The sequence below is a fragment of the Vulpes lagopus genome, chromosome 18 (assembly GCF_018345385.1).
Source record: "Vulpes lagopus strain Blue_001 chromosome 18, ASM1834538v1, whole genome shotgun sequence".
Classification (NCBI taxonomy): Eukaryota; Metazoa; Chordata; class Mammalia; order Carnivora; family Canidae; genus Vulpes; species Vulpes lagopus.
In genome coordinates this window covers 25,470,078-25,539,997 of record NC_054841.1, presented here as the reverse complement: position 1 = coordinate 25,539,997, position 69,920 = coordinate 25,470,078, and the positions used below count along the sequence as shown (strand labels likewise).

At 50.2% G+C, this 69,920-nt stretch overlaps 3 protein-coding genes across 3 annotated transcripts in view; all 3 read left to right on the top strand.

Moving 5' to 3' along the window:
* BPIFB6 (BPI fold containing family B member 6) overlaps positions 1-3,994 on the top strand; it is a 12,256-nt gene extending 8,262 nt beyond the window's left edge. The window contains exons 11-15 of the mRNA XM_041732150.1: positions 102-169; positions 1,616-1,661; positions 2,501-2,564; positions 3,182-3,258; positions 3,894-3,994. Coding sequence (XP_041588084.1) covers positions 102-169; positions 1,616-1,661; positions 2,501-2,564; positions 3,182-3,258; positions 3,894-3,926 — 288 coding nt within the window. The 3' untranslated portion in view covers positions 3,927-3,994. The remainder of the gene's footprint in view (positions 1-101; positions 170-1,615; positions 1,662-2,500; positions 2,565-3,181; positions 3,259-3,893) is intronic.
* Positions 3,995-10,661: 6,667 nt separating this feature from the next.
* BPIFB3 (BPI fold containing family B member 3) lies at positions 10,662-27,448 on the top strand. The gene is made up of 16 exons (XM_041732375.1): positions 10,662-10,688; positions 11,707-11,833; positions 12,570-12,726; positions 14,120-14,224; positions 14,662-14,802; positions 16,778-16,841; positions 18,633-18,693; positions 19,438-19,529; positions 19,649-19,846; positions 21,533-21,586; positions 22,965-23,135; positions 23,961-24,028; positions 25,237-25,279; positions 25,985-26,048; positions 26,547-26,623; positions 27,398-27,448. Exons 1-16 carry the CDS (start codon positions 10,662-10,664, stop codon positions 27,425-27,427), a joined length of 1,479 nt encoding a protein of 492 aa, XP_041588309.1. The 3' UTR covers positions 27,428-27,448.
* Positions 27,449-33,096: 5,648 nt separating this feature from the next.
* On the top strand, positions 33,097-59,639 carry BPIFB4 (BPI fold containing family B member 4). Its single transcript, XM_041733378.1, has 17 exons — positions 33,097-33,130; positions 34,698-34,818; positions 35,667-35,729; positions 36,585-37,104; positions 38,043-38,147; positions 38,953-39,096; positions 40,389-40,452; positions 40,942-41,002; positions 42,224-42,315; positions 43,898-44,101; positions 45,577-45,630; positions 48,419-48,589; positions 50,442-50,509; positions 51,823-51,865; positions 53,592-53,655; positions 55,842-55,918; positions 59,616-59,639. Exons 2-17 carry the CDS (start codon positions 34,713-34,715, stop codon positions 59,637-59,639), a joined length of 1,860 nt encoding a protein of 619 aa, XP_041589312.1. The 5' UTR covers positions 33,097-33,130; positions 34,698-34,712.
* The last annotated feature ends 10,281 nt before the right edge of the window (positions 59,640-69,920 follow it).

Sequence of the window (69,920 nt, the reverse complement as noted above, 5' to 3'; positions counted from 1 at the left end):
TTTGCCATGACGTGGTGCTGGGAAGGTAGTAGAGCCCCTGGTTTTACCAGCCCTTATCCCACTGCCTTCTTTCTGCTCTTGCCCCATCCACCTCCTGCCAGCACTTCAACCTGAAAATCCAGTACTCAGTTCATGAGAACCGGCTGCAGATGGTCACCTCTCTGGACAGGTAGGAGTCTGCTGCCCATCCTGGTGCGTCTGTTCCCCTGCATGGGCATCACCAACAGCACTTGGTTTTCTGCTCTAGGTTCTTCCTGGCACCGGTTCCAGAACCATTCGGGTTCATCCAGCATGGTCCACACTGCCAGGCTGCTCTGGCCATATGCCTTTTCTAGAATCCCCAGTAGCTCTCCCTCATCTGCACGATCTTTTCTCAAATCTTAGCTTGGCACTCAAGGCCCTTATCAAACTCTCCCACCTCTGCTCCCCTCCCCCTCTTCCACTAGGCTCTTGCACAGTGAGTCTGATCATGGGTCCCTATCTCCTCTTCCACTGATAGACTTTTGCCTGTGTCATCCAAATGCCACCTGCCACTAAGCACCCCCCTCAATGCCACCTCCTCCTGGAAGCCTGCCCTTCTACTAATAACAGCTAGCATTTATAGCGCTGTCTATATGTGAGGCACTGGCTCCATACATTATATTCATTATCCTACTTCAACATCATGCTTTCACATCCAGTTACTCATTACTTTTTATATTTGTCTTAATCTTTGAGCTGACTTGTCTCAGTCTAGGATTCTTTTAGCACGAGAGACAATTTCAACTTAACTCGGAATTCCCCAAAAGGGAATCTTTGGGCTCACATAACTGAAAACTCTAGGGGTATATCTTAATTTCAGACATGGCTGGGTCTTAGGTGCACAAAGTCCTCAGGATATCCCTCCTCTCTTGGTATTTGCTGTCCAGTTTGTTGGCTAAATTCTCTTGCCAGGTGGTGGCAAAGGGACCCCAACACCAAGAGAGGCCTCTTGTCCAATAGTTCTCACTGTTATGAAGGCTCTTCTCATTGGTTTAGCAGGGATCACATGATCCCTAAACTAATCACTGACTCCAGAGATGGAATGCTCTGATTGACCAGGCCTGGGGCTCTGCATGTCTTGGCATGAGAGTGGAAATGGGGAGATCTGCTACTGGTATAGAGAACAGAATTTGAGACGATAAAGTTGCCAGATGACCATCACATTGCCTGTTGTGATGCCATCATGTATCAGTGCTTACTGGAGGCTGTGCAGGGGAGGGGGGTAGTTACATGAAGAGTCCTAATCCTGTGTCCTGCAAGGATATGAGGCTGACTCGTTGGGCAGCAAACCTCTGCATACCTCGCCTTGGCCAACAGCACAGATATGGCTGGGGGTCTCAGAGGGAAGAGTCAAGAACAATGAGAAAAGGAAACGTTTTGAGCTGTAGGAAACAAAATGGGCTGTGATGAAAGATGATGAGTGTCTGTCATAAGAAGCATCCAAGCAGGGATTTATGAGCACCTGGTCTGAAGGCCATACTGGAACTTCTGCACCAGGGAGGGGTTGTAGGTGTTTGAGATCCCCTTTATCCAGGGCCATGAGTGTGGCTTTGACTGTCCTGCCCTCTCTTTGTCCCCCCACAACCCCATGCAGATTACTGAGCCTATCGCGGAAGTCCTCATCGATTGGTGCTTTCAATGTAAGTATCTCAAGTGCTTCTTTTCTGGTCTGGTTTGAGGGCATGACTGTGCCTATTCTTACTTGCCACTGCAGGTGTGAGCCCTGAAAAGGAGATCAAGTAAATAAAGCAGCTCACTGTAGGACTTGGGGCAGCTGATTTGCTGTGTTACTCTGGGAAATTCATTTAGCCTCTCTAAGTTCATCTTCTTCTCTGGATAGACTCTGGACATCTCCCTGGATTTATTTTATTTTATTTTATTTTATTTTATTTATTTTTCCTGGATTGATTTTAATAACACTGTAATGCATAGTAGCAGCCTGGACTGGCTTGGTTGGCCCAGCTATCATTTTTATTAGTCTCTGTAGCCTCAGGACCCAAGACAGAGCCTGACCAGTAGGCACCGAGAATAATAATAACAACAATAGCACTTCCTGGGCACTTCCGCTGTGCTTATGCAAACTTGCTGAATCCTTCTGCATAGGTACTATTATATTCCACTTTCACGGATGGGAAAACTGAGGTACAGAGAAGTAGTGAATGAATGACTGATTGTAACTGCTGAGTTTTCTGCAGGAGCAAAATGGGGTCCATAGGTCACCCACTGTGTCCCAAATTCCTCCGTGCCTGCACCATGACCCAAGGCCCATATGTCACTCAGTAGGGACTAAGTGGAGATGTAGGTCATCAGCCTACAGTCAGACAGGGTCCGGTGCAGTTTTGATGCTAGGTGGACAATCTGATGTCTCTATATTCATTCCTGTGGTCTCCAGACCCAGCTGAAGTGAGGGCTGCAAAAATCTGTTGAATTGAATTGAACAATGGGATGTGGGTATGCTCGCCTTCCCTCTTACCCCCAGGAGAAGAAACTGACTGACTTCATTACTGACTATCTCCGGGAAGCGTACGTCCCAGTCGTCAACGGTGAGGGCTCAAGTAGGCTTTGATTTTGTTGGTGGCAAGAAGCGCTGCAAACGGGAGGGGATGCCACCTGGGTGGTCTCAAAGCCCCTTCATTGATCCCAGATACAGGAGGAGAAGAGGGAGTGGGTGGTAATTGCTGGGTCTTTGATGTTGTCTCAATGTCACCTGCTTGGGGCCAAAGGCCCCTCCCACAGTTTGGGACACTTGGCTTTTTTTTTTTTCCTTTTATTTATTTATTCATGAGAGACAAACACAGAGAGGCAGAGACACAGGCAGAGGGAAAAGCAGGCTCCTCGAGGAGAGCTCAATGTGGGACTCGATCCCAGGACCCCAGGATCACGACCTGAGCCGAAGGCATCTGCTCAACCACTGAGCCACCCACGCGTCCAGAATCCTGGGCTCTTGACTCCATACCATGAGTCAGATCTTGGTCCAGACCTGGAATGTGAATACGTGGAGATCAGGCTCCTGTTCTCTATGCCTGGGCGGCTGGCAAATGTCATGAATGAATCCCTGTGCTCTTTCCCCGCTGCTCTGTTCTGGGTGACCAAGGAGTGGCTTAAAGGAGTAATCAGTCAACTGCAGAGCAGCCACCTAAAATGACTCTGTGCTTCTCAGATGTGCTCCAAGTCGGGTTCCCACTTCCGGACTTTCTGGACATGGATTACAACCTGGCAGAGCTGGACCTAGTGGAGGTGAGGAAAGGAGCCAAGGAAAGGGGTCAGTCAGTACTTTTGGCCAATGAGTGATGAGCGAGAGCCTGCCTCTCACAGCCTAGAGGGAGGAGCCTTGAGAAGGGCAGGGGCCATCGGCAGGATCCTGCCACTCCCTTGAGCAAGACCCTGCCCCTCAGAACCTGGGCCTCCTTTGGCCAGGGGCTCCCCAGGTGGAAACCTGAATTCGGCTACTTTCCTTTTCTGGCACCCAGGGCAAATAACATGACCTTTATCTGTTGCTTAAAATAGGGATGTTAATATGGGTGTATCCACCTCAGAGAGCTATTGAGATAATTTACCTAAAGTCATACAGTAAGTGTGTAATGAATATTAGCTTTACGTCGCATGCCACGTATTGTGCTGGGAGTGTTAAATGTACATTTTTCTCGTTTGATCTCTCCACTCTGGGAGGTAGGGATGCTGTCCCTACCTGACCGTTGAGAAAACTGACTTTAGAGACATGAAGGGCCACACGCAGGTCTAGTTTATCCTCTGCTCCTACACACCACCCTGGCTTCCATTTCCCGGCCACTGACCTGAGCCATCACTTCCTGTGTGGAGGGTAGCCCCTGCCCATAGTCCCTCACCCCACCTGGCCCTTTGTTTCCTTCCAGAATGCTCTGGTCCTGAAGTTGAAGCTGAACTGACAAGGGCAGGATTTGTCTGCCAGCTGCCCACACACCACCACTCAGCTGCGCCCTCTGGAGGAGCCTCATCTGGAGCCTGTGGGCCCGGCCCCCTATGGCCAGTGGCCTCCTCCTTTGATAAGGAGTGAGCAGGACAGGCCTGGGCTGGGCCTTGGCAATAAACAGGAGAAAGATCTTCATGAACATCTGATGGTTCGATCTCTTTATTTGTAGTAAACTGACATCTGCTTCAAACTTGCCCTTCAGTGAATTTTGGGGTATCAGACCAGCTTGGGGTCTGAAGGATGCTGGTCACAGCCTGGGGGGCAGGCATGGGCATATATGAAGTGCTTGCTGAATGCCATGCTCTGGGCTTTACTTATACCATCTCATTTCGTCCACTGAATCACTCACGCAACCATGACCGTTCCCACTTTACAGATGAGGAAGTAGAGGCGCAGGGCTAACTCCCTTCACCAGGTCACACAGCTAGCAAGCGGCGGAGCTCCTCTCAGCCCATCTCAGCTGCTTGCCCCACATCTTGTGTTTAGGATGGCCTGTACACAGGGAGCCTGCAGAAGCCCAGTGTGTTTCCTGGAACTCTCCTGAGTCAGCCAGTCCAGTCCTCACAACACTTGAGGAAATGTGAGGACTGTACCCATTTCATGGATGAGGAGCTGAGGCTCAGAGAAGTAGAACATCTGGCCCAAGGCTACCTGGCAAGTTAGGGGACAGGGCTGGCATTAGAATTTGGGCTCTTGGGCCAGTCTGCCTGGATTCAAATCCTGGCTTTACCTCCTCAGTACTATGTGCCCTGGGCAAGTCCCTTCGCTTCTCTGTTTTCTCACCTGTAAAACGGGAATGATGACAGTACCGACTTCTGTGGCATTGTCCTAGGGTTTTAATAAATAAAATGATAAAAAGTGCTCATTAGCGCAGTGCCTGGCACACAGTAAGTGCTCAATAAATGTTAGTCTTGATGAGTTTTTGAAGCTGAGAGAAATGTGAACAAGTGTGTGTGGTCGAAGTTGGGGAGAGGGTGCTAATTGTGCATGACCAAGTGCAAGCTCATGTGTCTGTGAGCACCTGTCAATGTATAAACATTGTATAAGCAGCCAATGGATCAGGACAGGCCGGGGCATGTGTGCAGACGGGAGGGTCCAGTCATAGAGGTTCGTGTGTGAAAAGATCTCTGGTGTTCACCTGTGTGTGTGTGTGTGTGTCTGTGTGTTTCTGTATATGGAGCCTGTGCCAGGGGCATTTCCACGTCTCACAGACATTCTCGTGTGAGGACCAGCTCCCAGTATTTGTCATATCTTCCCTTAGAAGCAATCACGCTTCTAAGATTGGCACCGCTATTTGTTCTCTAAGTTGACTCCTTTTAAAAGCAAGTGTTGTACACTTTCAATTTCCACAAGGTTATATGTCAAGTATATTTCAATTAAAAATAAAGAAAGAAGAAATAAAAGTAAATGTATGCTTATACATAATAAAATGAATAATACATTTTAAAATAAGTCTATTCTACATGGACCCTAAAAATCAGTGTCATTTGCTAGAATGTAAAAAAAAAAAAACCCATAACTTTGAAAAAAAAATGTACATAAGGGGTGATCAACTGGCGCTCCAGCCCTGGAAATGACTGGGTTGGTAGCCGTGTGTCTGTTAGAGTGTCCTAGTCTCCCGGGGAGTGAGCCTTTGTATGTGGGGGGTCTGGGTGGGTCTGTGAAGGTGGGGCTCCATGTCTGTGGGTGGTATGGTGTGGCCAGAGGTCTGGTTGGGAAGCCAGCACTCCCAGAGCCTGTGGGGCCCTGGCAGGTTTGCCCTGGGCCCAGCCTGGCCCAGACCCATGCCACAGAGGAGGGCGGGCCCTCCCTCGCAGTGGCCCAGATACCAGAGCTGTCTCCTTGGCCCCCACCGCAGGCCTAATCCCATCACCCATCATTTCTCCAGTGCTGGTACAATGGCAGCATTGAGGCAGGCCTGGCAGATAGAGAGGCCTGGGCGATCTGGGGGTGGCTGAATGCCTACCCTGGGCATGCCAGAGACGCCCCTCCACTCCCCCAGTCCCGCCCTCGGATGTTCCTACAGTATGCTTATGGCCATCTGAAGCCTCGTTGCCAATCTCCCCAGGCCAGTGCTCAGATGGAGAAACCAAGGCACAAATCTGTGAGAGTCAGCAGGCCTGGGCTCTCACCTTGGTATGACCAGGGACACAGTGCATGGCCTTGGACAAACGACAGCTCTTCTGTGGACCTCGGTCTTCCCATCTGGGGAATGAAAGGGCTCAGATGCTCTCACCTCTAATCTGATTTCAACATTTTCTGAGCGGTCAGTTACCAGCAACCCCTGGGGGAAATGGGGGCTGGGCTGGCAAGGGAAGCCCTGTGCCCATAAATACTGCTCACTTCCTGTTCTCTCCCAGCCTTATTTATTTTTTATTTTTTAAAGATTTTATTTATTCATGAGACACACACACACACACACACACACACACACACACACAGAGAGAGAGAGAGAGAGAGAGAGAGAGAGAGAGGCAGAGACACAGGCAGAGAAAGAGGCAGGCTCCATGCAGGGAGCCTGATGTGGGACTCGATCCCAGGACTCCAGGATTACACCCTGGGCTGAAGGCAGGCGCTTTAACCCCTGAGCCACCCAGGGATTCCCCCATCTCTCCCAGCCTTGCATGAAGAAGTGGAAGCTCAGAGATGTGAAGTGACTGGCCCAAGGGCACACAGGCATGCAGATGGAATATGAACCCTGTCTGCCTGAGTCTGAGTTTCCTCCTTCCCTGTCTTCCACAGTCAGCAGCGGGATGCATCATCCTCCTATAAAGAAGCCAAGGTCTGAGGGCGCCTAGGTGGCTCAATGGTAGAGCATCTGCCTTTGGCTCAGGTTGTGATCCTGGGGTCCTGGGATCGAGTCCCACATCAGCGCCCCACAGGGAGCCTGCTTCTCCCTCTGCCTATGTCTCTGCCTCTCTCATGAATAAATAAAATCTAGAAAGAAAGAAAGGAAGAGAGGAAAGAACCAAGATCCAGAGAAGGTGTGTGATTGGCTTGAGGTCACAGAATGAGAAAGAAGAGGGTCTTTGATTCAGGTTTCTGAACCTGGGCTCACAGCTATTGATTCCGAGGCCTGCCATGTAGCCCAGCCCTGGGAAGATGAACACCACACAATGTTCCCCAAATCTGTGTCCACCTCAGTCACCACTCATCCTGCCTTCTCTTGTCCCAACCCACTCTCAACTCTGGGAAACCTCCTGGGATTTTGCCATCATCTCAGGCACCTCGAGCACCCTTTCTTAATGTCTTAAAGTCCATTTTCAGGATATTTGTCCTCAGAGTCAGATGGCTCAGGTGAGGGTGGGCACCTAATTTGCAGATGGGGAAATTGCAGCTCTGTAAGGGAAGTCACTTGACAGTGAGTAACAGAGTTGGGGTTTGAACCCTGGAATTCTGGCTCCAGCCTGCACTCTAGGAGCAAATGCCTTTGGAGTATTTGTCCTTTGCAAGTCCCTCCCCTGCTCTAATCCCTTCCTTGGCTCCCCATCACCTTCAGCAGGGCTCTTCATATGGCTGCACATCAGATTGGCCCCAGAGGCTTGTTAAACCTGCCAGTTCCCAGGCCCCTCACCCCTGGCCTCCTAGGTCACGGTGGTAAGGTGGGGCCTGGATATATGTATTTCAGTTCCCATGGGCAGAACCAATCTCTGACTTGACTTGGGTGCCTGGGCCCCAGCTTGCAGGTGTCTGGGGGTGTTGATGGTGATTGGAGTCTTCTCTGGGGCAGAGTCTAGAAGGGAGGTTGGCAGGTAAGGCAAGTCAGACTAGATAGCACTTTTCTCTCATCCAAGGGGCCAGGCTGGTTAAAACGGGGAGTGTTAGTCAGATGGCCTTGCTGGCCTCCTGGTTAAGCTCTGGCCAGTGGCTTCCCCTTCAGGGATGTGGCTCCCTGAGTATAGGACAGGGAGGAATGAGAATGTTGATCCCACGGGCCATTGGGGGAGATTTGATGGGTTCACACTTCAGTGTCTTGCACATAGCGAGTGCTGGCTTTGCCTCCTCTTCCTTCAGATAAGTGTCTTACAAACTCTGGAGATGCCCAGGTGAGGACAAGGAGCAGCAGTGCCCCCCCAGACTGCCGGCAGGAGCACCCAATGGCAGAGCCACCTTGGAGAGCCCTGGCGGTATCTGGGGAAGCTACTCTTGCGCACACACCACTGCGCTCCAGCAATCTCACTCCTGGCTAGTTACCTGAGAGAAATGAAAAATAAAAACATAGGCCCACACGAAGACTTGACAAGAATGTTCCAGGCAGCTTTATTCATAATCGGCAACAACTGGAAAGCCCAGGCGCCTCTAGCAGGAGAATGGATAAGCAAACTGCGGTGTGTTCACGTGCCGGAGCAGTATACAGCAAAGAAGAGCACATCATCACATCACACGACATGAGTGGATTTCAAAGACACGGAGCCTGAAGGAAGCCACACACAAAACGGTATCCATGTGCGACTCCACGCACGTCCCCTGAAGAGCCCCCGGAGCTCATCCCTCGTGTTGGAGGTCAGGACCGTGGTTATCCTCAACGGGCAATGACTCGGAGGGGACACAAGGGGCTTCTGGAATACTCAGTTTGTAAATATTCATCAAGCTGTAACTTAGATCTGGACCCTTCTCCGTCTGTGCTTTCTATTTGAATAAAAAGTTCGTTGTTAAAAAGTGGTGTGATTGAGTCACCTGGCTCAGCAACCAAAGTGATAAGGATGAAGACTGTAAGAGTAGGGGTTCTGAGGTTACTGGGTGAATGAGGCAAAGACCATCCCTCCTCCCCATCTCACCAGGCTGAGGTTCCGGGCCCGAGGCAGGAGACAGAGCCACGAACATCCAGAAACAAGGCAATAGACCTCCATGTCACGGACCCTGACAGAGGGAATCCCAGGGGGCTGTGAATCACAGCCAGCTTGGGAGTCCAGAAGGCTTCCTGGAGGAGGGGATGCCTGAGCCAGTACCTGCAGAAGAATGGCAAACAAAAGCCAAAGTCTCTAAATCCATACAGTAACGTTCAAGCCCCATCACCTCCTGGGCACATGTTCCCCGCTGCCCTTCCCTCTGCCTGGTGGGCTCTTCCCCAGAGATCTACCCCGCCCACTCCCTCTCCGCTGCAGGTCAAAGGCATACCTGCCCTCATCCGATGCCTCCTCTGACCACCAGATTGAAAATTGCACCCACCCTTGCTTTATTTTTGTCATTAGCCTCTGACTTATTATGTCATCGCTTTATCTGGTCCCTTCAGAGCTGCACAGTCCAATAGGATGACAATAGCCCTACAAGACAATTGAGCGCTTAAAATGTAGTGGGTCTAGATTTGGTGTGCTGTCAGTAGATTTTGCAGACACAGTGTGAGAAAAAGAATATAAATCATCTCATTAATAATTGTATATTGATTAAATGTTAAATGATAATATTTTGGATATATTGGGTTCAATAAACTGTATCATTAAAGTGAATTCACTTGTTTCTTTTTACCTTTTTTTAAAAATGTGGCTACTAGAGCATGTAAAATTGCACTATAGTTCTATTGATCATCTCCTTTGGGGTGGGGGTTTGTTCCTTCTGTTTATTGCTGTATCCCCAACACCTAACAAATAATAGGTACTCCAAGAACACCTGCTGAAGGGTGTGTGAAATAATGTATGAATGGATGGATGGGTGGATGAATGGATGGATGGATGGACGGATGATGGATGAAAGAATGAACTTCTCCTCACCATCATTGGCACCAGCCTCAGGAAGGGGAGAACCTGTTCTGGAGACTGGGGGACACTGGGTCTTGGGAGGTGGGGGGTGGAGTTGGTGCTCAGAGTTCCTCTCTCCAGGACCCATGGCCATCTCCATGGCCCTTTCCTTGCCAGGCCGGGGATAGGGTGGCAGAAAGTCTTCCTTTCTTCTCTCCCTGGACTAGGTGGGAGGCAGGACAGATTCTGCACCATCAGGGTGGCCCTTGGGGAACCCTGGAGGGAGACTCCATAGGTGAATGCCCCATCCTGTCCCCAGCTCTGGGAGGAGGTGGCTGCCTCTGCAGCCCCACACCTTCACTCCCGCCCCCAGGGCACTAACCCCAGCCCCCACCCACTCTCCCTCCTCTCTCCCCTCAGAAGGAAGGCTTAGCCCAGGCCCACAGGAAAAACCACAATTTGCTTCTGACATAACACATTGACGGATTTCTGGCTGCTGTGCCCCCTTTGTGTACTCAGAGCTGTTGTGGGCATATAAGGGCTGCCCCCAGGCCCAAGAGGGTGGAGGAACCGGCAAGAGGCTGGGAACCTCCACCCACCCCTCGTGGAGCTGCAGGTGTGGGTAAGGCAGCCTGTGGCGGCCCCAGCCTTATTCTGATCCCTAACTATTGACCCTGCGACCATCCTGCTGTCCCATCTGAATAATGGGCACAGAAAGAATGTACTGAAGAGGGCACTAGGGCTACCTGGAGGGTGATGGGAGAAAAAGCCCATTTTACAGATGGGAAATTGGGGCTCAGGCAGGGGCAAAGGCAGGGATGGGTGGGCTGAGGACAGAATGGTCCTACGAACAAGGCTTAAGGGGTGCCCATTTTTCTTTAGGCCATAGAAACCAACTGGTTTCCCATTGTGGGAATGTTTCCTTCTGTTAGGGACCCTTCCATAAGGTTACAGGGAGCTCTCTGGGACAAGTTTTGGAGAAAGAAGACAGACACTGCTGAGATTCTATAGTGCATATGGCACCCACAGGTACCTTTGTGCAAGTGAGGAAAAGTGCCCCTCAGGGCAGACACATCCTGTGTCAAACCAAATGGTTGGCTACTGAAGCGCAGCTGGATTTCCACCCACTCTGGCCCCCTCAGCAAGCATCCATCCAGCACACAATCATGCATGGAGGCCCCAGACACAGTCCCTGACGTCGTGGAGTTTACAGAGATGGCAAGCAAGGACACAAACACATAATATATTTTGTAAATTGTCATAGCCCCTTAAAATAAATATTCTGAATGATGTTTAGCAGCTAACAAACTTCTTTAGATAAAGGAAAGGAGGGAGGCCTTTTCAACCTGGTGACATTTATTCAGAACCTGAGATGAGGAGTCAGTTGTGCAAAGAACCAGGGAAAGACTCTTCCTCATGGAAAGAACAGCATGTGCAAAGGACCTGAGGTGGAAAGGGACTTGGCATGTTTAAGCCCAAGGAGGTCGAAAAGGCAGGCAGGGATCTAGTGGGTAATGGCAAGAAGCTTGGGTTCTATCCCAAGGGCAGTGGGGAGCAGGATTTATGTAGAGGTTACATGAGGGGTTAGATGGGTATGTGAGCTGTGTTGGCAGTCACTCCATAGAGATAAGTCCCATCCTATGAAACTAGTAAGTTAGCAATGTTCTCACCTTCCATCTCCTTCCTTCCAACATGGAAAGATAGTGGGAGAGGAAATGGGACATGTTAAATAGTGGGTCTCCAATCAGCCACACCTTCTAAAACGGCCTCAGGAGCCAATGGGAAAGCAGGGTCAGGAAGCGAAACTCCTATCCTGCTGTCCCAGAAAGGAAGGCTCCTCTGTCACTCTCCTTCAGATACCTAGCAGGTCCAGGTTCAGAGGGGATCCAGAGGACTAGGACTTTTAAGTCAGGCACGTGAGCCACTGCTGTCCTGGGAGTGAGGTTGGACAGAGCCGGGCCAGGCAGGCGGGCGGGCCTCAGGCTGGTGATGGGGCACAGGGGTCAGGTGGAGTCTTGGGCATGAGGAATGCCTCGGGGTTCCTGCTTCTGCCCCTGACAGGTGTGCCGTCCGATGACTTTGGGCATGTGGTCCTTGCTTCTCCTCTGGGGGCTGGCGACCCCATGCCAGGGGCTGCTTGAGAAGGTGGGCACGCTCGCCCGGATCGACAAGGATGAGCTTGGCAAAGGTGAGCCTGAGGTGGGCAGTCTGTGAGGGGTCCAGCTGCAGTGTAGACATCCGCATTGATATGCCTAGGGTGACTGCTTTAAGGAAGCGCTGGAAACAAGCTGCGGTTCTCATCTACTCAGAGAGCTCCAGGGCTAAAGGTTTGCTTGCTGGCTCCCATGGGTGATCAGTTCACCTCTTCCTGAGAGGTGGACTGGGTGAGGTGGACTTCAGCCCTGTGGGGGCTGTGTCTGCCTCAGGGATGGGGCTGAGTGGGAGGGAGGAGGTGAAGAGGATGGTGCTGGCTGAGCCAGAGTCTTTGCCCCTGTTTCCGGGAGGGAGGACTCAACTAGGCATTGGGTGCTCTAGGGCCCAATGGCTCAGGGTGACAGTCTCAGGGGCAAAGCAGGGCAGTGGTGAACAGGAAATGCTCCAGAAAATTGGCCCGGCCTGCCCCAGCCTCCCCAAAGAGGACCCTTCTGTCTTGCCTTTCTCATAATCCGCAGAGTCAGGCCATGGGTGCCCAGAAAGAGCAGAGGTCACCTCCCCCATCTTGGTCAAGAGCTGGTGGCTATGCGCTCCCTTCTTTGCTTCTGCCCTTTCTTTTGGTGCCATAGGGTGGCCCAGAACCAAGGAGCTCTCCATACTTTTGGCCCCAAAACTGATTTGCTGAGTGACTTTGGGCAAGTATCTGCCTTTCTCTGGGCCCTACTTCCTCTTCTATAAAATGAACTTTCCTCCCTTAACTCTCCCGGCAGCCATCCAGAACTCGCTGGTTGGGGGGCCCATTCTGCAGAACGTGCTGGGAACAGTCACATCTGTAAACCAGGGCCTCCTGGGCTCTGGGGGACTACTCGGAGGAGGCGGCCTGCTGGGCTATGGAGGGGTTTTTGACGTTGTGGAAGAGCTTTCTGGGTGAGTTCTCATAGGGCGGCCTCTCAACTGCCCACCTACTCTGAGCACTACAAGAAGGCTAGTCTTTTCTTTGCTCCAGGGAAGTGAGAAGAGATTGGCTGTCTTCAGTTTGTTGACAGGCAGTGGGGGTGATGTGAGAAGCCCAGGGCCTGAATCAGAAAATAATGAGCCTGCTGTGTATCAGGAAACACAGGGATGGCAGCATGTTCCTATAGTTGAGGTTCCAGTTATGGGGTTGACTCCAGTTACTCACTGTGTGAGCTAGGGTAAGTTGCTTAGTCTCTCTGGGCTGATCCAGGTATCTGCCTGGCTGCCTCTCATCTCCTTTGGGTGTCTACTCCAAAGAACTGTGCTCTGACCAGCCCCTCTTTGTCCTCTCCCCTGCTTTCATGTTCTTCAGAAGATGTCTCATTCCCTTGCACCCCATATGTTTTACTGGTTTGTTTCTTGCCTCCCCTGCTAGGTTATAAACCCTATAGGGGTAGGACTTTGGTTTGGTTTGTTTATTGCCATGTCCCCAATATCATTAATAGTGTTTGATACATAATGGGTGTTCAAAAAAATTTTTTGAATGAATGAATGAAATTACATAATAGCTAATATTTATAACTTAATCACCATCTAGTCAGGATTTTCTGTGTAACTAAGCACTGTGCTAAACACTGTAAATTAATTATTCCAAGGAATCCAGAGGTAAGACTATTATCAATGGCATTTAACAGGTGAGATTGAGGCCCCCGGCAATGAAGGGACCTGCCTTCCAGAGTGTGGGTGGGGGTGTGTGGGCATTAATCACAGGCCTTACTGCCTGCCCCAGGTGGGTGGGAACCATTCCATGCTTGATGGTGAATCAGGGGAAGGTCAATCTGGATAGCCAGGATGCAGAATGGAAGGAAAGTCAAGGGAAAGGTATTCCAGACAGAGGGAACAGCCTGGAAAAAGGCCCAGAGGATAAAGAAAGCAATGAGCTGTTGGGAGCTGTATTTGAGAACTCAGCTGAGTTGCATGTGCATGAGTCTGGGGGGTGGGAGTGGGGAGACAATGATCCAGGTCAGAGACTGAACCAGGACGGAGGCCATGGGGGTGGGGTGGGGAGAACACTTTAATTCACTGAGCCTCCAATGAGGATATTACCTTTATTGAACGCATGTACCATTTGCAACATTTGAGGTGGGTACCAATATCCGCCCGCTTTACAGATGAAGAAACTGAGGCCCAGTGAGGTGAAGTAACTGGGCCCACAGTTGGCTTTATGGGTTACAAATGGGATGTGGGACATAGCCCAGAGAGGCTCCAGGCACTACCTGGTCTGAGATGGCCCAGGTACTAAGAGACTGACACTGGGGTGGAGGGGTCTGGGAGTGAGTGGCCCTCCCTTTGATGCCCATCCCAGCCTGAAGATTGAGGAACTCACACTGCCGAAGGTGTCACTGAAGCTGCTGCCTGGGTTTGGGGTGCAGCTGAGCCTGCACACCAAGGTGGGCCTGCATGGCTCTGGGTGAGTGTGTCCCTGGGAACCTCTACCTGACTGCTCCCTACCCCAGTCCACTGCTCCCAGAGTCTACCTGGACTCTGTTGCCTCCTCACCCCCATCTCACTGACCCCCCCCATTTCCTCCCACTATACTTCCTCTCCATACTGGATCCCGCCCCAATACCCTCCCCAGGGACTTCCATGTTTGTCTGTCTGTCTGTCTCTCTCCCTAGACATCCCTGCCCCATTGCCCAGGGCTCACTGGACGGGGTGGGGGAAGACAAGGCAGGAACATGCAAAATGGGGCAGGGGGGCAGCGAGTGACAGGAAGGCATGGGGACCAGCCCACTCGCGGGGGCGCGCCCCCCCATCCGCCCCAGCCCCGCCCCTCAGGGCCCAGGAGCCCGGGAGGGGGGCCTGGCCGCCTGGCCACGCCCCCAGCGTCGGGTCTGGGTCTCGCAGCCCCCTGGGGGGCCTCCTGCAGCTGGCTGCGGAGGTGAACGTGTCTTCACGGGTGGCGCTGGGCGTGAGCTCGCGGGGCACGCCCATCCTCGTCCTCAAGCGCTGCAGCACGCTCCTGGGCCACATCAGCCTGCTCTCGGGGTGAGTCCCGTGGTGTGTGTGTGTGTGTGTGTGTGTGTGTGTGTGTGTGTGCGCGCGCGCTTGCTTCCATCTCGGGCACGCGCCCTGGGGCGTCTCCCGGGAGGGGCCAGCTGGGCGGAGCCTGACTTCACCCAGCGGCGGTGGGTCCCGCCTGTTCTACCCGCGACTGCGACCCACCACGGACAGGGACTCGGGCCCAGCGCATAGCTGCCAGCCCCCGCTCCTGGGCGCCCCCCTTCTCTGCCCCTGCCACCGCCTGCCCGAGATCCAGCTGTCCCCTCTCCCAGAGCACACCCTGGCCGCCTCAGTTCCCCAACTCCGCACATCAGAGACCCAGCTCTGCCCCTGAGGAACCCTGGCCTCTGTCTGGGCTCCATTGCCACTATCTATAATGAGGACCTAAATTTGATGGTCCCGAAGGCTCTGGCACTTTTACATCCATCTCTTTCCCCAGCTGTTCAGGACACAGTGGCCCTCCCTACACTTGTGTTGAACCATCACCCCAGTGGGACAGCTGAGGCCCAAAGAGGGCAAGAGACTAGACTTGCCAAGATCACACACAGGTTGTGGCAAGGATGGAGATGGGCTGCTCTCTGGACCCATACCCAGGGCTTTTCCCCAGGGCTCTGCACCCATCCCCCGGGGCACCTGCCCCTCCTCTGCCTTACACTTTGCATCTCCCCATTGGTTTCTACACTCCAGGCCAAACCCCACACCCCCAGCCCATCTTTGTGGGGTAGCTCTGAGCAGTGAGGGGTCATCACACAGCTCTGGTAGCTCGCAGAAATAGGGCAAACCAAGGTTGCTCCTGTCTCCAGAAGGGCTTTCCAGGGTTTCCAGGTGGGGGTCTTTGGACTCCTTTTTTTTTTTTTTAAGATTTTTATTTATTTATTCATGAGAGACACACACACACGCACAGAGAGAGAGAGAGAGAATGAGAGAGAGAGAGAGAGAGAGAGGCAGAGATACAGGCAGAGGGAGAAGCAGGCTCCATGCAGGAGCCCGATGCGGGACTCTATCCCAGGTCTCCAGGATCAGGCCTTGGGCTGAAGGCGGCGCTAAATCCCTGAGCCACCCCTGCTGCCCGCTGCCCGTCTTTGGACTCCTTAAATCCAGGTGGCTCCATCCTGCTCCTTTGGGCTAGATGGGGCTTTGGAGAGAGTAGAGACCAGATGGTGTTAGTGTCCTGTGGTTCTGTGCTTGCCATCCCTCCTCCCCAGACTCCCCTAGTCTCCAAACAGGCCTGAGCCCACCTACATTCACTTCTCATCCTCAAGCCTCCTTCTTCTTGATCCAGCAAATATTCATTCATTCACTCAACAGATGTTTATTGAACTCCCACTCTAAGCCAGGCACTGTTCTGTGTACCAGTCCCGTGGAATCCTGGCAGCAACAATTCTTTTTTTTTTAAATTTATATTCAATTAACATACAGTGTGTTATTAGTTTCAGTGGTAGACATCAGTGACTCATCAGTTGCATACAACACCCAGTGCTCATTATATCACATGCCCTCCTTAATGCCCATCACCCAGTTACCCCACCCTCTAGCAACCTTCAGTTTGTTTCCTAGAGTTAAGTGTGTCTCATGGTTTGTTTCCCTCTCTGATTTCATTTTATTTTATTTTCCCCTCCCTTCCCCTATGATCCTGTCTTGTTTCTTAAATTCCACAATGAGTGAAATCATATAACTGTCTTTCTCTGATTGACTTATTCCTTCTAATTCCATCCACGTCGAGCAACAATTCTTTAAGGTGGGCATTGGACAGATGGGGAAATTGGGGTCATCCCCCGGTTTCCACAGCAAGGCAGAGCCAAGATTTAAACCCCGGGTATCCAGAGCCTGAGTCAACCCCACCCCCTCCTCCAGGAGAGGAGACGGGAGATAGCCAGAGCCCCCTGTGACTGCTCTGCCCGTCACCCCAGTTGGCCACCCTGCATGGTGGCCACGCCTTCACACTTCACTCTCTGCACAGGCTGCTGCCCGCTCCACTCTTCGGGGTCGTGGAGCAGACACTCTTCAAGGTGCTGCCAGGACTGGTGAGTGTGTGGGTCACGGGCCAGGCACGCCCGCCCCTCCCTTCCCTTCCGTCTCTCCTTCCTCAGCTTTGAGTAAATCTGGGCGCCAGGTAGGCTTAGGCTGTTCTTCCCTTGCACGCCCACTAGGTAATCCCATCCTGGCCTGCCCACCAGCCTCTGGGGTGCCGCCAGCCAGTCTGTAGGCCTGGCACCATCCATCCCCAGTCTTCCGGATCCTGAGTCCCCGGCTCCCAAATCCAAGTCCCTCTCTTGCCCCCTGCTCTGTCTTTGCCTACTGTATGATTAGTAACTTGATACTTTTCTTTAGCTTTGAATTAAAATAGAGTCACTCAGTTTTAAACTGAATGAACGCTGAGCTCTGGGCTTGGCAAACATGTCCAGGAAACCGCCTGCATATGTATTAATGCATCGTGAGTCAAACACGTTGTGATTAGGCTGCTCCAGGATGCCGGTGCATGGCCTGCTGGAGGAGTCCTGGGTTCCTCCAGGGAACATGAAGCACACCTGAGAAAAGCTGGTCTGTCCAAAGCCCCATTTCATGGAGGCCAGTGAGGGGATGATCTTGCCGCCAGCAAAGGGCAGCCAGGCCTCCTGCCCCCCAGTCCTGGCAGGACCTCCATTGTGAGTCCTTGTGAAGAATACCCGAGGGAGCCCGTGATTGGCAAAACTGCTGTGAGCTTGAAGCCGATTGGAAATGAAGCTCTGGGGGAGAAGGGAGGCTCGCAGCAGCAGCAAGGAGGCCAACCCAGGCCATCTCCGGTGGATTTCAACAAGGGGGAGTGGGTGCACTTAAATCACAGCCCCTAACCAGGGTCCCCAGGACAACTGACTCAAGGCAGGATTTGTGTGACTCAAAGAGGTTTTAAAATCAGGGTTAGTTACTAGCATTTAGAGATTGGAGGTTTCTCATAACAATCCAATTTCTGGCTCCCCTGGTGCAGTCAGCCACCACAGCTGCATCCCTCATTCCTGCAGGTTACACGCGGGTAAGGGAGGAGTTGGGTGTTCCTCCCGCCCGGCAGAGCCCCTCTGGTCTCCTCTTATTTATGTGACACAGCTGACTCCAGAAGCCCTGGGGTTGGGGGCCCTGAGTGTAAATGAAAAGGCAGTCCTCTCTTGTCTCTTTGAGAACGGCTATGACCTTGGAGACGTCACCTTTCTTCCATCCCAGCTGTAGAATGAAGCAGCTGAGGGTCTGAAGATTTGGACAGCGTCCCCTCTGGGCTTCCTGCTTCCGTGGACTCATATTCTGTGACTCCTAGACCTGGGATTCCGGAAGCCAGACCACGTGTCCTCATAGCCCAGGGGTTTTCAGTGAATGTGCGATGGTGTAGTGTATACAGTGGACGTGGCCCAGGCCTGACTCTCTGGGTGGAAGAGGGGGTTGCCCCTTTCTGTGTCTGAATTCTAGGTTGCCCAGTGCCCACCTGGATAGCAGGAGGGGCCTGAGACCTTGGAGGGGGCAGCTGCCCTTTGTCTCCCTAGGGGAGAGCTGTGTCCCTACACCCCTCTGGCCTTTGAAATGTGCCTCCCCCATTCCCTGCACATCCTTTGAGGTTTTCTCAGGGGCCCACATAACTGGCCCTCTGCACCATCCACTCTGCTCTCTGACACCAAGTTCCAGCCCCTCCTCTGCCTCCCACCTGCGTGTCCTCCAATCCAGCTGCACACTCTGACTTGCTTTGGTCCCCAGGACCACAGAGCAAATGATTTAGAGAAAATGCGACTGTCCCCTGTGACCAGCTGGGGCCACTTCTATTTCCCTGTAACACCTGTCTCCTCTGGATACAGCTGTGCCCCATGGTGGACAGTGTGCTGGGCGTGGTAAATGAGCTCCTGGGGACCGCGCTGAGTAAGCTGGGGCCCTGCCCCCCTTCCTTACCCCTTACCCCTCCCTACCGTTACCCCAGTGGTGGTGGGGGGAGGGTACCAAGGGAAGAGGAAGGTGCAGAATCCTGGGGCCTTCATTTCCTCCTCAGACTGAGGAGGCCGCCACATGGAGGAAGTCTAATGGTGGGGTTCTGGGCTGAGGCCAGTTCCGCGGGGCCTGGAGGCTTGGAGCCAGCCAGGTCTCCCCCTGTGAGGGGCTACGGGCCACTTGTCCAGCACTGGCAGGGTGTCCGGCGCTGTCAGAAGCATGAGATATTATCTGGACAGACTAGATGACTGAGGCCCAGAGCTTAAGTCAGGAACCCAAAGTCCCCCCCCCCACCCACAGTGGCCTCCAATCTCTCTGAGCCTATAAAGACATGGATGCCTTTGAAAAATATATAAAGATATAATCAAGATAAGGATAGAAAACTTAAGGGCACGTATGTCTCTATATGTGGTGTTATGTGAGAGAGGCAGGGCAGTGTCGTGGTTAGTGAAATCAGCTCTGGAAAACAAAAACCTTGGCTTTGTCATTCTGTGGCTTGTGTGACTCTGGGCTGGTGGCTTCCTCTGTCTGAGCCTCAGTTTCTTCATCTATAAAATGCAACGACTATAGTGCCCAAGAGAATACTTAGTGGAATGCTAGGCATTGGATAAATAGAAGGTGGGCTTGTTATTACTGGGGGCAGGACTCATGGGGTCTTTCTCCCTCCTCCCTGTGCAGGCCTGGTGCCCCTGGGGGCTCTTGGGTCCGTGGAATTTACTCTGGCCACACTGCCTCTTATCTCTAACCAGTACATAGAGTTGGACATTAACGTGAGTGCCCACCAAGGCTCTGCCCACAGCTGGGGGTGGGGCGGGGTGCTGGCAGCAGCTGGGTAGGGGATGCTGGGTCAAAGCAAGGTGGATGAGCCAGACTGTCTCCTCTCCTACAGCCCATTGTGAAAAACATAGCTGGTGACGTCATCGACTTTCCCAAGCCGCCCAAGCCACCCAATCCCCCCAAACCCATCAAAGTGCCCCCCAAGGAAGACCACACATCCCAGGTGGTTGTGCCTCTGTACCTCTTCAACACTGTCTTTGGGCTCCTGCAGACTAACGGTGCCCTTGATATAGACATCACCCCCGAGCTGGTAAGTGTGGCATCCTGCCCCACTGTGGCTTGACAGTGCTAGTGATGAGCTAGTCACATCATCACTGGTCAGCCTTGACTAGCCGTCTTCTCTAACTAGAGAGGGTTGGACAAGTTTATAGCATAGATATGCCCACTCTTGTCCTTGTGGGAGATATGCCTAATTGATAATGGCCTTCTCCTTGGCTAAATCCGAATGGGACCTCTGAATCCTTCTCTCTATGGCTCTCCAGGAAGTTACTTTCAAGTAGCCAAAATTGGCATATGAAATGTAGCTAGTTTTCCATCCCCATACCATATGAATCCTTCTGGAGTCAGAGTCCAATTTTATACTGAAGTATGAATGGTTAACATGTCCACTGCTTTCTCAAGAGCAGATTTGAGTTGGAGAGAAGAAAACAAGGGTTGGACTATACCTAAAGTTGCTTAGATATTTGTTCTAAAGCTTCTGGGACCTCTCTCCTTCCTTTCTGCCCCTTCTCATACCCTTACCTATGCCTGGAAGCCCCCCAGGAGCCTCACCCAGAGAAATTTTTCTTAGACTCATCCTTTCCAAAGGCAGTGAGTCTGAGCCACCTGGGGCCTCTGCCTGCACTCAGGCCCAAGGCAGCAAGGGTTGATCACTCATTTCCTGATAGTGGGGTCCAGAGAGCACTATGAAGGCCCATGGGAGGAAGAAATAGGGCCGTGGGCTGGGAGGCAATGTCTTATAGCTGGAGGAAGGAGATAGGGAAGGCCAGGCAGAGACTATGAGTGAAAGAATGAGTGTGTCTGAGCAGCCTGTGGGTATGTATGTGTGTGTGTGTCAGGAGAAAGGGATCTCAGTGAGCATGTCCTGGTTCAGTACACCCCCATGGGGTGATAACCGTGTGTTGGGTGAGTGTCTGGGAATCCTCTGACCAGGAGAGAATGTGTGTTTGTATGCTTATCCTGTGAGAAAAGTGACATAGGATATCCCACTGAAAAGTGGACATGTGTAGCGCAGAGACCTCAAACATCGGAGCTGGGGGGCCTGGGTCATTATCGATGAAAGTGGGCCTGATAGGACTGTAGTGAACCAGAGAGCCTATGCCCCATTTCTCTGGCACCTGCCACTTAGCTTCCCCAAGGGGATGGGGTACAGGCCCAGTGTGACCAGGTTTTCCAAATTTTTAGCTAGAGCCTGGCAAATTTATATGAAATTTCCTGATTCATAAATACTGGAAGCAAATTCATAGCTTTTGAAAATACTATTTGGGTAAAGAGCAGAAATGCCTGGGATCAGATCCCTGGGCCTTCAGATTGTAAGTTCTGGCAGAGTAGTTTAAGAGTTCTCGAGTCAGCCTTCCCAGGTCAAATCCTGAGGCACAACTCACCAGCTTATGACCTTGGGCAGGAACATCAGGTCTCCCAACTGTACAATGGGAGTCATCATAGCACCCACCTTTCTGAGCTAATGTAATGCTGAAATGAGCAAAGGCACACAAAACTCTTAGCACATGCCTGGCAAGTGGTAAACACTCATCACTGGCCCAGAGAAGGAACATGAGTGTCTGTAGGGATGTGTGTGTGTGTGTGTGTGTGTGTGTGTGTGTGTGTGTGTGATTGGCAGGGGTGGGGGGCTGTGGGCAAAACTACTTTGTGTATGCTGAAGAATTCCTGTCCTGTCTCTGTGTTCACCCCACACCCCATTTGGTCTGGGGTCCAGGTTCCCAGCAATGTGCCATTGACAACTACCGACCTGGCGTCTTTAGTCCCTGAGGTGAGTGAGTGACCCTCTCCTGGGATTTGATCATTGTCCCTCTTTCCTGATAAATGTGTGTGAACTCCAGAATCTTCCTCAGTACAGCTCTCCAGACAGTTGCAATCGAATATTGAGTCCAAATTCACACTAAAGTTTAAATGACTAACACTTAAACTTTCCTGACAACAGATTTTTCTTGGAGAGGAAAGGATCAGAGTTTAACGGCCCACAAGTCAGCTGGGCATTTGTCCTGTGGCTGTTCTTCCCCTCCTTCCACCTGCCTGACTTCATCTTGGTCTTGAACTTCTCTGCCCCCAGGAAGAAGACTCTGGGTGCTTGTCTTGAGGAGGGAAGGGAAAGGAGAGGATTCAGGGAAGTTTGACTAGTGGGCATAAATCAATATGTGACTCCAGGGCCTGGCTTCAGCTTTCCTGACTGTTCAGCAGGGGCTGGACCAGCTAGTTTCCAGCTATGGGAATCTGAATTCATACTGAAGTTGAAATGACTACTACAAGGTCCATATGTAATAGCAGATTCTGATAGAGGTTGGAATGAGGCCCAGAAGGTCTGGATTTCTACTGGGGAAGATGGAGGGGACAGCTGACTTGGAATCTTCTGATTGTGTGATTCATTCATTCAGTCAGCTCTATTCACTGAGTACCTACTATGTCCCAGGCCCTGTACTAGGTGCTGGGAATGCAGAAGGAGCTAAAAATGAAAAGCAGGCCAAAGCCTCTGGGCTTCAGGAGCTGCCATCGTGGTAGGGGTGACAGACATTGAACAAATAAATAAGTAGAATATACACAGTGTCAGAAGGTGGAAGAGGATGGGGTGGTGAAGGCAGATTAGGAAGGGAGGCTCGTACTTTTCAACAAGGTGCTTTGCAAAGGCCTCACTGAGGATGTGACATTTGAACAGTAGGCTGAAGGAGCAGAGGGTGGGGAGCATGCAAGTATCTGGGGAAGACATCTCCAGCCAGCTGCAGAAACAGGAAGTGGAAAGGCCTTGAGGTGGGAGTGTGCCTAGGAGGTTGGAGGAACAGCAAAGTGGCCAGTGAGTCTGGAGAGAATGAGGGGCCAGTGGTACAGGGAAGATGAAGAGGAGGCCAGAGGATGGGTCACATGGGCCTATGGGTCTTGCAGGGGATTTTGCCTGTGAGTGAGACAGGAGCCTGATTCAGTTGTTTCATGGGTTGACATCTCCCAAGTTGAATGTCAGTCTGGGGTGGGGAAGGGAAGGGGCCATAAACAGGATGGCCTGGTTCAGGTAACCTTAGCACCTAGCATGGTGCCTGGTGCCCATTAGGTGCTCAGTGGGTGTTTGTTGACTGACTGATTCTATTATTGGAGCATTGGAGCTGCCATCATGCCCAGGCCGTGCCCCTGCTTCTCTCCAGGCCCTGGGAAATTTGCCCCCAGGCCAGCAGCTCCTGCTCTCGATGCGGGTGAAAGAAGCACCCTCAGTCACACTCCAGAACAAGAAGGCCACCATCTCTATCCCAGCTAACATCCATGTGCTGTCCTACCACCCTAAAGGGACCCATGAAGCCCTCTTTGAACTGAATGCGGTGAGTGGCCGAGGTAATGGGAGCCTGGCACTGGGGTTCTGAGCGGGGCTGCCCTGTCCAGGGCGCTGGAGGTGCCTTCCCCTGATTTCTGGGTGGGAGTCTGGGCAGTGTGGCACGACACAGGAAGTCCCCTTCCCCCATTGTCATCATCTGAGCTGAGGCCCAGGTGCCCACTTAGACTCCTGCCCGCTCTGTCATCACACATCTGTCCCAGCCCAAGTCCTCTCTGCTCTGCTTTCCTCAGATCTCAGGAATGACACCCCCTCCCCCCTGCCCAGATATCACCCCAATGACTCCCCCAACCCCCTGCTCAGATATCTCTCTAATGACCCTCCAGCTTGCTCCCGGCCTCCACCTCTGCTGGTTTTCCCAAACACATAGCTGGTCGGAGGCAGATCCCTTCTCTGCTTGCTCTATGCTCTGGCCCCGCAGGATCAAGCATCTTTGCCTGGTATTCAGTGCCCTCCACCCTCTGCTTTCCCTCTCCTTCTCCCCAAGCCTCAGCTACTCAGGGGTACCAAGTCCTGCCTCCTCGCTTTCACTGGGCAGGGCCCACCACCTGCACCTGCAGTGCTGTCTCCCCTCCCCCCCTTGGCTAACTCTTCATCTTTCAGGATTCTGCTCAGGTGTCACCTCACTGGGGACGCCTTTCCTCGCCCCCCTGTATGCTGGATTGAGGGTTTCTCCAAGCTCCCAGCACCCCAGAAGTTCCTCTCATACAACATTCCAAGGTGCCCTTGGTACTCTGCTTCTGTTGGCTAAAGTAGACCTGTCTGCAAGCTCCACCCGCCAGGTCATGGCTAGTCTCTGCTTTTCTCCGTGCAGGTTTTGACTTTGAATGCCCAGCTGGCTCCCTCGGCTACCAAGCTGCACCTCTCACTGTCACTGGAACGGTAACATGGGTGGGGTCCCGGGCCTTGTCCCTATGAACAAGAATTAGGGACAGACTAGAACCACCACCCATTCACTGAGCATCAGTTAAGTTGCCCCTGTTCTACCAGCCACCTCTTTGCCTCCAGGACCTGCCAGAGAGGGGTCTGTATTAGCCCATTTAACAGATGAGACAACCGGGGCTCCACGAAGCAGGATCCAGAGCAGGCTTCTTCCACTGCCCGTGCTCGAAACCTGGCCTGGGAGATAAACCTGTTGCTGGGACACAGAGTCCAAATGTCTGAGTTATCAGCCCCAGAGATTAGCCACGGAGATAACTGTAAAATGCTTTATCATTCCTGTGGACTAGTTATTTCTCTAATCTCTCCAACCCCTGTGGTAAACTAAGCCCCATGATAAGCATAAACCCCAAGATGGTGATGTCGATGACAATCCTTCCTGACCCATGCAAAGCTCAGGCTCGCACAGTGGGTTGTCCCTGGAAGCAGGTCTGCGGTCTGGGCCTCCACTCTGCAGGCCCAGTGATGTCACCATGGCCTGAGGCCTGGAGACCCGCCTGTCCCTCCCCTAGATGTGGGGGCTTTCGCAGGGGTCTCTGGGATCCGCCTGTCCTGAGCCGTAGGCACCCAGTGCTCACCTGACCCCATACTAGTGTCCCCCGCAGGCCCATCAGGTTGCCGCTCCTCCCTGCAAGGCCGCATTGCCACCCCATTTCTAACCTTGCCCCTGCCTGGGTTTGCTTCCCTTTCCTGGTGGCAGTTCACGCCTTAGCCCTTCAGGAAGTAGAGGTGTGTCTCCAGGCTCTGGCCTTGGCCCTGTATCTGGGTTGCAGATGGATGCTTGAGTGCGTGCCTGCTGGATGCAGAGAACCCTGTATCTAGTGCTTAGTCTATGGGGGTGCCACCTCTTAGGGAGGTTCAACCATTTGCCCAGGGCCAAACAACTGGGAGTGAGACCTAGGTTCCAGGGCCATAGTGTCAGAGGTAGCAGTCATCTCAGAAGAAGGTTAGATCCCTACAGGTCCATACAGGTGGAAAAACTGAGTGCCCTGAGTTGAGGCTGAAGAGAGGCAGAGTTGGGGCTGTAACCCTGTTTCCTGATCCTGGAGAGCTAGGGGCAGGGCGTGCTGGGAGTGGGGTGGGCACAGCAGTGCTCAGCAGGTGGTGTGGAGGGGGCTGGGGCCCCTCAATCTCTCTCTTCTCTCCACCAGGCTCAGTGTCAAGCTGGCCTCCTCCTTTGCCCACGCCTTTGATGTAAGTTCCTGGGAGGGTGCGCAGCTGGCCAGTGGTGGGGGTCTTCAAGTGGGGGGTGGCAAGAGGCAGGGTGAGTCACGGGCTGACCTCAGTGTGGGCTCTGCCCCAAGAAGCCAGAGTGGGCAAACCTCATAGCAAGTGTGCGTGTGTGTGTATGTGTGTGTAAAGTAGTCACCATCTTAGGAAAGTGAATTTCATGATCTTCCAAAGTCTTGGAACCTCACAAAGTTGTAAGCCTTTAGAATTTCACAAGGGCTCAAAATTCTGGAACCTCACACAGGTAATAACATTCCTGAACTCATAAAGTTCTAACATTTCGGAGCTCCACAGAGCCCTTGATATCCTGCTTCTCAGAATTCTGAGTCTGGAGCACCACAAGGTCTCTAGATTCTAGAACATTCTAAGGGTTCCTGAATGGAGAGGAATCAAAGTTCTACTGGAGCTGCGCATGTTTTCTGCTCTTTCTCAGACACTGCACCTTTCTCTAGGAAGGCAACTCTTCCAAGTTCATGGGGCCTGCATGAAGCTGTCCTAAATCAGAGTCCCCTTTGGGATCATTGATGAACAGCCACCCCAGGGGGCCCTGTGCCCACCAGGAACTGTGTCCTCAGGCTTGGCTGGGGGAGGCTCAGCAGCTGGACCTCTGGATTCCCTGCTGCTCCCCGTGAAGCCACACCTCCCAGCCTTCCCCGTGCTCTGTTGCAGGCATCCCGTTTAGAAGAATGGCTCAGTCAAGTAATCCGGGTGGCATACGTGCCGAAGCTCAATGGTACGGATGGACTTTGCTACCTTCTTGGAAACAGGGAGTGCCCGAACTCAGGACTGTCCAGTGTTCTGATAGAGACACTGAGGCTAGAGAGGGGTTGATATCCATTTCTAAGACGTAGAAACTGAAGCACTGGTGTTTCCATTCAAACCACATTGGTTAGCATCTCCATCACTCCAGACCCTGGGTCCAAAAGCTGTCTGACCAGTGTCCTTGTCCTCACGCTCACAATCCAGAGGGAGATAGTCATATAAACAAATGATTAGAATATAGATGACTCAGAGTGTGCAAAGAACTGACAGGACCTCACACTGACAGAACCTGAGGGGGAGCCACTGATGACAGTACAGAAAAGGACCATTTTTGTTTGGGTTTAGTAGGATGAGTAGGAGTCTGCCAATAAGGGAAACTGAGTCCTCAAGAAGAGAAATGGCTGGCTGACTCACGGAAACTGGTCCCAGCCCCCATATACCTTTGTTCTCAACCATTTCCTTCTCACAGTGAACCTGGATGTTGGAATTCCCCTGCCGAAGGTTCTCAACGTCAATTTTGCCAGTGCAGCCCTGGAGATCATCGAGGTGAGCTTCCCACACAGGTATAGCCTAGATAAGCCTTAGGATCACCCTAAGGGGAATGCCCTGCCTCCTCTGTCCCTGCATCGTTCCCTAAGTTGCTCAGGGCATTATAAGTTGCTTCACCTGGGAATGGCAAACAGACCACATGGGCTAGACCCCTTCCTCACTCTCCCAGGGCAGACATTGCCAGTTGATCACCTCGTCCTGTCCTGTTGAATTGCAGGCACATGTCTGACCTATAAGATGGGATCTCTGATTCACTCACAGAGTCACAGCTCCCCTGGCCCAGGGGTAGCAAATCCAGGTCCCGTCTCTCCTTTATCCTGCGCCTGCGACAGGCATGGCTCATGGATCGTGACGCTTTTTCTTACTGAATATCAACACGGTCCCATGATCCTTTTCTGTTGGGTACCATTTTGAGTCTTAGGCTGGCTCCGGGAGGTGGGCAGAGCAGGGACCTATATTTCTCAGAGGACGCTCAGGGATGAAGGAGGTCAGATTTCTGGCCCAAGGCCACACAGTAAATTAGCATGAGAAGTGGCACTTGAACTTGGTCTCCTGACTCAGGTTGGGAAGTCAGTGACCCCTCCCACACTGGGTGTCATTCATTCATCAGCCACTCACTTGTTCCTTCATTCAGTTAACGAGTGCCTGCTGGGTTCCAGGTTCGTGCTAACCCCAGGGCATGGGGCCAGGGGGTGGCAGGAGGATTAGAGACGGCAGCAGGAGTGGAGGGTACCATGGACAGGCTAACGGAGAACCGTTGCTCCTTTGCAGAATGCCATCGTGCTCACCGTGGCATCCTGAAGCTGAGCATGGCCACCTGCCCTCCCTGTCGAGGACCAGAGTCTGTGCACCTGCCCACCTGTCTCAGTCTCCCTCCCAGCCTCTAGCCTGTGTTGGTGACAGTATTAGTGTCCCTTATCCACCCAGGACCACCCAGGCGCTCTGCCCCCAGTCTGGGGTGGGGACTGCTGGCCACAGGACTCTGCTGCGAAGAGTGCTTTGGTCTCAGTGGAGAGTTCTGAGCTTTCAATAAAGCACTCCTCTATCTCGGCACCTCCCGCCTGGTTTGTTCCTCAGGCACACAGGGGCCTCTGTTTCTGGGACCCTTGCCAGCTCCAGGCCAGGCCTCCTGGAGGGTGACGGACGTGAGGCTTGGTCATTATAACTTTGCCTCCCAAACTTACCTGGTTGGCCTGGGAAGCCTCTGTGTCTTGTCCTATCTTCCTTCACCTCTGCCTTGGGCTCCTCGTGTCTCCCTCCCCTGGCCTCCACTTCCCTTCACTCTCTCAATTTTTCTTTCTTTCTTTCTTTCTTTCTTTCTTTCTTTCTTTCTTTCTTTCTTTCTTTCTTTCTTTTCTTCTTTCTTCTTTCTTTCTCTTTCTCTTTCTTTTTCCTTTCTTTCTAAATTTTATTTATTTATTTGAGGGATAGAACAGAGATAGCAAGAGAGAGTGCAAGAGGGGAGGAGAGGGAGAAGCAAGCTCCCTGTTGAGCAGGGAGCTGATACAGAGCTTGATCCCAGGACCCCAGGATCATGACCAGAGCCAAAAGCAGATGTGTAACTGACTGAGCCACCCAAGTGCCACCTCTAAGTAACTGTGTCTTTCACTCTGTCCCTCTGAGTCTGATTCTGTGTCTGTCCATCTCGGTCTGACTTTGGGACACTTCTCAGAAGTGATGTCTGAGCTGAAGGGTGAATAGGAGTTTTTCTGGGAGAAAAGGAGCCAGCATTCCTGGACACAAGGATGACCTGGTCCTGCCCCAGAGGGATCCCTACTGGCTGCACAGCAGTGGTAGACTTCCCTCAGGATAGGTCCCAGAACAAACTACACTGAATCCTTATAGTGTGGATGGGGAAACTGATGCCAGAGAGGGGCCTGGCTGGCCCAAGACCACACCGCGGCAGAGTTGGTCCTGGGCTCTTCCCCGCTGCTCAGGTTAGGCCTCCTGGGTTCTGGGGAATGGCCTCAAGCTGGCACTGCTGGGTGGACTTGAATGAAGAGGTACCAATGAAGTTTTGGGGAGTGGCTCAGGATTTGGGGAGATAGGAGAATTGGAGCCCATCTGAAGGCTTGTGCATTAACAAGAATGACCCTGTGACCGCCCATCTATCCACCCTCCCACCTCCTTTCCCTTCCTTCCTCCCTCCCCACCACATCCACTCACCCTACAGTTGTCAGCCCATATTGGCATGGATGCCATGCCCAGTGCTAAGTGACATGTTGGGATTTATCCTTGACTCTTTTCTCACTCCCCTTGTCTCCCAACTCCCACAAGGCAGGGGTTAAATGAGTGGCCCAAGTCAGCTCTCTGTTCATATCCCATCCCAGCTGCCCATTAGCCACATGGCTTTGGGCAAGTCATTCAATCTCTTCGACTCTCGATTTCTTCATTAGTAACTTGCGGATGAGAGTGATAAGATTTCGAGGGTTCCCAGCACTGAGGATGGTGAGCTCATGCTAGCTACGTGGCTCTGCCTTCTTCCCACACTTCATCTGCTCCCTCCCTCCGCCCTCCTATCCCATCCTCCTCCAGCCCTTCCTTGACCTCATTTGACCATCTCACCACTGCTGACAGCCTGCCATCGTCTGGATTCTCACTGCCAGCAGGAAAGCGTCCCAGATCCTAGCTTGGCATTCAAAGCTGCCCATGACCTGGCCTCAGCCAATTCCCCTGGGAACATGGAGAAGGCATGGAGTGGCCTCTGGGCCTCAGGCTCCTCATCTGTGAAATGGGAACACTCTAGGACTCACTCACAGGTCATTTGAGGATTACATGAGCAAATCTTTCTGGAGCACAGGGAAGAGTGCCTGGCACATGGTAAATGTGCATGACGTGTAGCCAGGCCCTCACATGGCTCTTCCCTCTTCCGGGAGCATCACCCCTCCCCAGGTGTGCCTGACAAACTTGCCAGCCCTCCATAGCAGGGCTCTGCAGCCTTCAGCCTCTCTGTGCCATGGGCAGGGCCCATTATTGTGCCCGTCACACTGGACTGTTACTCCTTGGTCCCATTTTCCCACTTGACCAAGAGGGCTACAAGGTCTGGGACAGTATCTGCTTCATCAAGGTGAGTCCTGAGGCTTCAGAGAGTAGCCCCGAAAGCAGCTTACCTCCACTGAGCGCTTGCTGTATATCAGTCTTGTGTTACATGCTTAACACTCCTTACCTCAGTTAATTTTCACAGCGACCATAATCAGTGGGTGTGACTGCTCTATTTTACATAGGAAGAAACTGAACCTCGGAGAAATGGAACAGGCCAGCGCCTAAGTGGTAGAGCCGGGATTTGAACCAGATCCTTCTGATTTGAAAAGCTTGGGCTTTTCCTTGCTATGCTGTAAAAGTAATATGCGCTCCATTTATTATATGTTTCATGTTCCAAGTGCTTTAGATACATTATGTTTTTAACTCCTTGAACCAACCCTGCTTTCTAGGAATTGTTTTTACCCTCAATCTATAGTTGAGGAGCCTGAGGCAGAGAGAGGTTAAGTGGTCTCCGGCCACACAGCTAGGAAGCGACAAGGCCAGGCAGGATTTGAACCCAGGCCCCCTGACTCCAGAGCCCAGGCTCTGCACCTCTGCACTTAGAGCAGGGGGATGAAATAAGATGTGCAGAGAGGCCCCTCCATGGGCAGTCCCCTTGCACCCCCTGCAGCTGACAGTTCATGAGACAGACCTGGTTGAAGGAGGGGCAGTAGCAGAACTGGTTCTGTTTCCTGGTTCCTCAGCCCCCAGCACGAGCCCTCCATGTGGCGCCCTGCGTGACTGAGTCACCTTTGGGTGAGTCACCTCCTGGGGGCTGGTTGCTTCAGCCACAGACAAAGGTGCCTTTTGGACACTAATCCCAGGTGATCTCCCTGGCGCCAAAGTTTACTTAATCCTATTGAGGCTCCAGGGGACAAGCCAGCCTCGTGGCCACCAGAGCCTGGCCTGAGGACCAAGGAGGGCATGGAGCCTCAGGTGACTGGCAGTAGCCAATCACCTTCCTGGGTGCACTGCCCTCTACAGTTTATAGGGTGCACTGGTCCCTGTGGGGAAGGGGGAGCACCCAGTGTGCCACTCTTGCATTGTATTTCAATTTTAAAAGGAAATATATTTATTTAACAAGCATTTATATCACACTAAATGCCAGACAATGCAGAGCCAAAAGGGGGGCTGCTGTTTACTGAGCCCCTTTGAGGCTTTGGGCACACTCCAAACACCTGCTGCAAAATCCCACAAACCCACTGAGGGAAGGGCAGTTATGTGTATTTCTCAGCTGGCCTGGCTGATGCCCCGGAGAGGGGTTGTCCAGGGTGGAGAGAGCAGAGAGGACATAGGGGGCACACAGGTATGTGTGGCTCTCGAGGTCCCTGCCCTAGAGCCCTTGCAGACCCCACAAATGATAAGGTAGCTCAGGGCTGGGGCTTATGCCCCTCCTCACACTGCTTGAGGCTTTCTCAGATTTGCTGCCATGAGGAACCAGCAGGGACCCGGGTGATGAAGATAAAAATGCCACCTGTGGATCATTACCTCCCGTGTGTCGGGCCCTGTTCTCTGTGATTAAGTCCCTTAATCCTCACAACACCCTTCTGAGGTGGACCCATTCCAGTCACCATCCCAAAACCAAAGAAACAGAGGCTTGGAGAGAAGTGGAAGCAGAATTCGAATCCAGCCTCTAGCTCCAGAGTCTGGTTATTGATGCACCCGCTCCAAAAGAGGAAACTGAGTCCCAGAATGGGGCTGGCCCAGAGGCCAGTGATGACAATGAACTTGGCAGGACTCCATGTGTCCAGGGAGGGAGCAGGAAGCAATCTCCGTGTAGAATTCAGGGAAACATACTCATTCTCAGCTCGACTTGAGAGCAGGCCTTGATGGGGAGATAGAAGTGCCTCCTCACCCCCGAGGAGCTCCTGGTGGGGGCAAGGAGGATGTGGCATCAATGAAACATGTGGAAACACAGAGGCAGGACCCTGGCAGGGGGTCGGGGGTGGGAATCCAGGACTCCACTCCTCACCCAGTGGAGAGTGAGAGCACACGTTCATTCATTCCTTACACTGGCATCTGTGCCCATGCTGGCTGGGAGTGGGGTACAGGCCTGGTTTGCCCAGAGCAACACCACCTCTTGTGGGCTGCAGAGGGCCCTGGGTGGTCCAGAGGAAGGGTCAAGGCTGAGGCTGTTACAGAAAGCTGTCCAGAGCAGTTGGCATTTCTGGATGATTATGACCAAAGGAGTCTGGAGAAGGGTATTCAGTGGCAAATAGTGCACTTGCAAAGACTCAGAGACAGGGAATGGGGTGGGGGTGGGGGGTGGAATGAGCAGCAGGTTGTACAGAGAGGACTATGTGAAGCAGATCCACCCTGGAGGCAAAGGAAGGTGCCTAGGATGTGTCCTAGCAGGTGTTGGAGGGGCAGTGGCCCCTCTGAGGCATTGACTGGGAACGGGCAGGAGGGAACATTTTGGGGTGATGGGAATGTTCTATACTGAGATAAGAGTGTGGGCTACATGGTTGAATAAAATTGTCAAAATTCAACAAATAAAACACTCGACATTGGTGCATTTCACTGTATGTAAACTTTACAGCCACAGAAAACAGTCACACTGACATCCAACTCGAAGTGTTTAAAAGGAAATGGACAGTTGGTAAATTGAACACCAATAAAAATTAATTTATTTTAAAAAAAGGAAACGGACAGTTCTCTGCATGTTAATTTGAAACACATTTTTAAAGAAGACAGATTACTGGATGCATGGATGAATATGTGATGGAGCAAGGGTGACAGCATGTTAATGGTAAATGTAGCCGGTGGGGGTAAGGTGACAAGTGTGTGGGTCTTCAGTGTACAATTCTTTCAACTTTGCTATATGTGTGGACATTTCAGAATGAAATATTGGGAGAAAAATCTTCTGCAGATCAAAAGAAGTCCATCTACTTGTTTTCTTCACCAGCCCCTAGTTTGAAGAATCAGACCTATATGCATCTCCCTGAATCTTCGAATCAGTCCTGTGAGGCAGGTATTATATCCATTTAATAGACTGTGGCCCAAGTTCACACAGCGAGTCGGGGGTTGAGCTGAGTTGGAACCCCAGTCACCCTGATGCTGAATCCAGTTCCGGGGACTTCCTGGCTGCCCAGGCCATCTGGAGCAGACAATGCCTGGCTTAGAGCTGAAAACCAGATGCATCTGTTGATGTTTCTAGTTCTCCCATCTGGGGGCCTAGCTGGAGTCTCCAGTAATGTGCCTAGACCAGGGGCTGATAAACCTCAGCTCATGTGACACCATCCGGGGCTGAACATAGCTCTCAGAATGAGCCACAAACCGCAAACCTTTGTGGTTTTAGGGCTCAATGCCCAATTTGCAGAGCACATCTGGATTCCGATCTCTTGTAATTACATGGTGTTTCCCTCTCTAGGTCTGGGCTCCGACCCAGCTGCTATATAAGGCTGGCCTGTAACTAGACTCGCCAAAAGCAGAGGGCCCGGTGAACAGAACCTCTCAAGTCTGAGCTGCAGGGACTTTGCAGGGGTAAGGAGGGGCCCCTTCCCTATTTAGTGTCTGGGCAGGGGGAGGCTGAGGCCTCGGGAGGCAATGAGGAGAGTCTCAGACTGGAGACCTGCCAGGTGACCCCGCTCTGACCCTCTGTTGTCTTGCCTATAATATGGACATAGTCAGGAGAGTCTCTCAGGGATCAACAAAAGGGTCTGAGTCACACCAGTTACATGAGTTAACAGAGCTGCACTTAACATTTCCCAGGGATTTGGGGTACCTGATACCTTTACTTTTTTGAGCCCCCTCAGCTGCTTGCCAGAAATCCCTCCACTGGAGCCCATATTTTTAACTGAAGGTGGTGATCCCTCTTTGAACACAGAACTTTCTAGATAGTGGGTTAGGATGAGGTAAGGAAACCAGAAAAAAAAATTGCGTACATATTAGTCCTTCATATTCCAGTATAAATGAGTGCTTCCAATATTCTGGGAGTAGATGGGAGTGGGGGAAAACTTGGGGCTTTGTGAACTTCAAGAGAAGTGGAACCTGGGAAAAGGAAGAGGGTATATAAGTCAAGGGAGCTGAAGCCAGTGATTTCACAATTTGGCCCAGAGGGAAGTCAATGATCCTCTGAAGCTGATAACTGCATAGACTGAGTTCAGGGAGTGAGAGAAGTGGGTGAGGGCATGGAGACACCAAAATAAAGTTTCTTAGAGGCTGAGGAGCTCATCCCTAAATGCATGCTTCTTCACCTCCAATGTCATAACACTCCACACCCACTTCTTAGGGTTCTGAAATAATAGTGCCAAGACAATAACAACAGCTACAGTTTATTGAGCTTCTACTGCATACCAAACACAATGTGTTGGTGGTTAGGAGGCAGATTAAAAAAGGTAAAGTCTCTTGTCTGTGGGTTAGAACCCAGATAGCTCTGATACAGAGCCCTTAATATTAACTACGTGGTGGAGAACTGTCTCCTCCAAAGAGGTAGGTAGCCATTCTGGCTGGCTGGATGCATTGAAAAAAATGACTAGATGAATGTGTTGACAGGTTGATGAACTGATAGAAGGATGGATGGATGGATGGATGGATGGATGGATGGATGGATGGATGAGAGGATAGGGGGATGGATGGATGGAAGGATGGATGGATAAATGGATGGACAGATGGAAAGATGAGTGGATAGAAGGATGGATGGATGGGAGGATGGATGGATTGGTGGGTAAACAGAGGGGTAGATGCTGGAGAGATCTCTAGAACCTGTCTGCCTCTAGTTTGCTATTTTGGTTGGAATCCTCATGACCCCTCTCCCTGTTGTTCCATTTGGAAATGTCATCTTGGGAGATAATCAGATGTCCATGGCTCTAGAACAGTTTGGTTAATGAATCTGCTTTATGTATCCAGATTCATTGCATTTTGAAAAACTTAGAAGATGGTATTGGGAATTCTGGACCTGCCTTATATGTGACCTCAGTACATTTCCCAGTCTCTGGGCCTCAGGATCTTAATATGACTCTGGGGTGGGGGTGGGGGGTGCCTAGCTCCATCTGCTGGCCAGGGTGGTGACTCCCTGCCACAGCCACCTGATGCACTGTCCCCTCAGCAGAAAAGCTGTGCCAGAATGTGGACGGCCTGGTGTGTGGCTGCTCTGTGTGTGGTAGCTGTCTGTGGCACCCTCCAAGAGACAAACACCGTCCTCAGGGTTACCAAAGATGTGCTGAGCAATGGTGAGTCCAAGCCTGCAGGGGGTTAGAAGTGACATGGGGTGGGCAGGGCTGTCCAGCCAACTCTGAAGTTCCCAAGGACCCTCTTCCTCACTGGCAGATTCTGCATCAGGTGAATGGGTAAATTATTCCCCCCTTTGCTTTTGGCTACCATTTCCTGAGCACTTATGGTGTGCAAGACACCATGTTCAGGACTTTACACCTGAGGCAGTAGACTGCAGTGACTAAGAGCTTGGGTCCTGGAGTCAGCTTTCCTGGGGCTCAAATACTAACTGTGTGACATTAAGTCCAAGACTTGAATTCTCTGAGCCTCAGTTCCCTTATCTGCAAAATTGATGTGATTTTGGCTGCATTGCAGAGGACAGAGATGAGGATAATGAAAAAAAAAGCCTTTTGAAAACTTAGCACAGTTCCTGGTACATGGGAGGCCCTCAAATGTGGGAGCTGTAATTATTCCTGTCTTTAATTCTTGGGACCTCATTTTTGTCATCTGGCAAATGAAGACAAGCCCTGCTTCAATTCCTGTTTTAGCAGGTTTATAAGCTCTAAAGTATGGAGCACTCGAAAGGAAGGATGAAGAAGAAAATCTAAAAAAAAAAAAAAAAAGAAGAAGAAAATCTTTCCAGGTTTGGTGAATGATACAGAAATCTAGTTAAAGTGTGCACAGGTCAAGGTCAGCAGCTAGTGAGATTGCCACGATGTCAGGGCTGGATTGGCCTGGAGGAGTCTTCCCATTCGACCCTGACATTTTACCAATGGGAAAAGTGGGGCCAGAGATCTGAGCAGTGCTCCAAAGCTGGCACCTGGGGGCTGTGGGAGAAAGCCCTGACTGAACTTTTGCTTCTCTGCAGCCATTTCGGGCACCCTACAGCAGAGTGATGCTCTCCGCTCAGCCCTGAGAGAGGTGCCCATGGGTAAAGCTGGTGGTGATGGTGGCGGACCTTTCCTGGGGGGTCTGCTTGGTGGAAGTGGAGGTGGAGGTGGTGGGGGTGGTGGTCTTCTGGGGGGCCTGCTTGGTGGTGGGGGTGGAGGGAGTGGTGGCGACCTGTTGGGCGGAGTTGGGGGAGGCTTATTGGGTGGTGGTGGCAGCAGTGGTGGTGGGCTCCTGGGTGGTAGTGGTGGGGGGCTCCTGGGTGGTGGAAGTAGTAGCAGTAGTGGGGGACTATTGGGTGGCAGTGGTGGTGGGCTGTTGGGTGGTGGAGGCAGCAGTGGTGGGGGGCTGCTGGGTGGCAGTGGTGGGGGGCTATTGGGTGGCAGTGGTGGGGGGCTGTTGGGTGGTGGAGGCAGCAGTGGTGGGGGGCTATTGGGTGGTGGAGGCAGCAGGGGTGGGGGGCTGCTGGGTGGCAGTGGTGGGGGGCTGCTGGGTGGCAGTGGTGGGGGGCTGTTGGGTGGCGGAGGCAGCAGGGGTGAGGGGCTGTTGGGTGGCGGAGGCAGCAGGGGTGAGGCGCTGTGGGGTGGCGGAAGCAGCAGTGGTGGGGGGCTGTTGGGTGGCGGAAGCAGCAGTGGTGGGGGGCTGTTGGGTGGCAGTGGTGGAGGGCTATTGGGTGGTAGTGGTGGTGGTAGGGGAGGTGGTCTCCTGGGGGGCCTGCTTGGTGGAAGGGGTGGAGGGGGTGAAGATGGAGTTGGGGGAGGTTTATTAGGTGGTGGTGGCAGCAGTGGTAGGGGGCTGTTGGGTGGCAGTGGTGGAGGTTTGCTGGGTGGCGGTGGTGGTCTCTTGGGCGGTGGCCGACACCATTACAATGACTACAGAAGCGTTGAATTCTCCCGAGGTGTCAGTGGTGTTCCCTACAACGATTTCCATGTCCGAGAGCGCCCCCCAAAATATACCAATGGCAAACAGCTTGGCGGTAATTACAAGTATGGTCACATCGAGACCAATGACAACACCGCTCAGCTGGGGGGCAAATACAGATACGGTGAGATCCTTGAGTCAGATGGAAGCATCAGGGACCTCAGACGCAGCGACTACCGCAATGCCGAGAATGCATACGGGGGCCACAGGGGCCCCGGGCGGTACAGGTCCGCCGAAGGTCTGGCAGCCTTGGGCCGGCGTCACCGGAGAGAGCTGCGGCCTGGAGAGATCCCGCCTGGTGTAGCCACGGGGGCACTGGGCCCAGGTGGTTTGCTGGGCACTGGGGGCATGCTGGCAGCCGATGGCATCCTGTCGGGCCAAGGTGGCCTGCTCGGTGGAGGTGGTCTCCTTGGTGATGGAGGACTTCTCGGAGGAGGCGGAGTCCTGGGCGTGCTCGGCGAGGGCGGCATCCTCAGCACCGTGCAGGGCATCACTGGGTAAGGTGGGGCCCGGCTCTCCCTATCAAGTCCAGATGATGAACCTACAAACGAGGTGACCCCAGGGCCCTGGAGTGGGAGCCCCGTGCACGTCAAGGCTTGGTGTCAGGACTGGACATCTTCAGAGTTCCAAGCTCTATGGCTTGGGTCTTGTCCTTAAGCAGTTCTGAATTTGAGTCTCAGCTCACCTTTTTATGTATGTGTGTGACTCTAGGCCACTCTTTTCATTGCTCTGAGTCTCGATTTCCTCATCTGTAAAATGGTCATATCATAGTTAAAGTGGAAAACACACACGGATTTAAAATTACACATATATGATTTCAAGTATGGCCAGTCTCCTCATATTCACTATTTAATTCAACAAATACTTAGCCCCCCTCCTATGTGCAGGTCACTGTGTCGGCACTGGGCATGCGGCCACGTGGTTAGCCTAAAAGACACATCTCTTGTCCTCATGGAGCTTGTAGGCTGATGGGGTATATGGGCTTTGATAAAGACACCCGAAAATAATCATACAGTTATAACACTGGTAACCAGTTCATGGGGAAATGAGGATATGTATAATGGGCGAGGTCAGGGAAGGCTTCCTGGAGGAAGAGGATCTTAAATTGAAACCAGGGAATTTGTAGGAAGGAACCAGGCAAAGAGGGGGCAGGGACAAGCAGAGGAAATGGCATCTTTATAAGAAAAAAAGATTCAAAGGAAATACATAGAGATGTAAACAGTGGGTCTCCAAGCAATAGGAGCATGGGCCATGGCATTCTTTCCCTTTCACTTCTCTGTGTTTTCCAAGTTCTATCCACAAACCTCAGGTCTCTTTAGAGCCAGGAGGAATGAATGCAGCACAGAGAAGGAGGTGGTGCAAGACAGGACATTCCTAGTAAGGGGTGGCGGGCAGTGGGGGTGACCAGCATCTCACCACCCTGGGTCCTCGGCAGGCTGCGCATCGTGGAGTTGACCCTACCCCGGGTGTCGGTACGGCTCCTGCCTGGCGTGGGCGTCTACCTGAGCTTGTATACCCGTGTGGCTATCAACGGGAAGAGGTGCGTACCCTCGGCCCTAGAGGGGTCCCCATCACCCTATGTCCTGGCTGGGAGATCTTGGGCAGGTCATTTCCCCCTCTCTGCACCTCAGCCTCTTCATCCATCATGTGGGGGAATAGTAAGACCTAATGAGTTACCAGTACTGTCGGTCTCAGGTCATTTCGTGGCCCCCATCAGCAGTGAAGGTAGCCTACGTGGTTGTGAAACTCTGGGAGGCTGGAGACAAGTGACAGCTCGAGTTTGAATCCTGACCCTCTTTTAAGCTGTGTGACTTCGGGTCGGCCCCCTAATGTCACTGAGCCTTAGTGTCTTCACCTGCAATGGGCGATTTGACACCTCCTTTTCCAGGTGGCTGTGGCCACAGGTGGGGAAAGACAAGCAAATGCTTCCCTGAATAGTGCCTGCCACAAAGTACGTGCTTATCAAAGGACCTTAGGGAGTGGACTTTTGCACTGATTTCTCCCTATGGGACGGGGTCATGTCTGTAAAGCTAGGTCAATGGGTGGTCACCTTGGAAACCAGAATTTATGTATGGAATTCATATATTCACCCCTGTTCCTAGCCTTGGAAGCTCTCATAGACTAAGGGGGAGACAGATTTGTTCACAGATGTAGAGGGACCGGGGAAGCCTTTCAGTTTGGGACACCTAGAGATGAGCAAGGTGCATAATAGATGCACAAAAGCAAGAAGCAGGGATAGCAAGGATGGAGCCCGAGGGGCAAGGTGCTCGGTAGAACTGAATGAAGCTGAGCTGCCTGGAGTTGAAGTTGACTCACCGTCTCCCTGCCCCCATGATCTCCTCTAGTCTCATTGGCTTCCTGGACATCGCCGTGGAAGTGAACATAACGGCCAAGGTGCGGTTGACCATGGACCGCACAGGCTACCCTCGGCTAGTTATTGAGCGATGTGACACCCTCCTGGGAGGTATTAAAGTCAAGCTGCTTCGAGGGTGAGTACCAGTGGGCAGCGGCGTGCCTGGGGGGAAGGTGCAGTGGTCTGTCTTTGACAAACCAGATGGTCATGAGCAAAGGCTCTAGAAGCAGCCTGCAGTTCAAACCTCGCCTCCACTGTTCCTTGAGCACCTCTGTTTATTGATCCGGTCCACTGGTGTGGGGACATTGCAATTTGTCTAATCTTCGGCTCTGACCAGCAGGTTACAATTGAATAACCATTTATGTGCATTTTAAATGTGGACCGATGTATCTGCTGGATAATTTCCCAGAAAGAGAAAAACAGTCTGTGCCCTGAATGTACACAGATTAAATTCAAATTATCCCTCGCCCCCACATGTATGTACATACATGCACCCATGTGTGGATAAACGTGCATGTGCTTCTCAAGGGCCCTATCACCCAACGAGAATTGGAACCAAGGCAAGGCCCCATAAGGTGTGAATCCACTTAAAAAGGAGACCAAAACACAGGGCAGTGTTCAGTGGGGGCAGGGAGGATGGATCTTTAAGCGACCAAGCTGTCGGTGACACCTTGTGTTGGGATAGCCACCTTCTCGTCACTGCAGGGCCTCAGGAAACAAACTCTTGCCTTAAAAGTCTGTCTGTCTGCCCATCTACATGTCTTGTCTCTGAATCAATACTATGATCTCTTGCCTCCCCCCGCCCTTAACTTGTTGGTTAGGACAGTTAGTTTATAGCTAGGTGATGCACTTAAACTTGCCCTGTACCACTTCTCTGGACCTGTTTCCTTGTTGGTAGAACCCACCCTAGCTCCCAAACTTTTCAACATCAACGATTCATTTCCTCTTGCAGACCAAATGAGCACATTTTGCCGGCCAGTGTTTCTCCTCCCCTCCCTTCCACATATGCTTATTGAGCACCTACTATGCACCAGATACGGTGCTAAGGTGCTTGGATAAAGTAAGAGGTTCATTTCTCTTTGGACAGACTGCACAAAGCTCTGGCAAGCAGCCCTCTAGATGGGCAGATGAGCAGGAGGGAGCAACTTTTGCACTCATAACTCAGGAACATCCTGGCCTGGGCCTGGCCCATTGGAGAGTTCCAGGAGCATTTGTTCCTTGGATGGATGGATGGATGGATGGATGGACAGATGAATTGAATTAAAAGTCAAACTATTTGCTGGGGTAGCCTGTCCAGTCAGGTCCAGCCACCATCATTCTGGCTTTCAAAACAAATTTCTAGTTCTTGCTGTTCAGGGCCTGACTAGGGGCCCTGAATGTAGACAAGCTTGGTGAGCTCCCTCCTCCTCCCCACTCCTCTCTTCTCAGGCTTCTCCCCAACCTCGTGGACAACTTAGTGAACCGAGTCCTGGCCAACGTCCTCCCTGACTTGGTAAGAACCCACCCCAAGACAGGAAGCAAGAAGCACAAACTTTCCCCAGACTGAGGGACCACAGTCCAGCCTCCATCCCTGTGGGCATGCAGGTGACCCAGAGGGATGGAGGAAGCCAGAAGCTGGGACATGTTCTTGGAAGTCTGGGGAGGACGGGGAGGAATATGGAGGGACAAATTAGTGAAGAGATAGGGAAGTGGAGACTAAAAGTCATGCAGTTTCTAGTTTGACTCCCAGCTCGGGCACTTCCAAACTGTGTGACAATCATATCCCCTCTCTGAGTCTTGGTTTTCCCATCTATAAAATGAAGATTATAAGAGAGCCTTCCCCCTGGGAAAGGTCAGTGCTCGGCATGGAGCCCACGGTGATAAATGTTAGCTATGATCATTATTATGATTATTAGTTATGATCATTAGCTAATTAGCTATTATTATCATTAGCTATGATCACCCCAGCCCCATCACATGCTCATGCCATCTCCCCCTACAGCTCTGCCCCATTGTGGACGTGGTCCTGGGTCTTGTCAATGACCAGCTGGGTCTCGTGGACTGTAAGTGCTTCCTGCTTTGCTTCATTCAGCCAACATTTACCAGCCCTGATCTGGGTCCAGCCATGAAAGGCAGTGGGGACATAGAATGTCTGGGAAGAGGTTCCAGTATGGTGGGAACAGTAGACCTCTCATAGGCCCATGGAGCATGGTGTGGTTGATGTCACAAGAGAGAGGCTACCTGGCCTTTCCCCTTGGTGTCAGACATCTCCCCTGGGACGAGGAGCTTCCCACCTGGCCCGGAAGCTAATACTCTGGACTGGGACTGGGCGTCTGGCTTTGAGCCCTGGCTCTGCCCTGACAACTGCATGGACTTGGAAGGACTTTCCAGTTTCCTCATCTCTAAAATGGGGGGGTTGGCTTCAGCCCACAGAAGATTTGGAGAGCAAATAGCAGGAGACACCATGGAGACTGTCCAGGTCCTCAGTACCAGGCTCCAGTACCACTCCATGATCCAAGATTTCTTTCTCCTTTCTCTCTGTCTCTTTTTTTTTTTTGTATGTTTTTTTTATTGGTGTTCGATTTGCCAACATATAGTGTAACACCTAGTGCTCATCCTGTCAAGTTGATGCAAGATTTCTGAGTGAACATTCCTGAAGGCAAGCCTGCCCCATAGTTCATGCACAGCTTGGTTCCAGGGATCTCCTTTCATATGGGCCAACATAATGGAGACACCTAACTTATGAGGTGTTATAGTTTCTATAGTCATGCAGCGAGGCCCCTTTAGGTGGTGATCCCATTTCTTGGGATCCCTAGGCAGTTTGAGGATGGCTTTCGCAGACAGGTAAAATTCTCTCCGTTTGTGGCCAGGAACAAGGGAGGAAGAGCCCAAAATATGGGGCTATTGGTCACAAGCAGTCAGAGAAATCCCAGCTTTAACTAAGCACCATATTGTGGAACTTTAAAACTTTTTCCCTGGTCACAGTACTTCACAGTTTACAAAGCTTATCCATATCCAGAATCTCATGGATCCCACAGAATATTCCTAAGAGTTATATTAAGCCTATTTTACAGAGGAGGAAATTGGAGTTCAGGGAGGCGAAGCTTCTTGCCTGAGGTCACACAGCAAGGAAGAGGCAGAGCTGGAATGTGAACCCAGAACTCTTGCCCTTTTCATGCTGTCTGGAGCTGGAACCTTGCTGCACTGCCTGCTTTGGGGCACAAGGAAGGAACGCATCTTGGAGGGTCAAGGGGACTCCCTGTGACCTCTATCTTTCCCTACAGCTTTGGTTCCTCTGGGGATATTGGGAAGTGTCCAGTATACCTTCTCCAGCCTCCCGCTTGTGACTGGTGAATTTCTGGAGCTGGACCTCAATGTGAGTGCCAGGGCCCTGGGGCAAGGGGAGGTGGGCCCGGGTATGAGCGTCAGGCTCATGGGCTTCTACTCAATTCATGGGAAGCAATGTTGAAACAGAGCCCTCATTTGATGACTTGAGGACCCTCTAGGAGCCACATCAGGAAACACTGTCACAGCCAACACTTACTGCTTGCCAGGCACATTATAAGTGCTTTATGTAGATTAACTCAGGCTATCCTCACAGCAACCGTATGACATAATAAGGTGAACTTTTATTGAGGAAACTGAGGCACAGAAGTTAAGCCACTTGTCTAAGGTCACACAGTGAATAGATGTGAGCCTGGGATCTAAGCCCAGGCAATCTACCTTCTGCTACTATGGGCTTGGGTTTCCAGGAGGAATGAATCTGGCCAGTAGTGATAAGTACTAACATCTGGCTCTCCATGATTAAAAAAAAGTCCCAATTTGTAGCGTTTGCTGATTTCCATGATCTAAATACTGCTACCGTGGCTAATTTCAAGCTACCAACTTGATATCACTGAATGAAGTGTTGGGAAGACATGCATAGAATGTCACAGCTTCTGAGCTGGCATGAGCTGGTTCCAGCACACCACTGAATCTGGCTCCTAACTGTGCATGGGGCACAGTGTACCTCCCCTGGGCTGTACCAGCATGAGTACTTCTCCCCTTGCTCCATCAGTTACAGACCTGCAGATGCACACCTATGCTGCCACATACACAGCATTCTTGTGCACCTATATACATCACACCTAGTGTATTCATAAACAATATTTATTCAAGAGATGTTTGTTGGATACCTGCTGTTTGCCAGATTCTGGGCTGGGGCTGGAGGTGCAATGGTGAGCAAGATAAAATCTTGGCCTTCATGGAGCTTACAGTCTATTGGAGAGGATAAGCCATCCAAGAGTCACTCAAACGAATACACAATTAAAGATCATGAGCGTGATGAAAGAGGGTCCCAGGATATCAGAGCCTAAAACAAGGAGATATGATGTACCCAGGGAGGTCATGGAGGGCTTCATGGAGGAAGTGACACTTAAGCTGAGACCTGCCACAGAAGTGGGCCATAACAAGAGAAGAGTGTGGGGGATGGGAATAGTGTGTGGGAAGGTGCCACGGTGGGGGTAGTGAGATGGTGGCAGGGACTGCCCAGGGCAGGAGGGGCAGAGTGGCTCTCTGTGAAGTGGTGAAATCCCTTGGGGGTCATATCACACAATACCGGTAGTCCATGGAAAGGTGTCTGGTCTTTAGAGAGCAGATACGCCATGGCATTTTGCAGATCCATAAACATGCTAACTCGTTTTAGCAGGACTGAGGGAGGAAGAATCTATGTCACACATGTATTTAAAGCAAAGGATGTATTTTTTATTAGTGGTCATAAAGTGAGAACTGCAAGAGGTTCCATTCCATCACAAATGAAGAAGACGTGGGGGTCATTAAAAAAAACTCAGACCCAGTGGGTTCAATCGAGGAAGGCTGCCTGGAGGCAGCAGATTCGGGACCTTACCCCAGTCTCAGTCTCTTCCTCCACTCATCTCCCTGTACCCTCCCCGTGACCCCTTCCTTCTTTGCTTCCCTAGACTCTGGTTGGGGAGGCTGGAGGAGAGCTCATTGACTACCCTCTGGGGCGGCCAGCCATGAGTCCGAGACAAAAGATGCCAGACTTGCCCCCCATGGGCGACAACACCAACTCACAACTGGCCATTTCTGCCAACTTCCTGGGCTCGGTGTTGGCCCTCCTGCAGAAGCAGGGGGCACTGGATATTGACATCACCAACGGCATGGTGAGTCATGGCGCCATCGAGAGGTGGGCTGGGCTGGGCAGCAGACAGCTCCCTGTTGATCCTATCTAGTTCCCACAGCCTTGGGGAAATTGCTTTAAAGCAACAACAGTAGTAGTCCATTCCCCACTCATAGATTGACTATGTCAGTGTTTACCAAAGCATGGTGCCTACAGTGATGTTAGGTGATTCACACCCACGGCATGAAGTAATGTCAAATCATATGATGAGAAAGTTGCTCCCTATTGGGTTCTATTTAATTTTATGCCAATCTTTCTTTAAAAGCACAGTATATATTCCTATATATGTAGCCCAATATAAATGCTTAGAATCCTTTTACTTGGTAAACATTGATATTAAAAAATGAAATGACATATAAGAATAAGGTATAATCTAGAATAATTTTCTTTCCAAATCTTTTCTTATGAAAATTTCAAGCCTTCAGTAAAGTTACAATTAATGCCCAAATATCCTTCACCCAGATTCACCAATCATTTTGCCATATTTGCTTCCTATCTACCAGTCCATCCATCTGCTTACTCACCCATTTACCCACCTACTTATCCATCCATCCATCCATCCATCCATCCATCCATCCATCCATCCACCCCTCTATCCTTCTCTCTGTCCATCTTCTTATCCAACCATCCTTTCATTCATCCACCTATCTAACCTGTCTATCATCTAGTTAGCTACCTAACTGTTGTTGAGCAATTTATGTTTTTGGAAGCATGACATTTCACTCCATAAATTTGTGTGCATCTGCTAAGAATAATATGTTCTCCAAAAAAACAGCATATGAATTATGCCCATCTTGATTCCATCAAGAGGAAAGTCTCCATTTGGTGCTAGTATATAATTAACCCTCTCTTGCACTTTCAAGTGTCCCCTTTTTAACTCAGAGAAAACAGAACTCACACCCCTAGCCCTAGCTCTCCACAGACAATGATATCCAAGCAGAATGCAATGGTGTTATTTTGCTTTCATTGTATTCACTCTTCCAGTTGCCATTTCTTTCTGTCAAACGGTACTGGCTTTCCATGTTTTAGTATTTGAGGTTTTCAAAAGCACGTCAGTTGAAAGAAAACGTTAAGGAGATAATAGTATAGGTTCTCCAGAGCTATGGCAGAATGATGCATTTAGTGGACACTGGGTTATGCACATGGACTCACTGAGGCTCACCTTGTTTTAATCAAGAACTACGTTTAGAGGACAAAGAGTCAGGTCTTCCCTCCTGCTCTGTAAAGTCATGTCTGTGGTGAGCTTAAGTAGCTGGCCCTGTCCACTCAACCACAGAAGACTTACTGTGATCAGTATGGTGGTGGCTGTTGGACTTGCAGGGCCTCCTAAGGGGTCTTTAAGGGGAAGACGATGCCCCCAGGGGTTGTTTGAGGGTGTGTAGAAGTTTAATAACTGCATTAGCAACTCCTATCTGTCTCCATAGCCTCAGGGTTCACATGACCCTTCTTGTCTTGCAGTTTGAAGAGCTTCCTCCTCTCACCACGTCCACGCTGGGTGCTCTGATTCCCAAGGTATGTGAGGCAGCTGTGTCCCCTTGTCTTCAGCCCTACCCTCATTCTAGCTGTCCCAGGAACTGGGTCAGAAGAGGAGACACTCAGCACTAGGGTGGGTAGTGACAAAGATATGGTGCCCAAATCCCTATGAAGTGGGGGGCATGGAGGGTTGAGATGGAAAGACTCAGAGCTCTAGCAGTGGACTAGCCTGCACAGGTCTAATCCTAGCCTGGCTACTTTGTTGTTGTATGCCTTCAGGCAAGAGTCTTCATATCTCTGAGCTTTGGCTTCCTCATCTGTCAAAAAAAGATGCTAATGGTTATTCCACAGCTTGGTCTAGGAGAGTAAGGGAGATGAAGGTGATAATTCATGTAAAGATGCAGATACAGAGCACAGTCAGGTGCGCGATGGCTTAGATGGGAAGAGCCAGGGATGCCTGAGCAGTTCAGTGGTTGAGTGTTCTGCCTTTGGCTCAGGGTGTGATCTCAGGGTCCTGGGATCGAGTCCTGCTTCGGGTTCCCCACAGGGAGCCTGCTTCTCCCTCTGCCTGTGTCTCTGCCTCTCTCTGTGTCTTTCATGAATAAATAAATAAAATCTTAAAAAAAAAAAGATGGGAAGAACCAGGTTTTGGAGGCAGAGAAAGATGAATTTGAATTCTAGCTTAGCAGGTCTCAACCACACTACCGTAGGCAAAGGACTTTTCTCTGGGCCTCAGCTTTCTCATCTGGAAAACGGAATAACAACACCCACTTCATTGTGTGATTTGAACCTGGGATTTGAATGTAGGCACAGAGCTGGCGTTTGATAAATGCTCACTATTATTGTTCTTGTTAATAGTAACAAAATCTTTTTAAAAGAGATGGGGACAAATGTGCTCCGGTCAGATTAGTAGCTGTGTACAGCTGGAATTTTATTCTTGTCCCAGCGCTGGTCCCAAGCCTGTTACCCTGCACCTGGCAGCAAAGAACTTCTTACGTAGTGTCACGCAGGTTCAAAGGATTGCTGTAATCTACAACCATTTTAGACATTTCTCTGTTCTACCTGTCTCTGGTAGTAATTCAGGAAGGGAGACCCAACTCAACAAATGGTCACTATCGCCCTCATGTGGTTAGAAGCTGAATGGCCGAGCTCTGTGATCTAACGTCGTAAATAGTCGCAGCCCTGGGAGGCAGGCAGGGAGAGCCCTCAGCCAGCTGGACCTTTTATTTATTGGGCCACTTCTTACGTGCACTGCACTTTAGAGCTTATAAAAAAAAGTTAATAATACACTTTTTTATTTGGTTTTGATTACCACCCCACCCCCGCCCTTAGTGGGGCCAGAAGAGAGGATCAATCCATTTTACCTGTAGACAGGGCAACAGAGGCTCAGAGAGGTCACACAATGTGGCAGTGGCAGAGCCAGGCTAGAGCAGGGACTCAGACCTTGACTTAGGGCTGAGTCTGTAGCAAGGGGACTCAGACTAGGGGCGGAGTCACCAGGAGAGTCTTCATCAGAGCTGGGAGGGGCATCCTGGGTCTCCTGCTGCAGGGGGCAGAGTTTGAGGTAACCTCTCCACTGTTGCTAATTGTTGGAAACAGTGTATGTTGGGCTAGGCCCCTCCAGCTATCCTGAAAATCCCTTTGTGAAAAGACAAGTCACCAAATTATTGATTTGTCAAAAGCCCTTTTACCAAAGGCTGACTTCACTGAGTGGTCATTTGACTGAATTTACCCGATTGGCCAACAGACCAATCAAAAGGCTTTGTTCAAAAGAATTTCACCTTGAATGTGTTCAAGAAAATGAATAGAGTCTTCTCAAGACCAGGATTCACACTGCCTCATTGCACATGGAAGTTTCCATTTATATGAATTTCTTTTTAAAGTAACTGTGTAGTTTTTCCCATATATTTATGTTCATTTAATATATTTAAGAAAAGTGTTTCTTGGGGATGCCTGGTTGGCTCAGTCAGAAGCATGTGACTCTTGACCTTGGGTTGTGAGTTCGAAACCCATTTTGGGTGTAGAGATTACTTAAAAATAAAATCTTAAAAAAAAAAAAAAAAGAAGAGTGTTCCTTAAAGTAAATTTTTTGGTAAAGCAATTATTTAGCAAATATGGGAACTGATTGTCTGATGAATTATCCCTTTAGCTAATTAGCTTTTGGGGAGTCCATTTGCAGCAAACAGGCTCAGGTTCCTCCTCTAGTGGGTCTCCTGAGACCCCAGCAAATCCAGGTAGGCTACACCTTGCTCTGAGACTTCACTGTGAGGCACCCCAAACTGTGGACTTTCTGTTCCAAGTGGGGTATCCAGAGGGAGCAGGAGGGGAGGAAGGCCCTGGGCTTCTGAGTGACATACTCCTGTGCGGGAACCTCAGCTCTCCTGGTAGTCTTGGACAATTTGCTTGAGCCTCAGTTTTTTTAATCAGTTTTTTACAATTTTTAAATCTGTAACATGGAGAAAAAATACCCTGTGGAACTGTTGCGATGATTTGATACAATCATGAATGTCCAGGTGAACCCATCTTGCTCAGCAGCAGATTCTAGCATTTGCAGGCATCAGGCGTTGAGCTCGGAGCTTTGCTGTCACCCCCACAGTTAATTCTCCCAGTAACCCTATGTGAGAGGCTCGGAGAGGGCAGCCCCCTGCCCAAACCCGGCAGCAGGTGAGAGTCTTTGCATGTGGTGTGTAGGGCTGGAGCAGTGCTGTTGGATCTGAAGGTGCCCGATGTGAGACCCTGTGCCATGTGTTTAGAGATTGGCCAATGACCCACCAGGCACCCTCACTACCCAGGGCCCCACTCACTCAGGCCTGCTGTCCACCCCTAGGTGTTCCAGCAGTACCCTGAGTCCCGCCCACTCACCATCAGGATCCAGGTGCCAAACCCACCTTCGGTGACGCTGCAGAAGGACAAGGCACTGGTGAAGGTGTTTGCCACCTCTGAGGTCATGGTCTCCCAGCCCAATGACGTTGAGACCACTATCTGCCTCATTGATGTGGTGAGTGTCAGTGTGTGTGGGGGTGCCATGTGATCTTAAGTCCCCAGATCCCTTCAAATCTCCATGCTACCAACCATAGTGACTACAAGCGCAACACGGGGCCAAATGATCTGATTCAAATCCAGTCTTTAGCACTTCTAGCTGTGTGAACTTTGGTGGATCACTCCCTCTCTCTGGGCTTGATTTTCTCCTCTACTTTGTGGGGATGGCAGCATTAGTAAGGGCATTAGTAAGATACTTGGAGAAGAACCTGTCATGTCATAAGTTTCTCATGTCCCTGGTACCTAGCAGGAGACAGATACAAATACAATAATCTCCAGTTATATCATAGAGAAGAATCCTCTTAAAATCATGTGGCTCCTTTTCTCAAAATATTTCCTTTCAACCCTGAAACAAAAATCAATCCCCTAACAATAACCCATAAAATTCTTCTAGATCATCCCTGGTTACCTTTCAGCTCCTCGCTATTTCACCAACATGCCAGGTGGAGCTCCACCCCGGGGCCTTTGCATATGCTGTTTCCTCTACTTGGAATGCTCTTTCCCCAGGTCTCTTCATTACTCACTTCCCATTTCCTTTAGGTCTCTGTTCAAATGTCACCTCCCCAGAGAGGTTTTCACAAGACCAGTTATCTAAAATATCCTCTCCCATCTCTCTCTCTCTCTCTCTCTTGTCTCTGCCACCCTTGCTTTACTTGGTTCTTAACCTGTCACTATACAATGCGTTTGTTAGTTTATTGCTGGGCAGAGATGCAAATTGTCTTATTCACTACAGGATCCTCAGAGCCTAGCATAGGGTCCCACACACAGTAGATGCTCAGTAAATATTTGTTGAAACAATGGGCTGTATTAAATGCCATTTCTCCTTCAGTGGTTAAACCTTTAGATTCAGACACTTGGGGTTCTGTTCCCCCTGCTATGTTTTCTCAGTCTCTCTTCCCAGTGCTCAAGACTAAATGAGCCACCTCTAATCTGGGAAGTAGGTATTCTTGGCTAGAGCATGCCAAGTTACGGTGTGTTGGGAGTCATTTTTGGGCATCATCAGATGCCAGATTAAAAGGGTTGGTTCTCATCCAGGGAATGGAAATGACTGCCCCTTGTTGATTAGTTCTGACTGTGTGAAAATTTTTCTATCAATCGCCCAAATGTTGTATGATTGAGCTCAGAGCCCTGCCATGACTCTCCAGTGCCCCTAAGATGCAGCCATGACTTTTCTCCAGCCCTGCCTGGTCTGGCCCCTTCCCACTCTATCATCCCAATAATTGTTACTATTAGCAGTAACATCACCTGAATGTGTTGGAGCTTCCTTTTTTTCATTAGGCTAATTTACTTTATTTTATGTTTTTGGTGGGGGAAGGAGGCAAGCAAAGAGGGACTTTCCTATAATAAGGCTTCTGCTGGAGAGGGGTTGAGTCTGGACCTTTTATGCCCTCTGCTGGGGGTGGTGAGGGGGAGTTGTGCTTGACACTGGGGGTGCCCAATCCCATCTGCATTGGCTCATCTGGAGCAGGTTTCATAGGCTGCAGGCCTCCCCACCCGCTCTGAGACAGCTCAGACACCGCCACCAGCCAAGCAATCACTGCTCCCTGCGATAGTATCTTTCTGAGGAATGTTCACTTGGCTCTGCTGACTTCCTTGAAAGCAACCCACGTGTCAGCAAACATAGGCAATTTATTATTCTCAACCCTTCCCTCCAGAGGGGGCATATCCATTATTTAGGGAGCATTACTGGGGTCTCAACTTGTAAAAGGAGGTTTGACCAAGATCCCGGGGGACAACTGTGTTCATGCAGCTCCTAGCCAGCTCCTGGCACACAGAGCAGCGGTGCCTCATTCTCCTCTCCTTTCCTCCAGGACACAGAACTCTTGGCCATGTTCTCCGTAGAGGGAGATAAGCTCATGATCGACGCCAAGCTGGACAAGTAAGGAGGTTTGCAGACTCAGGCTCCTGCTGCTCAGAAAGTTCTCTTTGGTGCTGCCGTGCCTGGTGCCGGCTCCTGAAGGGACGCCCGGGAGGACACCAGAGGTCCCCTTGCATGGCTGTCAGGGCTGGGTAAATCTGAGAGTCTGCAAGGATGAAACTGGGCTGTGACTGCTAAGACCACTGGTGAGATCTGGGCAGAGTGGGTGATGCTGTGAGCTGAATAGAAAGGACCTACCGCCAACAACTACTATATCAATAATAATAGCGATGGATGTGATGATGATGATGTGCCCAGCTTTGCACTTGGTATTTATAGGCATTATCTTGTTTAGCCGTGCAATGGCCTTGCAGATTTGGGATTATTATTCTCCCATCTTACAGAAGAAACAACTAGGGCTTGGAGAGGTGGGTTTGCTGCCTCAGGGCCTTGTGTACAGCAGTCCCTCCTTATCCGCAGGGGATATGTTCCAAGACCCCCAGTGGATGCCTGAAGAATCAGCTGGTACCACCCGCTGGCTACACAGTGTTTTTCTACTCAGACATACCTGAGTATGTCTTATAAATGTATAAATTAGGCACAGTAAGAGATTAACAATAACTTGTAATAAAACAATTATACCAATATACTATAATAAAAGTTATGTGAATGTTGTTTCTCTCAAAATACTGTACTATACTCATCCTTTTTTTTTTTTTTTAAGATTGTATTTATTTATTTGAGAGAGAGAGAGAGAGAGAGAGCACAAGCTGAGGGAGGAACAGAGGGAGAAGGAAAAACAGGCTCCATGCTCAGTGCAGGGCCCAACACAGGGCTCGATCTCACCACCCTGATCATGACCTGAGCTGAAATCAAGAGTTGGATGCTTAATTGATTGAGCCACCCAGGCACCCCTATACTCATCCTTCTTCTTGTGATGGTGTAAGATGATAAAAGGCCCACGTGATGAGATGAAGTCAGGTGAATGACGTAGGCACTGTAATGAAATGTCAGGCTAGTATTGACCTTTGGACAACACGTCAGAAGGGAGATTGTCTCTGGAGGCTGCCCCTGAGCGCGGGTCATTGAAGCCTCGGACAATGAAATCTCAGATAAGGTGGCTACTGTGTATGATATAAAAGCCTGAGCATCACATCCAGTACATAGAGCTCAATATGCGGAGCTCGACATTGATCTCATTAACTGCCTCCGGGGTCAGGTGAGGTCTTTGTGAGATGTTGGTGGAGGGGGGCTTCTGATAGTTTATTGAAATACAACCTCTTATGATTCTCAGGCAATCACTACTTCTAACGGGCTGTTTGCTTTATTGGCAGGACTCACCTCAACCTCAGAACCTCAAACGTAGGCAACTTTGATGTAAGTACTAAGCTCAGAGGAAGGGAATGGCATCCCTTTCTGGGATGCTGGCTGGGGCCCAGGGAGTCTGTGGATGCCAAAGCATTGGCATCATCTCTGTCAGGCCTTATTTACAGGTGGGGAAACTGAGGCCCACAAAGGCAGGGAGGGGACAGAGTTACTGACTCACAGCTCCAACTCTGCCTGTGAGGCTGCTCCGTTTTACTGACTATTCCCTTGGAGACAACTTGGCCCAAATCCCTCCATTCCAGGGAGGGGAGGTGATAGGGTCAGTCATGTCCCATGGGAGACCCCTGCCTCTCTGGATGGGGGGTACCACACGGGGGGGGGGTTGGTTTTGCCACTCCCATGTAATCTTGAGCAATGCCAACCCACTCTGAGCCTTAGCAAGCAGGCTGGGTTTATTTCTAACCACACTTTACCACCACGCTCTGGAATTCTGCTTTTCTAATCGGAGATGCTCAGCTTCTAGGGTTTGGTCCTGTTTCATCATCTCTTTGTTTATTCTTGGGTCCCCCACACCACTGAAATCTCTAGAAATGCCCCCTCTTTTCTTTACAAATTGACGACTAACAGAGGCTTGCTTTCCCAAACGAGCTTGGGTGAGATTTCCACATGGGCAAAGGAACTCAAATATCCATTGTGTTGCCTATTTTTGAGTTTTTCTGACCCCGGCCTCTACAACCCATGGAGTTGGTGTCACCAGTTTCATTCTATAGATGGAGAAACTGGGCCCCAGGGCTGGGCACTGACAAGCCTCACAGCTGGTTGTTGGGGCAAAGCTGGGACCAAAACTGAAATCTCTGGAGTCCAAGCAGCAAAAGAAACTCACACAGTGTGAAATTAGAGAATATTTCTGGGACAACAGAGACAGGCCCTGGGCACCAAATTAAGTTTTTTTTTTTTTTAAACAAATTTCTCTTATTTAATCCTCCCAACAAACTTATGATTTGGGTACAATTATTAACCCATTTTCCAAATAAGGCAGCCAAATGCAGAGAAGTTGGGTGACTTGTCCAAGGTCACAGCACTAGGATAAAAGTCCCCTGCTCTGTCACTGTCCTACCATGTGGTACTACCCCAAGGCAGGTGCTTTACATAGAGGAGTTTACATTTGGCTTTTACAACCACTATACAAGGGAAGTATTATTTCCTCCTGTTTTCAGATGTGGAAACCTATGCTTAGGGAAGTTAGGAGTGCACACACATGAAAAGTCTCAAGGCTGGGCGTTTTACCTGACCCGCCTGTACCCCTCGCTGCATCCTTGCAAGCTGGGCTTGCCGGCCCATTTTACAGCTGAGGAAGCTGAGGGTCTGAGAGGTGAGGGAAACTTACCAGAGGCCTGTAGAGACTGAACCAGGCTGGGAACCTGGAGCGTTGGCTACACAGCCCAAGTCCAAGGGCCTTGCATGACACCATGGTGGCTGCAGAGCAAGCCACCAGAGACTACGTGCCCTGGGCCTCCCCCAGTCCCTGCCTCACCATAAGTCTTGGACTGGAGCTTGCCCTGCTCTGGATCTGAGTCTCCTCAACTGCACAGACAGCAGGTGGACAGATGTGCCTTGCTGCTGTCCAACTGGGTGGTTCTGGAGTCACAGCAGCTGCCAGATTTTCCCTGAGCAGCTCCACGCCTCCTGCTTGGGCCACAGCGCAGGGCCTCAAGGAGCCCTGGGGATCCGAGCAAGTGAACCCCTGCCTGGGCTGAGTTCTCGTTCTTTCCTGCAGGTTGGCCTCCTGGAAGTGCTGGTCGAGAAGATCTTTGACCTGGCGTTTCTGCCTGCCATGAACGGTGAGAGCTTAGGAACGTGCATAACTTGGGGACCTGGCGGCTGCTGGTTTGTTGGGCATATTTGACACACAACCATTCTGCCTCGACAGTATTTCTGAGACCTTCATTTTAAGCTTATTTATTTAACCCTCTGAATGCAAATGTTGTCTGGGTCCATCAACTTCCTTGTTTGCTGCTTCTGCTGTGTTCTTCTCCTTCTTCTTTTCCTCCTTCTCCCCCTCTTCCTTCTCTTCCTCCCCCTTCTTCCTTATCTGGCTGATTGTTTTGTTTTTCTGGTTATCTATGTAAACTTCTGATTACATATGAAAATGATATGTGTGTAAGTTATAGAAAGCCCAGAACAGCTTAGAAAGTAACATCTCACCTCCCAGAGGCAATTAATCTCAACATCTGGTCATACTTTCTTCTAAACTCTTTTTTTCTCCATTAAAGAAAAAATATAATCCAAGGTATTTCCTGATTTTTTTTAGTGTTTATTTTTAGTTGTGGTGAAACACATATAAAATGAAATTTACCTTCTTACCTGTTTTTAGGTACAAGCTTAATATTGCTAGGTATATTCACATTGTTGGGTCCCTGATTGATTCTTAATCATGTATTTAATTTTACTTATACAGGGACTATATGAATACATTATTGTTGTAAAAAATGTTCATTCAGTACAGATAAAGCTAAAGTTGCTCTGACAAAGCCTTCTAACCCAGCATCTGACCTATAGGCAGCCACGTTATCAGTGAGAGGGTATTCTTTGTCCAGCTTCACAAAAGGATGGGACCGAGCATGATTCCTCCTCTCTGTGGTACCTCTGGGATGTTATCAGGAAGCTTCCTGAACTCGGGGGCTACTGGAGGCTAGGAGAGTTGAACCCCATTGTACCTGGAAACCTTACCCCCACCACTTCTGCCAATGCACCCCCACCCTCCTTTTCCCCACTTTCACTTTCTAGAGGAGAGGATGGAGAGGGGCTGGTATCAGCTCTACCAGCCGGGGTGCATTTGGGGAGCTCTCTGTGTCAAACAGAAGTTTATCCTGGAAGCTGTCACCAGAGGAGGCTGAATTGGAATCACAGGAAAGCCCTGGTCACCAAGGCCATGCATGTTCCCTGGCGGGAGAGGATGATGTCAGGAGCCAGGCTGGGCTGGGCTGACCTTTGAGGCAAGAGGTGGAGACTCTCCACCCAGCTTGGTCACCAAGAGGTGGTATGAATCTGGCAGCAAGTCCTTCATTCTCACTCCAACGAAGTTTACCATTCTCAAAAGTCGGATATTGGATCAGGGTCATGATTCAAAAGTGGGTTCCATGAAAAATTAGTCCTAAGGTACTCTTAAGAAGAGGGTTCCATGGCCAAGCCAGTTTGGGAAATTCTGAATATTTTGCTCTGGGTTAGATTTGCAATGTCCTTCATTTTCTGAAAAGTCCTGCTGGAGGCAGAAAACCTGTTTATTTATTTATTTTTATTTTTATATTTATTTATTTATTTATTTATTTATTTATTTATTTATTTATTTATTTTAGCAAATCTGTTTAACTTCACTTGAGTCAGTTACCCCCACCTACCCTTTCATCCTTCCTTTCCACCCTGCCTCCTTCCCTTCTTCCTTCCTTCCTTCCTTCCTTCCTTCCTTCCTTCCTTCCTACCTTCCTTCCTTTCTTCCTTCTTTCCCAGAACATGAAACAAAATAAATCTGTGTAAGTTCTGACAATCTAAAAGCAAATGATACAGCCCATGGCGGTCACTTGTTGGGGCTCCATATACAGATGCTTCCATTCAGCGAACACCTGTCCTTTCCTCTGTGCCCAGTGCAGGGCTGGGTGATGCTGGGGACATACTCCTTGCCTGCAAAAAAACTCACAATCTGGGTAGAAGCGACAGATAGGGAAACAGGGAACTAATTTCTGTAACGATAGGGGGCAGTTCAAGGGAATGGCAGGAGCCCAGGTTTGCTTGGTCTGGGGTGGGGGAAATCTCACAGAAGAGGTGACATCCAGAGTCTCCTGGAAAGTTCAGAAACTGGGCAGGCAGGCAAGGGTGAGGGAGTGTGCTCCGAGCAGGAGCACCTGCTAGGACAAAGGCCTAGAGATGGAAAAGAAATGGCTGGTCTCCTTGAAAATACCCGTGGCCTCCTGTAATGCCTCTTGGCCATGCTGACTATGCCTGACCCTTTGGCTGTTGTTTCATTTCGCAGCTGTGTTGGGCTCTGGTGTCCCTCTCCCCAAAATCCTCAACATTGACTTCAGCAATGCAGACATCGACGTCTTGGAGGTAAGGGGAGAAGCATTCTGTTCTGCTCTCGGCTCCATGCCCAGGAGCTGGGAGGAGAAGAAGGGAATGGAAGGGTGGGGCATCAGGGGCCTCTTCCGTCAAAGGGGGGCGCTAAGGGAACAAGAAACAAGGCTGAAGAACCCTTAAGAACCCTTTCCCCATCCACCATACCTTTCATCCTCATGACAGACGTCATTGCTCCCATGTTGCAGATGGGAATATTGAGGCTCAGAGCAGTAAGGGGCTTGCCCACAGTGGAAGTGCCCTGTAGTTCATTGGAAAAACTTTTATTAAGTGCCAGGCGATGTGCAAAGAGGTGGGAATACAGCAGTGAATAAAATGTACAGTCCTGGCCCCTGCAGATCTCTCCTAGCCAGTGGGACGATGGGCCTTTGGATAAATATTCCTGAAGTAATTGCTAATTATAATCTTGGTAGGTGCCTTGACATTCAAATGCAGAAGGTCTTTTTGCCACTAGGAAAGCCACATGTGCTCATTACCTGAAATTTGGAAAATACAGGAAAGATTAAACAAACACATTTATCCTCGGGGATACATATTTGCAACCTAGAAATGACCACTTAGCTCTTTTTCATTCCAATCTTTCTGGAGGTTTATTTTTAAACATGACTTTACTCAGTAGGGCATTAGTGTTAAAGAATGTGGCCTGGGTTCCAATTCTGATTCTGCTGAGCGACCCTGAACAAGCCACTTAACGTCTCAGTTTTTAGCTGTGTAAAGGGGTTAATCATAGCACCTCCCCACAGGGCTGCTTTTAGAATAAAATGAGATTCTACTGTAAAGTGCCTTATACAGCCCCAGGCACATAGAAAACATCCTAGAAGTGTCCGTCATTATCAGTGTCTTCGTTATGATAAGGAATCCTGTAGTGAACATCCTGGTTCACAAACCTGTTTCTGGATTCAGGATTCAATATGTTCCTTAGAACATACTCCCAGAAATGGAAAGAATGGGCCTTTGCTCCAGAATGACAATTTCCTTTCAAAAGGTGGCCGCATCCATACCGCGTCCAGTGGTATGCAGAGAGCCCAGTTCCTCACACAACTGCCAGGCTTGGGTCTCAGCCCAGGGGTGTCCCCCTACTGCCTCAGGGGGGCAGTGAGGGGAGGTGGGCAGTGACCTTGGAGGGGCAGTGTGGGCAGGGGTCATATGTAGGACAGTGCTCGTGGGTGGTCCCATCTCTTGAGCTCTTGTAGGACCTCAGCAATGCTCTGAGCCTCAGTCTCATCTGAAAATGGGGAAAAATAATGTCCACTCATCAAGTTTGAAATTAAATGAGATACAGCATTTTAATGCTGTTATTCATTTTTAAAACGGGGCAAGGAAATATAGATGGGATTGGCACAAGTTTATCACCACAACACTACCACCACCACCACCACCACCATCATCATCATCCCATTTCCCAAGCATGTACTGTGCCCCATGCACTGTTTTACATACATTTGGGCCTCAGCATGGCCTGGTCACTGCTTGCCCACACATCATAGATGAAGGACCCAAGTATCAGAAAAGGTAGGCCATTTGCCCAAGTCACTCAGCTGGTTAGAAGTCGGTTTTGTACTGGAATAATAGACGCAGTTCCAACCAGTGGTTCTCGACTGGGGCTGTATTGCAAGCCCCCTCCCAACCTAAGGGCCTTTTTTAAATCAGTGGGGATGATTTTATTTCTTTATATTCCAACAAGGGATGTAAGTAGATTATATAGATTATGAATTTCATTTCAGAATATTAAAGGAGACAGCACAAATAACGGTGATAAAATGTAAACGAGGGTGCTGGATCTGAAAGGTGCAGAACCACTGAGACCCAGCTTTGGGGCACCGGGCTGGCTCAGTCTGTAGAGCATGTGAGTTGGGGTCATGAGTTCAAGCCCCATACTGGCTCCAGAGATTACTTAAATAAATAAGCTTTAAAAATAAAGACCCAGCCCAGTCTTGATCTTGTACAGCCTCTATAAATGATAACTACTTTCTTCTCCTTCTTCTTTTTAAATATTTATTTATTTATTTATTTATTTGAGAGAAAGAGAGAGAGTGTGTGCACGTGCACATGGTGGGAGGAGCAGGGGCAGAGAGAGAGAGAACCTCAAGCAGACTCCCTGCTGAGCACAGAGTAGGGCTCATCTCCTGACCCAGAGATCATGACCTGAGCTGAAACCAAGAGTCAGGCGCTCAACCAACTGAGCTACTTAGATGCCTGCTCCTTCTTTTCTTTCTTCTTCTTCCCCCTCTTCCTCCTCCTCTTCTCCTTCTTGTTATTGTTATATGGATCTAATGTTTTATTTTAACTTTATCTTTTTAAAGATTTTCATTTATTTATTTGTTTTTGTGTGAGAGAGACCATGAGCATAGGGTGAGATGGAGAGAGAGAGGCAGACTCCCTGTTGAGCAGGGAGCCCAATGTAGGGTTCAATCCTAGGACCCTAGGATCATGACCTGAGCTGAAGGCAGATGCCTAACTGACTGAGACACTGAAGCACCCCTCAAGTTTTCATTTAAAAACAATTTTAGACTTATAGGAGAGCTGCAAAAATAGTACAGAGAGTACTAGAATACTCTTCACTCAGTTTCTTGTGTAGCACTAGCATCTTCTATAACCAGAGTATAATGATCAAAATCAGGAAGTTCACATTGATATAAAACTATTAACTAATCTACAGACCTTCCTCAATGGTTTTCCCACTACTGTCCTTTGTCAGGTTCAGGATCCATGATCCTGCTTTGCACTTGGCTGTCGATCCAAGTATGCGACAGTGTCCTCTGATGTGTGAGAGTTCCTAAATTTTCCTTGTATTTTATGACCTTGACATTTCTGATGAGTCTGGCCCATTGTGTGGGATGTCCTACAACTTGGATTTGACCATTGTTTTCTCATGATTAGATTGAGGTTATTTATTTTTGGCAAGAATGCCACTGAAGGGATGCTGTGCCCCTCTCAGCACACCACATGGGGGGCACGCAATGTCAGTGTCTTATTCCTGGGGATACTGACTTTGATCATGTGGTCAAGGAAGTCCCTGCCAGTTTTCCCACTTAAGTTACTATTTTTCCCATTGTAACTGATAAATATCTCATGAGGAGACAGTTGGAGACAACTACTCAAATATCCTATTTCTCACCACACTTTCTTCCACTCATTTTGCCATTCTTTGATGGTTCTTGTCTGCAAGTTATTACTGTGGAATCTGCCTAATGGAGACTTTCTATTGCTATCACTCCTTCCACATTTATTAGTTGAAATTTTTCTACAAGGAAGAGCCATCCCTTCTCCTCCATTAGTTTATTTACCCAATGATTTATATCAGTACAGACTTATGGGTATTTATTTCATTCTATGGGTTAACTCCATTATTTACTTTGTTGTAGATGTTTTTAGTTATGAAAATTGATTTTGGAAGAATGTGGACTGAGGCTCAAGACTGGTTCCCTTATTTGGGGGAAGAAGGAGATGAGAGGCAGGGAGGGAAGGGTCTTGCCTTAGGTCTCCTGTACTGGGCAAGCTAATGACATGGCCAGGGTGCTCCTCGGGTCCCTTTAATCCCAATAAATCTTCATTGTTCACGGTTGCTTGCTCCCGGAAATGTGCCTTACCCAATCCACAGACAGCTGACTGCTGAGGTTCTAAGCAGAAGCCATCTCCTCCACTAACTGGGTTCTCTGTTCTGACCTCCAAGGACCTTCTGGTGCTGAGTGCCTGAATGACAGAGGCAGAGATGCTACTGCAGCCCCAGAAGAAGCCAGAGCTAGCCCTGGAAAGGCTCTGCCTGACACAGTCTCCAGCTCTGAGTCCTTTCCACCCCAAACAACAAATCCCTCCCAAGCTTCCCAACCCTCTTCCCACCTGCCCCCAACCCAAGAAGGTAACCAACCAGTGACTCTTCTGGCAAATAATCTTATGGGCAGCCGCTGCATTGGGATGGAGGTCCCCTGGTGGTTTGAGACCTCTTGGACTCCATGCCAGACTCCACACTGCGCACTTTACACTTTCAATAAAAGATGCCAATTTCCCTGCAGTTGGGGCAAGTCTCCACAGAGGACCCTCCCTCAGGGTGTGGGTGTTTCTTCCCTCCATGGCTGCACTGGGGGCACCTGGCAGTTGTAGCTACGAGCTGATGGAGGATGGTTCAACTCATGACTGAAAAATATCAGACACCTCTGAGGACCCTACAGATGGACAGGAAGAGATTTAATTCAGTTCTCACTGCCTTGGTTCAGGGCTCAGTTTAGCTGATTCCTCTTGCCTCAGTTTTCCCATCACACCTCAGCACATGGAGGGGGCCCAGACTCAGAAGCAACAAGGTCAGAATCCTCAGGCCTCACACTGCCAGAGGGATTGCCTTATAGCCAGCCTAGCTCCTGTGTGCCATGATGACAAGGGTCTTCACTCTTTTCTTGGCTTCCAGCTGCCCCTCTCTATCCTCTCCTCTTCTGTGTCCCCAACATGACTTGCTCAGGTCCAGAAGGGTGGACAGGTGTATCCCAGGTCCCGGGGAATGGTTAAAGGGACCCAAAAAAAGACTCTCTGTCCCATCTTTCTGAGAGCACATGTTCATCAAGGGCTTTCCACCTGCTGAGCCCTGTACTCTGGCTTTGTGACTTGATCTCATTTAACCTCATGAGAGCACCATAAGGTAGGTACCTTTTGGGTCCCTATTTTGCAGGTGGGGAAATCGAGACACCAAGAAATGCAGGGACTTGCCCAAGGTCACACAGTTGCAAAGTGGCAGAGCTGGAGTTGGAACCTGATGATTTAGCTCCAAAGCCCATGCTTTAACCACCCACCACACTGGGCCTGTTCATAAGCTACAGGGAGAAGTTCCAGGCTAAATTTGGCCCTAAAGGTGTGCAGTCCTCAGCAGAAAGAAAGCATAGAGTCACACCCCAGCACTACTTCAGTACATCTACTAAGAAGAGAGGCACATCACTTCCACTTACGTTTCATTAGCTGCAGCAGGTCACATGACTCTGCCTGACCTTCAGGAGGAGGGAAGTGTGATCATTTCTTATAGTGAGGAAGGGGAGGAAAACCAGATATATTGGTGAGCACAAGTAATGTCTTCCACACTCTCCTGTGTCCTCCTGAGAAGATGAGACTGGAGACATAGCTGGGGCAGGGGGATAGTGAAACTTCTGTTGCATGGAGAGTCTACAGAAATACAAGGCATCATCATGCCTTCAGCTGCAAACAAAGGAGGCACAGATGCAGCAACAGCCCAGAAAATGAGCAAGGAGGCTCAAAAGCCTGGTTCTTTACAAGCATGCCCTTGGTTTCTAGAAATAAAGCCCAATGATGATGAGAGGTTCAATGAAACCTAGCCCCTGCCCATGTATTGTCCTCTCAGAGCACCTGTTCCTCTAACCCCCACCCAAAGGCTCCTGGAAAACCTGTCTGCCAGACAGTGAGAGGAAGAGCCACTGTCTTCACATTAAAAACCATCACGCTGCATTCTACATAGAGGTTCCCCTGCCACAGGACAGCTTTATGCATCACTAAGCTCAACTCTGGCATCAGGAGGTCATTAAAGAACAAGAATCTTGGGGGCCCCTGGGTGGCTCAGTCAGTTAAGTGTCTGCCTTCAGCTCAGGTCATGATCCCAGGGTGCTGGGATTGAGCCCTGCATCAGGCTCCCTGCCCAGTGGAGAGTCTGCTTCTCCCCCCCCCCCCCCCCCCCGCTTACGATCATTCTCTCACTCTCTGTCAAATAAATAAATAAAATTAAAAAAAAAAAAAGGAATAAGAATCTTGGAGTTGGGAGGATGAGGCTCAACTTCGACCTCTGTCACTTTGTTGACTTGGTGAGGCCCTCAGCCTTCTGAACTTTGGTTCTCCCGTCTGTAAAGTGGATATTGATAATCATTATTACACTCTAAGTGTGCAGCAGCTATCTAATGAGATTTTTTTCCCATGAGGTGCTTAGCACTGAGGCAGGCACACAGTAAGTGCTCAATCTGTGCTTGCTGTGGTTAGTGCTGGTTTCTAAAGTGTGGGCCCTCCAGAACCCTTGACTCTGATCAGGGCTCAGTTGAGGACAAGGAAGGGCGCTTGACATGCTGGCAAGAGAGTGCCCAAGGAACCCCTCCCAGAGCAAGGCAGAGGCTGCTCTCCCAAACAGCTCTGGATATGTTTAGAGCCATAGGGCACATTCAGAGCAGTTTCAGCTTCTAGCCCTGAGAGGGCACAGAAACATTGAAGTCCCTTTTACATAATTGAAATAGCTTTGCCTCGCAGTCATCTTTTGAAAAAGATTTTACTTATTATGTGTAGAAGAAAGAGAGAGGGCATGAGTGGGGAGGCAGGGACAAGCAGATTTCCCGCTGAGCAGGGAGCCGGAGGCAGGGCTCATCCCAGGACCCCGAGATCATGACCTAAGCCCAAGGCAGTCTCTTTACCAACTGAGCCATCCAGGCGCCCCCCCCCCCCGTGACTTTGTTTAAAGACTTTTTTCTCATTAGGTTTTTTCCTAATAGTTTATTATAACTCAATATTATGTTGGATTTATTCCAGGCTGCATCATTCATTCATTCATTCATTCAATCGCTGCTTCTCTGAGTGCCCATTCTGCCCTCCTTAGATTCTAGTCCGCAAGACAAGCCTTACATGATAAGGCTTAATAAACAATGATATTTGAACAAGTAAATTAAAGGTTATTTTGAGATTGTCTTGAGGGCCATAGAAGGAGGGAATAAACAGGGACAAATATCAAGGAGGGAAGGGGAGGAAGAAGCACCATTGGGTGGTCAAGGAAGATCCACCTTTCTGGGGCATAAACACATCATCATCAGAGACCCCTGTGGGCGCCTTCACAGCCCATCACTCCTCCCCTCTCTCCCTTCCGGTGTCCTTGGTAACGCCCAAGTCCCAGCTCCTGAAATCGAGGGGAGGGGATTCGGAGAGGAGTGGGGCGGGACTTCCTGTCCAGGCTGCTCCAGGAAAGGCTAGAGCGGAGGAAGTCCCGCCTCGGGGGGGCGGTGCCTGGAGAGAACCCGGAACTTGATTCCCCTGCAGGTGGATCCTGCGGTCCCTAATTACCGCTGTTAGAACCGCCTCCTGTCAATCCTCACCAATCCGTTTGTTTCTATTTCTGCGTGCACCGTGGGTCCTCCCGTTATTTCTCCTCTGAACCACTGCTCTAGCCTCCTCACTGGTCTCCTCTCTTCCAGTCTGGCACTACTATCCGTAGCCAGAGGGGTTCTTCAACTGCACGCATGCAAACACCGCCCTCCCCTGCTTCGAGCCGTTCCTTGACATCCAGAGCCAAACCCAGGTCCCCCATCGCCGCCCACAAGGCCCTGCAGGGTCTGCCCACTCCCTTCTCCAGCGCCATCTATCCCCTGGAGGAGGGCACCGAAGCCCTCCATAGGTCCCGCACATCCTTCCTCAGACGTTAAAGCACCCCCGCATGCTCCAAGTTTAACTCCCTCTGCGATTTCATTTTCTAGGGTTTTTTTTTTTTTTTAAGACTTTTGGGGGAAACTTTTGGGTTAGAAAGAACTCGTTTCATTTTCCGTTGGCTACGGTTTCTCAACCTTCAAAGGGCACGCTCGGGCATTCTTTAAAAATAGGAAAATGGAAAGATTTGGAAGAATAGGGAAGGAGGAAGAGACAAGGTCGGATCAGATCAGAATTTGAGCAGCACAGCATGGGGTTGAGAGTCCAAATTAGAATGCATGGTCCAGAATGCTTTGGATTTCTGGGGAAGCGAGAGGAGCGAGCGAGGCATGGTGGGTGACAGGAGAGGATCTTCACACCTGGCCCGATGGTTCAGGGCTTGACTAATCTGCCCCCTCCTCCTTCAGCTTGTGATGAACTTGATCAAATCACCACCGCATCCTGAGTTGACAATGACAAAACCAAATGAACTGTTGTTTTACTTTCAAAAGAAAGATTTTTATTTTTAAGTGCTCTCCATACCCAATGTAAGGCTCGAACCCACAACACCAAGATCCAGGGTCACACATCCCATTGACGGAGTCAGCTAGGTGTCTCTATGCTGTTGTTTTAAATTTAAAAGTGAGAAAAGCCTCTACTACACATTTCCACAAGCTTTGGATGATACTGGGGTTTCATTGGTAAACCAAGGATGCCCCTCAGCATTGCATTCCAGCTCTGGGCATGTGAGCGGGAGGGGGGGGGGTTCCTTGAACAGATTCATAGCAGGACCTGCAGTGAGACTTCTCCCATGACTTCATGGATGCTCTACCTCGGTTGTACTTGACAAATAGCAAATTCTGGAAGCCCCCCACCCCCACCCCCACGAAGCCCCCCATGAAGAACTCCCTTAGTAGTTTTAACTACTATTCCTGAGTAACAGGCCATCTCAAAACTTGGTGGCATAAAACATAATTTTCGTTTCTTCACAGATTCTGTGGGTCACGACAGCTTATCTCTGCTCCAAGCTGTCTGGGACCTCAAGCTGGGAAGAACAGCTTGGGGGTGACTTCAGGACTGGGGGTTTGAATCTTTTGGAGGCTTCTTCATTCACTTGTCTGGTGGTCGATGGTGGCTGTCAGCCGGAACACCTACACATGTCCTGTCCATGTGCTTGCTGGGTTTACTCCCAAGATGGCAAAACAGAAGCTGTATGGCATTTTATAATCTTGTTCTGGAAGTCACATAGTTTCACTTCTGTGATACTCATTTAGTCAAAGCAGTCACAAAGGCCCTTCCAGGTTCATCAAAATGGCTATTTTGTCACAATGCCATGGAAACCTGTGAGCAATCCTTCTGCCTCTGAAATTCACTGTATTCCCCTCTACCTTCACCACCCTGATCTCTGATCCCACACCTACTGTCTCAGTTGTGTAGGTCCCCTACTAGAAAGAGTCCTGTTCTAGTCCAGTCCTTCCACTTTTCAGTTGAGCCAAGTGAGGCTCAGAAATGAGAAGGCATCCCCCAGACTGAAGTAGTGCACACAGCACAGGATGGTGGTGTGTTTAATAAAATTGCCTTTGAGGCTGGTAATTCCTAGGAAATACCTAGGAATATATTCTTAGGAAATACCTATGACTGTATCACAGACCACTCCCAAACTTAATGGCTTAAAAAAACTCAACAATTTATTATTTGTTATGCTTCTGTGGGTTAACTGGGCTGTTCTTCTGCCACATGTGATGTTAATGGGATGGAGGCCAGGTCCAGTCCTCAAACGAGGACTTCCCTTCCCTTCCCTTCCCTTCCCTTCCCTTCCCTTCCCTTCCCTTCCCTTCCCTTCCTCATTTCCCAGTTTCTGCACCAGAAAGCATGCATCCAAAGAGAAGCTTGGTTTCTGCCAGCGTCCTTCTGTAGAGCCTGTTGATCCCAGGCTTTCTAGCCTGGCATTTGTCTGATGCCCTTGCAAGTCTTGCCAGTTTCTGGTTGAACCCAGGTGGTCCCATCTGGAGCTGGAGTGCCAAGATCCTATCACCAATCCCAGTGAGGGGCATTCCCCATGTAAGCAGAGGGTTATGATCTAGAAGCACTGTGAAGGGGACCATAGTCCTGAAGGCCACTAGGCCACTCCTTGGCTCCCAGGCTGAGCCCATCTGGTCTGTACTGTGCAGCCTGGGCCTTTTTCTGATAATCTGAGAAGGTAAGTCCTTTGAATCAACAAATGTGAACCATCGCCATCATCAATGCCATCACCATAACAACAGCCACTTATTGAGCACTTACTATGTACTGGGTACTGTGCTGAGCTCACAACTATCATCATGCAAGTATGAGCCCTCATCCTTCTCATTACACAGATGAGACTGTGTAGGCTCTGAGAAGCTAACTTCCCATTGTCCCACAGTGTGTAGGTGGCAGTGCTGGAGTTCTTTCCTAGATCAATGACATTCTGAAGCTCATACCCTGCTCTCAAATTAAAACCCCAAAATACTAAAAAAAAAAAAAAATACTGACACGTGGATCATCATGAGGTTTACATTGGTGTAGCCATCTAATCTATTATATGAACTGGGAGAGGTTTTTTTTTTTAAGATTTTATTTATTTGAAAGAGAGAGCACATGAGCAGGGGGAAGGGCAGAGAGAGAAGCAGACTCCCCACTGAGTACAGAGCCAGACTCGGGGATCAACCCTGGGATCAGTACCTGAGCTGAAGTCAGATGCTTAGCTGACAGAGCCCCCAGGTGCCTCTCAAACTGGGACAGTTTTGTGAGTAGAAAGGGACACTAGTAATAAGGCATAAGCTGGGCCTGTTCTTTGCAGAAGGGATGTAAGGTCACCTTAGTAAACATGCACCAGGTGGATACCCAGTCCTGAGCCAGGCACAGAGAGGACATTCATTTAACCTATAGCTTGTCACTCCCAAACATGACCAGAGTCCCACATCAGCCAACCACCTCCTGCCACCCCAACATGAGTCTTTGGGGGAGAACGGTGTCAACATTGGTTCTTTGTCAACGATCATGTGTGTAATGGGAAGGATTTTTCTGAGGAGCAGTTATAAGGACTTTTGGTTAATCAAACATGATTGTTTTAGAATCTGTCAAAATTAGAGATGTTGTACATCCCTAGGCAAGATGATGCTTGGATTCCTTTTTATCACAATCAGATGAATTTATAGGACCCTAGGAGAGAGAGGTCAGCCATGGAGATTTATGGACTTTTATTCCCCATTAAATATGGTGCCAGGAAGACCCTGGGGCTATTTACAAGACTCCTGCCTTTTGCCTAAAGCCAGCATCCTCAGATTTTGAGATATCCAGGCCCCAAAACCAACTCAATTCCCTTAGATTTGGGGAAAGATGAGAGCTGCTATCGGCCATTGTACTTGCTTGGCTAACCCTTAGCCAGTGGATGGAGCGGGGAGGTGCTCTGATCCCTTCAGCAGAGTTCCTCAGAACAGAATCTGTGGCCCATGGTGACACCCCATCCTCCTCTCTTAACTCATTTAGGACATTAAGAGGCATAGTGGGATTCCTGGTCTTCATTAGAAACATTAAAATCTGACAAGCAAAACTCCCGGACAGATAAGGATGTTCTGTAGGGAACGTGTGCATGTCCCACGTTCTCGTTCCCTATCTCTGACACAGAGAGGAATTTAACACATGAGTGCAGCATGGCCTGGAGCAAGGTTACCTGGTCTAATCCTGCCATCCACAGCTTGTGGCCACAGGCAGGCACCTTAACCTCTCCACCGCTTTGTAAGGGTTGAATGAGTGGCCATGGAGAGAGTGCTCAGAACTGTGCTAAGTGCCACACAAGTTTTGCTGATTTATCCTGGGGAAAGCGGTGCCTGGATGATTGCAGGAGAGGCATGAGGACAGTAGACAATCCGCTGGTAGCAGTGGTGGCAGTGGTCTTATGAGGGGCAACAAGGAGTTGGCACAGCACACACACACACACACACACACACACACACACACACACACACAAATGGCTGAAAGGACCAGGGAGAGAGATTGAGAAAGAGACCCCATGTGTGGTTCTCTGTGTGCTGGCTTTGCCTGGAGGTGGTGATCATCTCTGTTGTCCAGCGGTCCGTTTGGTGGGACACCCATGTTGGGTCTCCTGGAAGGGTTGCTCACAAGATGATGATGTCATCTGAAAAGCAACAAACCACATGATGAACCACACTCCCTGGCCCATGGCCTGTGGCTCCCACACTCCCCACTGCTGAAGCATTTCTGCTGTGAGTGTGGCCCTCCCCTGTGCCAGCACCATCCCAAATGAGAGAGCCTCTTCTTTGAATACAAACTCCCAAGACTCCTTCTGCCCTGTCCATCCCCACAATTCTGGTCATGATCTTCTCAAAGCCACTTCTTTGAAACCACTTTCTTTGTCAACAAAGAGAGAATACAAGGGGAAGGAGCCACTATTTATTAAGTGTCTAGCAAGTTCTAGGAGCAGTGACAGGCATCTCCTACCCATTATCTTGCAAAATCCTTGAAGCTGTTCTGGGAGAGGAAGGGTATTATCCTCACTTCACAGATGAGGATGTGATACTCAGAGAGGTTAAGTGACTTGCCCAAGTCCACACAGCAAGTGAGCAAAGGAACTGGAATGTGGCCCAGGTTTGACTTCAGAACCTGGTCTCTTTCACTTCATCAAAGAGGGCAGAAGCACAGGAGGAAAGCCCAGAGAATCTGGGGAATAGAGAAATGACTAGTCTGATCAGAGCAGATGATTAGTCAAAGATGGAGCTGGTAAGTGGGCACCAAATTGTGGAGGCCTGGACGTTCGGCTGAAGAGTTTGGATTTCCTCCTATGGACACTGGGGAGCTATAGTTCTTGAGGAGGAGAGGAACCTAATGTTGCCGTGGGCTATGCTGAGATGGACGAGGTAGACCATAGCAGGAAAGGCTGGAGTCTTAATCAGGGCCTGAACATAGAATCCCCGGGGCAGCGTGTAAAAATGCAGGTCACCAGGCATCCCCCTCCTCAGCGCTTCTGATTCCATAACTTCGAGATGGGGAACTGGAATCTGAATTTAATTAACTTCACGGGTGGATTGGGTAAAAGATCTGGAGAAACATTGTTTTAGTCAACTAGCTTAATTGTGCAATCAAGGAAACAGGCTGGGAGAGAGCAAGGGGCACATAGCAAGCAGGTGACAGTAGATTTTGGGACCCAGGTATTTGATGCCCAGCCCTGAACCCCACCGGGCCTGACTTACTTGAGGGTGTTGTTTTGTGTGTGTGTTTTTTTAAGATTTTATTTATTTATTCATGAGAGACACACAGAGAGAAGCAGAGACACAGGCAGAGGGAGGAACCTGTGGGGAGCCCAATGCGGGACTCAATCCCAGGACCCCGGGATCACAACCTGAGCCAAAGGCAGATGCTCAACTACTGAACCACCCAGGTGCCCACTTGAGGGCGTTTTAAGTGATCCCCTAAGTCCCAGGAGTCTGGCCCTCTCCCCTGCATAGAGGTGACCATAACAGGGAGTCCACTGAACTGTCAACTCCTGGCCCCAGCTGCTTTCCAGGCAAAAGGTGACTCGGAAAAGGGCAAATGCAGAAACTGGCATGGCCTGGGCTTGATAAAAACAAGTCAGGCAGTTGCCCTAGGGGAACCACAGGGCTCAGCTCTAAGGAGCCCTTGTTGTCAATGCTGAGCTGACCCTCCCTGGCCCTGCTGCCCCCGCCCCATCTCCCCTGCAGGCTAGCACCAGTCACCTGCCCCCCTGGGGAATTCTGCATCTCCCCCATCCTGCCTGGCAGGCTGCATCCTAAGAGCCCTCTCTGTCCTCACTCTACCTGCCATCCTCCCTCCTCCCAGACTTGCCACAGCCACCCTTTCCAAGTTGCCTGGATCATTCAAGCCACTTGTCACTGTCCTGATTCACTGACTCAGTGCCTCATTTCCTGGTTTCTGCACCAGAAAAGTCTCCCTGCTCCTGTCCCTGCCCAGATCTACCCTAGCATGGGCCACACATCCGATTCTTCATCTAATAACCATTTATTGAGCAACTACTATGTTCCGGGGAGCAAGATGAGTAAGACAGCCTCCCTTCCCTACTGCCCTTTGAATTTAGGCATCTGTACTGTTTGAGGGGCCAAGTTTGAGTTTGGAAATCTTTGCCAGGGCTGCAAGTGCTGGGACCTTGGCCCCTACGCAGCCTCTGAATGTTGGGGTCCTATCATCTCTCCACGGCACTGCCAGAGAGCCAGAGGCAGACCCCAGGGCCCCTTCCCAGTCTTGGGCAGACCCTCCCCAGCTGGAAGGTTACAAAGTACATCATAGTTGTGACTCATTTGACCCTCATCTGGGGTCTGGGAGGCAAAGCTGGGGTTGGGATTCCCATTTCACAGATGGCATGGGAACGGTGTGACTTACCAAGGAAAAAGCAGGGCTCAGTGACAACCCAGGTCTCCTGATACTGCCCACAAGGCTTCGTGCCCTCATCCTAACAGCAGCCTTGGCTCAGGTTTGCTTGGTGCCTGGCATCAAGATGAGTTCTTGGCAGGTGATTCACCCAACCATCACAACAGCCCTTCACAGTAGGTACAAGCCGTGACTCCATCTGACAGATGAGGACACAGAGGCTCAG

Coding starts and splice junctions, on each gene's coding strand:
- BPIFB4 (XM_041733378.1), top strand. CDS start 34,713: ATGTGGACGGCCTGGTGTGTGGCTGCTCTGTGTGTGGTAGCTGTCTGT. Junction 35,730..36,584: donor CCTGAGAGAGGTGCCCATGG/GTAAAGCTGGTG, acceptor AATTCTCCCGAG/GTGTCAGTGGTGTTCCCTAC. Junction 38,148..38,952: donor GTGGCTATCAACGGGAAGAG/GTGCGTACCCTC, acceptor GATCTCCTCTAG/TCTCATTGGCTTCCTGGACA.
- BPIFB3 (XM_041732375.1), top strand. CDS start 10,662: ATGGCACCCACAGGTACCTTTGTGCAA. Junction 23,136..23,960: donor CCCTCTTTGAACTGAATGCG/GTGAGTGGCCGA, acceptor TTCTCCGTGCAG/GTTTTGACTTTGAATGCCCA. Junction 26,049..26,546: donor ATACGTGCCGAAGCTCAATG/GTACGGATGGAC, acceptor TCCTTCTCACAG/TGAACCTGGATGTTGGAATT.